Genomic DNA, 72,089 nt, shown 5'->3' with positions numbered 1-72,089 from the left:
TAACTTTCATGAAAATTATGTGACTGGGTAAATCAACTTTGTTCAAAATAATTTCCTGCTCTGAAAGTATTTTGGGTTTATTAGATCTTGTAGAAGTAGTACTGGAATACTCACCATCAAGCAAACAGATATCATCGTACAGTAGACATTCATCAGTTTGATTCTTCTTCCTCTTTAATCACTAGCAAACACATCACTACTTAAATTTTCATTTTTGAACAATGCTACTGGTTTTATACACATGATAGCTTTAAACCTTCAGTTTTTGCAACTTCATACAGTTTCTCAGAGATGAGATTTACATTTCTCATTAAAATAAAATGACAGAAAAACAGAGAAATTATGACTATTATTTCTTCAAAGTAAATTTTCAGTTTTTTGTTTTATATTTGATATCACAGATTCCAGAGAAGACTGAAATAAACGTGGAGATTTACAACTACTCCTCAGTGATCTCCACAGAGGAAAGTATGAAATAGTTTGTATTTCTAATCAATACTTAGTGCTTCTTTCCTCCTTGCCAATTCTTTTTAACTTTATTAACTTACAAAATTTCTGCTGCAATGGTTTAAAGTTTTAAGAGATTTTTACTTTTCCTTAGAATTATAGCAGTAGTTGTGAATCTGGAACCCTTCTTTGGGAATGCTAGATAAATAGTTCATCTTCATTATGCTTAATTTTAGAGACCTTCTCCCATTTGTTACAAAACCATGAAGTATAATATGTCATGGCTTTTAGTACAGATTTAACTCTCATGTCTCTAGGGCATAATACCAGTCCTTGTCCAATGACCTGTGAAAAGCTGCAAGGCAGCTTTTTCTAAAACAGGAGGGAACAAGGAGCAGTGATGGACATAATTCCTGGCCCACAAAGTGTGTAGATAAATCCCACTTAAGTCTTATTCCCAACAGGACTGCAGTCTTCAAAACTGATGCACCAGTACTATGCATACGATTTTTCCAGTAGCTACTTTCTTTTAAGCACCTGATTTTTTGAAGATGCTAAAAACTTCAGCTTCAGTGAATGCTGAGATGCCACTGTTTTGACAAAGCCAAGTAACTGGTTGTTTATTTCACTCAAAATTCTGTTAGGTATTTCTTCATCTTAACTATCTGATATGTATGTTTTCAGATTATGAATTCCACTCTAATTGGAAAGAACTTAATGATTTTGTGTTAGAAGAGGTGTGAGCAAAGCTTTAAAAGAGTGATTATGACACTCCCACTGAATTCATAGGCTATTTGACATACTCTACAAAGTCAATCTTTATAGCAGTCTTTATAGTCTCTTCCTTTTACTCACGTGACCTAATCTTGAGAACAGAGGCATGTTTACTTTGAATTTTCATTATGACTAACATGTATAGTTTTCAGAATTTAGATTCCACTTTAATTGGAAAAAACTTACAGAATAATAGAATCAGTAGGTTGGAATAGACCTCTTAGGTCATCAAGTCCAACTGTTGACCTAATACCACCATGCCCACTAAACCATGTCTACAAGTGCTACATCGACACATTTTTTTTAACACCTCCAGGGATGGTGACTCAACCACTTCCCTGGGAAAATGGAGATTCCTTTTACTTACATGACCTACTCTTGAGAACAGAGAAGCATGTTTACTTTGAATTTTCATTATGACTAAATTAATTGATTATTCATTCAAAACGTAACACTCTATGAAGGAGGAATAACAGCACCCTTTCAAAACTAATCTTCAGATTAATGGGTAGAACATTCTCTAATGACAGGAAAGGGCTTTTCTGCCTCCATCCTGTCTTGAGTGATGAAGAATTTGAACGATTTTCCAGTTCCTTATGTAACCAGTATAATGAGTAAAAAGTCTAGCATTTTTTTTCATCTGTTTTAGAAGAGATTGATCACTGCTTCCCTTTTCAGCATAGGACCCTCATTACACAACTATAGAAGAGGGATGAGAATTGTAAATCTGAACATCTTTTCCTTTAGCAGTACACAGCAACTGAACAAGTGAAAGGTAAGAATTAAAACATTGTCTATAGAATCACCAGTGTTTGCCTCGGGACTGACTACTGAGGTTTGCAGACTTTTGCATTGGATTCTTAGGTTTCTTAACCTTTTTACTTATTGGATAGTATCTAATTCTCCCAGAGTTAAGCACTGAAAGGCTCTGTACAATGACACTAAAATCTCTCTATACATCTAGGCCTTAGTTGTCAAACACAACATTTGCCAATAAGAGCACCCTTTGCCAATAAAAGATTGAACTTCCCTTATGCATGATGAAAAATTGCACCAAGAGACAAGACATGATTGTAAGATAAAAGCAAAGTTTTGGATAACCAGTGGTAATATCCACACGTTTCCCTTCTTTTCTCCTTCTATCATTAGAAAGAGAAAAGAAATGTGAGTTTCCTCTTCTGCTTCCAAATGAAAGTTATCAAAGTATTCCAATGTTAGAAATATAGTGTGGAAGTGGTCCTTATGCCTTCTCATGACTCATGAGAAATATTTATGTGAAATTTCATGGAAGTAGGAGAGTTAGGTCTCAAAAAGCACAGAGAGCTGCTTAGCGAGAAAAAATGGTTCTTCCTTTTGCAGAGCTCAGAAGCAAAGCAAACAAACAAATTCAAAAAGGAAAAACCCATCTAAATAGCAAGTTGCAAGTGGTTCTTTTGAGATTTTTTTCTATGTATTTACTTTCTGGCTGTTAAGAAACTCCCAACCAGACATAACATTTAAAATGAGGAAGCATTAAAATCCAGTCTATCATTGTTTTAAATGCTTCATTTACAAAAACTGATTTAGATAATGCAGAGTCTTTAGCTTAAAGTCTGACCTATGTCTTTGAATGTCATAATATATGCTTAAAGAAATAAATATTATTTATTGGAACATTAAACGTAACAGCTCCAACCCATACAGACGGCAATTAAATTCCTTTCCAACCTGTTTCATTACAATTCTAATAATCATCCCATAGATTATTTTAAAAATAATTTGAAGAGTAAAAAAAAGGCTATGTGACTTCTGTTGGTCTTAAGAACTAAAGATTCTGTGTTGATGTGACTCATCAAGTACTGTATTTGAGTGGACAGGGACAACAAAAGATATATCCAGATTGTTATAAACAACATATATGTTTCATTCAATGTCTTGCAATGGACAGAATGGAATAATTTTTTTTAAATTGAGATAAGAGTTTATTTTAGGATTAAGATTTCGAAATTCTAATAGCTGAAGTTATAGTAAAAAAATAATGCAGTTTTAACTGTCATACATCATATTTTCTGGGTTCTGTTTGGTTTTGAGGGCAGTTTATCGGAGCAGACTGCTGATTTAGGACTGTGATATAGTTGGCTCCTCAGAATACACTAGAAATTCTTCCTTTGCAACTGCCCTCCCACTATGGTCCAAACAGAGCTGTTGCAAAAGAAGAATTTCTAATGTATTTCCTTTCCATCAATCAAAGGTGGTTAGTTTATTTTCTTTCTTCACTTACATCTGCATCACTTCTTGGTGCATTACATAAGAGAAAGTTCATAATGAAGATAGTTCAGTTTCTGAATAAAAGTTTTGAATTTTTAAGTTTATATGAAAAATACTTTCAGCAAAAATTAAGCAAAAAAAAAAAGTTTTACTTTTTCCTGCCAGCATCACATATTTCTGGAGCCAAAACGGCTCTTTTCCCCAGAAGAACATTCTGTGCATGTTTTACTGCCACTTTCTGCTTGAAATATTCATGTAAATCCCTCTGCTGGACCTTTGTTACACAATCTCTGATTTCCCTTAATAATTAGATCTACATATTTCTGTAATATCTCAAGTTCATAGGAAGTTTTAAGTCCTTTATATCATCCAGAACTTGGGGATGAGCCTTTATTCCAGGTTCACTTCCACAATGTCTCAGGAAAATTTCAGGAATTGACAACTCTTGCCACACTGGAACGATAAAAAAAAGGTGTTTCCAGTTCTTTGTAGAAGAGATTTCTTCTTTGCTAATGTGACTTACAGGTAGCAAATGTCTTACATTCTGAAATCTACTCAGGAAAAGTATCTCTCAACAGATTCACAGATCATAACTGGATAGTGGTTACCTGTGTCTCCTCTGTTGTTTTTTTTTAATGCCATATTAGTAATCTTAAGAATATACAAACAGCTGTAGCAGCTCAGACCACACATCTAGCATCCCTCTGCAGAGGTCAAGCCTAAAGAAGGACAAGAAAAGGATATACTGATGCTTTCCTGGTAATGTCCTAGCCTCTGGTGCTTTGTAGCTTATGATTTCTTTTTGCAAGATGTAGCACTTTGGGTTTAATAAACTTTGATTGGTTTATCTTTCATAAATTTTGCCTTGTTGGTTTTTGGACCCTAATCAAGTCTTCAATTGTGTAACAGCATACAAAGTAGTTGCCTTCAAAATGGATGACAACTTTTAAGGGTATCCCAAATTTTGTATTCATAATTGTTAATCTAAGTATAGATCTGTACTTATGTTTAGATCTGTACTTAAGTTTCTTCAGGATGTCGTCTTCCCTACCGCATAGATTGCTTTAATTATAAGCCTGCCTACTAAAATACAGAATCATTTCTTTATCACTGCCCCTCTGTTGGCCCTTCTCTATGCACACAGAGAACAGAGCAGTAGTACTTTGTGCCTACACAGAGTACCTTTAGTGCTTCCTCAGTTATATTGGTGTAATTTTCTACACCACCCACAGTCTCCCCAAAAAATCTGCTAATAAAGACTTTAATGTCACCCATGTAAAATCACTGGTGAGGACCATATTACTTTTATCTTAGCCCATTCTTTCACAAACAATAATTGCTTAATATTTACAGAAGGCTAATAAGTCCCATCTCATTGCACAATCACTCAGTTTTGTGCTGGAGAATGTTTTTTACTAGTCTTGAAGGCATTATCACCAGTTGTTTTTAGAAACCAAATGATGCATTAATACATTGCTGGAAACAATTGTAAAGAAAACAGGATTTGCTTCCATTCCTTCTATTAGCAGCAATACTAAAAAACAAACTAACAAATATAGACGCCTATGTTGCTAAAAACACTATCTTCTGAAAAGATGGAAACCCAGAACAAGGAACATTAATTGACATAAACTTCCCATGATATAATGTGAAAAATACTACAAGAACAATTTTCTCGAATCATCTCTCAGGGACACTGAGAGATATATCTGTATCTTAGCTGCAGTATAGACCAGGCAAAGTTGTGTGTATCTTAATTATGAGAATATTAGAGGGTTCTAGTACAAATGTGATAAATAGACAGCAGTGTGCTTTGTCTTCATTCAGTCATTCTTTGCTTTTTTATTTCAAGAGCAGAATTTACTGAGTCATTTAGTGCATTAACTGACTAAATTTCTACCAACAAGTCTACAGATCAACAAAGTGAAATTCAAGTTTAAAAAATACCCAAAGTGAAACTGAGATTAACAAAGGAAGGTCTTCAGGTTCTTGCACCCAGAGAGTTACTGCACAGCAGTACTCAATGGGATTCAATAGAAACCTACGACTGGCAGTAGGTCCTGAATTGGATTTGTACCTAACTATTACATTATGGCTCACATGATTTTTTTAATGTTTTGTTTGTCAGAATGACTGACTTAACTTTTCAGCATACGAGAAAATAAATTGCACCTTTTGAAAAACCTGTCTTTTCCTCTGTAGCAAGCACACAGATTTTTGGTCATCTCACGGTTACGGCCTCTTTTCAAAAACAGTTATGTCCAAGGAAATAGACTTTCTCCCCCAACTAGTAAAAGGCCAATTGACAGGTCTCTTGGGGGTATGGAGTCTCTGAATTTGTCTGGACTTGTCTTAGCCTGAGCTAATTTTGACAACTGTCTAGGGATCAATAGCTATTGCTTATCTTGTTTTAGTTTAGCCCTGTGAATACCACGATAAAAGTCTAATAAACCTAGGCGGTAACTGAACAGCAGACAATAGGTCTTTATGGTAATTGGGGTTAAGGAAGGCTCTTTGTGCAATTTAAACTAATAACCAAACAGTGAAGCTAGTCAAACTTCACACATGAATCAGTGAAAAAAGAGCACGTAATCAGACTGCATTAGGAAATAAAAATATACCCAAGCAAATCCAAGACCAAGAAAGAAGAAATCCCCACCATCCTCCTAGCAAAGAACAGAAGATGTGGACAACTCACTATAACCTCCATAGTAGATACTCAGACATTTATGGACCTCAGCCTTAACTGTATTACTAAATATAAGTGTATTCCGTTGCAACTGGGCTATAGTAATAATTGTTGTTCTTGTTTTAATTTGGATTTGACTTACTGTGCTGTTTGGCAAGAGTCAGTTCTTGGCTCCGTAGGTAAGGCAGTTCGTCTTTTGCCCATACAAGATTTTGAGTATAGCAAGGAAATATGTAGATTCTCATAAGTACAGTCCTCCTTAAGATGTGAAAAATCCAATCTAAATCAATAAAGTAACACAACCTGACTTAAAAAATTTTTTTGGTTCATCAAAGGGTGGGAGGAAGCATATATTTGGTTATAAATACATTCCCAAATACATAATACAGGTACTTATTCCAAAGTATTTTTCAGACTATTACAATAATTATTTTTTATCTTTCATCAGGCGAGTAAGAATTAAGGATGTTTGCAGTCACCAACCTGCTGACACTGCCCTTGAATAAGACATTTTCCAAGAAATAACTTGTCTTTTTTTAATGCATTTTACTCTAATATTGCAAAAGATTACTTACATTTTTCACTATCAAGGAGACTATGTATCTTCAGATAGTGGTTTGGTTGAATATAATTTAATTGCTTTTACAACTCTATGTTTTTACTCTGAGTTGACTTTGATAAACATCCTGTTCTAAGTTGATTGTACAATTTTCTTTCTTCCTTTATTATTTCAGCACACCAGATCACTGAGAAAGGATGTGTATATTTTATCTTTGTTCTGAAAGAATTGAAACCAAGCAAAATAGAGCTTATACTCTACTGGGAGAATAACTGTTCAAGAACAGAAAAGTAAGGTTTCATTTAATTCAGCCTGGTGACAAATGTGTTGTCTGTCTTTGTGGATAAGAAAAACAAGGAGAGAGAAGCTTTCAAAGCTGCACATTCCCTGTTGTCGCCCTTCGTGGCACCACACATACCTGACAGCTCACATAGCCTAGATGCATCACTGATAACCTTTGCTATTCACATCTTCCACACAAGGGATAACCAAGTCAGTCATACACATCTTCCAGACACCTGTTTTCTCTGTGAGAAATAATGGGGGCTTTGGAAAGGAAGAGACACAAACTATCTAAAATGTCCTTAACTCCCACAAAAAATTAGGTATTTTATATGCCACCCTAATGAGAGTCATTGTGAAAGACTGAAGAAGTCATTGATACTTTCGTTGCAATGGTCTTTTAATGTTTGCTCCTAGACAAATGACTGACATAGAAAAGGACGTCTCTCAGTGATAACATGCAGTACCAAAAATTAGGAAAAAAAGTAGACATAGTATTTGTAGAAACTGAGCAACCAAGGCTAAAAGGAGATGGCAGTGTAGATGCAGTGCCATAAATACGATTTTTGTCACTGCTAATAAAAGGTCACAAATGTCATCCAGCCTGCCAGTGCAGGATCTCAGGACTTAACCAGGCTTGCTTTGGCCTGAGCCAGTTTAATCTCTAATAGTTGTGCAGCTGCCAGGTCACCATTGCCCAAACTGTTTTAAGCAACAGGGTACAGGTCTGACAAATATTGACAGTCCCTGTGTAACACACAGTCGCTCTTTGTTCAAATGAGGCTGGGGAAGGCTATTGTGCACCTTTCAAACTTTGTCTGTAAACCAATGGGAAAGCGTTAACCTGTGTTTAAAAACATTAATTAAAAAAAACCCCACCAAATAACATCTACTCCCCCTAAGCAAAAAGCTCAGGGTGCAGACACATCTTCATTGCATTGTCCCCTCCATTTCTGTTACAGGAGGAGGGAATTTTGGCTTAGGATCTATAGAGACATTGGACAGGTGAGCAAAGCAATAGAGAAAAGAGGTAGAAATTAGAAAAGGCATTTTTTTTGTATTTCTAACCCTGCTGTTACTGAAGACTGTTTTGTATTTATTTATTCTATTAAATAACTAAAATGTTAATAATAGTAACCAAAAAAAAATTATCTCAAAAAATCTGGTGTGCTTCTTGTTCATCGTAACAAGATTGTTTAAGCATAACAGGAAATTGGAATAAAAACATTTAAAACCTGTAAAGTAAGTAAATAAAGACAGAAGTCTTTAAGGTATGTGAGATGCTGGTAGATTGTCAAGCAGACAGTATTAAGTAATAAATTTCTGCCTTTATAGGTCCAAACCCATTTCTTTTCAGGTATATCAAGTAGCTTGTTTTCTGCAGCTCCTGGTCATCAGGATCAAGTTTAAATGGCATTTGGAGTCAGATTCTCAAAGACAAGAAGGCAGCTTAGTATTTGTCAAATCAGACATCTCAGAAGCTCCAGGCCTGTGTGCCCATCCACCAGAGATAGTCTGAGCCTGAGAGCAAGTGGAATGATATTAAATATTTCATATTTATTTCCTGAAAATCGACATTACGGACTTTACTCTGTCTCTGAATTAATCCTACTGCACAGGTGCTGCTTTGCAGTTGCAATGAACATGGGCTTAATATCCATAGCCTCATATTGTCTGTTGCTGATCTGCCCAGAGATCTTTTTCAGACTGTCTTATCAGTAGTCAGCATCAATTCTTTCTTCTATCCTAGCTGTTGACCGAGAAGTCAATGACAAAGAAAAGAAAAATGAAAACAAAGGGCCAAGCTGGGGTCCTTTTTTGTTGGAACTAGACTCTCATACTGTAAGGAAACACAGTCTCTGGACAACCACAGACTTTTTTAGCACTACGAGGCTTCCTCTCTGATAAGGTTGCCTGGTCTCCACCCTTTCTTTACCCTTTTCTTTGCATGGTCCAGCCCTCGAAGACCCATGATAGAGAGGTGAGCAAGGTTTTGGCAGAATCTAGTCTTCATTCTGAAGTAGTTCTCCTCTGCCATGAGGCTACTTTGCAAATAATGTGAGTGGATATGATGGCAAAATATGAAGCTGTTCCACAAAGAATCATGGAGTTTCCTATGGCTTCACATATCAGAAGGTCCAGAAGGTCTGAGTTCCAAATGCCCTCCCAATGTCCTAGCAGGTGGATAGACTACAGAACAAACTGAAGATATTTATTTCCTTGAAGCCTGATTCATTAGAATCATAGCTTCAAGGGGCATGTGGAAGCTACGACATTGCCAAAAGGCAAGACACAAAACATGCATGTGATACTGGCAGTGTCTGTACCTATTACACAATGCTAGATCTTGTCTCTCAGAAGGAAAAGGATTGTAGAAATGTCACTCATTCTTGTCTTCTGGGATGCCTACAGAACAAAGTCTGTCCATACATATCCAAGTCTCACACTGGCCCTGTTTTAGACAATGCAGGCCAAAAGAGGACAGTTTCATTCTCTTAACAGAAGTGTCTTAACCAGCATACATCCTCTTAGGTACGTCCATGTCTGGCTGTCCTGAAGTTTATGAAGCACCTAGATCCTTCCTGCAACCCTATCAAGGGAGAAATAAGCAGTAGTAAATGTCAACACTACTGTGCCTAGATGTTTTGGCTTGAGCCCACCCAGCCAGCAACAAAGCACCACGCAGCCACTCGCTCACCCCTACCCCGTCCCCTGAGGGATGGGGAGGAGAAAATACAACCAAAAGGCCTGAGGATCAAGACAAAGGACAGGGAGGGCTCACTTACCAGTTATGGTCATGGGTAAAAGATGGAATCAACTTGGGGAAAATAACATCAATTTAATAAACAACCACTACAATCGAGGATAATGAGAAATACAACCAGGTCCTAAAAACACATCTTCCCCCCACCCCTCCGGTCTTCCCGGGCTCACCAGCCCCCCTGCACTGGTAAGGGGGAAGAGGTGGCAGAGCATGAGGGTTACAGTCAGTCCCTCACAAGATGTCTCTGCTGCTCGTTCCTCCTCAGGGAGAGGGGTCCTTGCAGTCCTCCCCTGCTCCAGCGCGGGACCCTCTCATGGGAGGCAGTCCTCCATTAACTTCTCCAACATGAGTGCTTACACACAGGGCCACAGCTCCCCACGAACTGCCCCAGAGCGGGTCTCTCCCAGGGCTGCTGCCCTCCCAGTGACAGACTGCTCCAGCATGGGTTGCCTCAGAGTCATGGTCTGCTTCGCTCCCAGACCCTGTTCCAGCCTCGGGTCCTCCACAGGCTGCAGGCCAACCTCTGGGCCACCGTTAATCTCCACGGGCTGCAGGGGCTCAGCCCTCCATCCCACCATGGGCCACAGAGGAATCTCTGCTCCTGCACAGCTCCCCCTCTTCTTCCTCACTAACCTGGGTGTCCACAGGGCTGTTTCTCTCACATCCCCCTCCTCTCTTCTGCTTACCAACAAGGAAATGCAAACAAAGAATTCACTCAACAGGTTCTTTCACTCTTAAATAGATTTATTCACAGAGGCGCCCATTGGCCTGGCCTTGGCCAGAGGCGGATCCGAAATTGGAGCCAGTGGGGGCTTCTGGAAGCCTCTTGCAGGAGCCACCTCTGTAGCCCTCTCCCTTGCTACCAAAACCCCATCAGACACCAAACCACCACACTGGAATACTTCTGCATAACCCTTACAGCCGAGGCCAATAGCCCATCAGTGCCTACCACCTGATAAACAGCCTATTTCATTAGGAGCCATGAGCCTGAGGGACTGGAACAAAAAAGGTGAAAAGATAAACTCTTATTATCACTAGTAAACTGTGGTGATTTTGACTTAGTGATTCTGGCAAAGCACATCCTGTAGAAATTTTTAGAAAAACAAGCTGTGCTGAGAATTTTTGCCTGACTGTCAGCTCCACTGATTGTGGGACTGTTAACAGTCCCTTATACAGTGGTGAAAACCTCCCAAAGACTCCTCCAGACATTGTTCCTTGTCAATTCTTTTTAGGAGCAAACTTTCCATGTCTTTGAAACGTCTGTGGAGAATCATATGCGGCAAAGAGAATCACAGAATGATTTGGATTCGAAGGGACATTTGGACCTTCTAGTCCAATTCCCCTGCATAAGCAGGGACCTGTTTCACTAGATCAGGTTGCTCAAAGCCCCATCCAACCTGCCCTTGAACGCTTCTAGGGAGGAGGCATCCACAACTTCTCTGGGCAACCTGTTCCTGTGTCTCACCACCCTCAAAGTCAAGAATTCCTTCCTAATATCTAATCTAAATCTCCCTTCTTTCAGTTTAAAATCATTGCCTCTTATCCTGTCACTACAGACCTTGGTAAAAGACTTCCTCTGCCTTTCTTATAAGCCCCCTTTATATATTGAAAGGCCATTATAAGGTCTCCCCAGAGCCTTCTCTTCTCCAGGCTGAATGACCCAAAGTCTCTCAGCCTGTCCTCATAGGGGAGATGTTCCAGTCCCATGATCATCTTCGTGGCCCTCCTCTGGGCCCACTCAAGTAGGTCTATGTCTTTCTTATGCTGGGGGCCCCAGAGCTGGACACAGCACACCAGAGAGGAGTAGAGCGGGTAAATCACCTCCCTTAGCCTGCTGGCCATGCTTCTTTTTATGCAGCCCAGGATACAATCGGCTTTCTGGGCTGCAAGAGCAGATTGCCAGCTCACGTCCAATTTTTCATCCACCAGTATCCTCAAGTCCTTCTCTGCAAGGCTTCTCTCATTCAGTTCATTACCTAGACTTTAATGATATTGGGGATTGCCTCAACCCAGGTGCAAGACCTTGCACTTGGCCTTGTTGAACATCATGAGGTTAAATAGAAAAAGAATCCTGGAAGTGTCAGTTCAGTCGGTTCGCCTGAACAGAGTGTTTGGCTGTTATGTCTGTTAATAATATTAAAGGCCTCTGTAGCAAAGATTTTACAGGAGAAAGCTAAAAACAGATAGAACTTTGGCTAAATGCTTGTGTCATTTAAATGAACTACATAATATATTTAATACATGTTAATAACAGCTCTATCAGGGCTTAGAGATATAACTAAACTACTCTGGTTTAGCAGGAAGTAGTCAACCAGCATTTCAAACAAAAAACAATAACCCTCTCTCAGGAAAAAGAAAAAAATACCTGCAGTTGTATAGACTATACAGCTGGTTAAAATATAACCATTTTTCACCAGAGCCAAGTCATCAAAGGAATCTGAATTTATATCCAAAACCTAAAATATAGAAGGTAGCCAAGAGATAAAGATGTAAATCTTCAAACATGCGTGGATTAGATGTGAAAGCAGCTTAAGGATGAAAAAGAAGATTATGGAGAACTCCAAAGAGGGATGCCCAGTCATCAGTCCCACAACCTTGCAACTCCTAGCAAGTTTTGTCTTCAGAATTGATGGAGGCAGGTGAGGTTTCCTGAAGCGTCTCAGGGACTAGTTCAAAAGTAATAAAGATGCAACGGCTTGTTACATTTAAGCAAGATCTGCATTTCATATTTGTTTTGCTTGTAATCTTTTGCCTCTGATGTTGTACCTAAAGACTTCGATTCTTAAATAAATCTTTCCTTTGTTTTACTGTTAAGTTTATCTGATGTGATGAATCATTATGAGTCAGTACCAGGTGATTCAGAGGCTATGCCTTCCACAGCTGCTGGAAATTGTAATCAAAGAAGCCAGTTTGATAGGTTCTTGCAGGGATGATTCCCATGTATATATAAAGATCTAAAAGGCAGATGGCTATTAATTAGATAATGCAGCTTAAATTTGCAGTTAATTTTTGTTTTACCTTTCTGTCAAGGGTTTTAGCTTTGCCTCCTTGCTGAGGTGGGTTTTTTTATTAACTTGGAAGGGAAGATAGCCCAGGATGCTTCAGAATAAGGCAAAATTCAGTGATCTGTATGATGTAGCAAGTATTTTTAATTGTGACTAGGTAAGCAAGTAGGAATAGCAGGTATGTGAAGCTGAGAGCAAGAAGTCTGGGAGCATAAAATGTCAAGTTTGAACACAAATCTTCCTGTTGTAATCCCAGAGCTAAGGCCCTTCTTGCAAGAAGCAGTTAACTACAAGGTACGTTAATGCTCTGCATCTACTTTTAACCTTCCTATGAGATATGGGAAATGTGCGAACATGCAGTCTCCTTCAAAAGTAGAAAAGAGCATCTATATTTGTTTGCATGTAAATTTCTCCCAGCTGAAGGCCCAAGCAGCTTAAACTCAAGGCTGGGCAAACTGGTGATTCTAGTAGAAATTATGTGAGACTCTCATGGTGCTAACTTGAATATGGCAGTTGAGGTGGGATTGCTTTGTGCACAGTCTCATCACTGTGGCTTTCACTTGTACGTAAAGCTGTCTGTATGTGGCTGAAGAAACAGTTAATGTCTACTTAAATAATTTTTTTTCAAACACTGGGAACGGGCTGAGAAGGGGCAAGAGTGGCGTCAAAGGCAGACATAGGAACTACTGTAGACCTGTTTGCTATGACAGGTACAGATGATACTTTCTGGCTCTGTAAGCTGAACCCTTACCAGGGCTGAAGTCCAGCTGTGACACTCCTGTGTTCCCTCTCCACTAAGTTTCCAATAAATTATTACTCATAAATAAGTCTTTCAGGCTGATTTTGGAGGGATCCCAAGGTAGTCCCACAGATAGTTCCCACAGATGTTTTCCTGGATATGCTGTATCTAGGCCTCAGAGGTAAAGGGGTATAAGAATCCCCTAGAACTGATCGACTCAGCAGAACGAACATCTTTCTGTTTTTATTTCTTTTTGTTGACTCTACAAAAAAGTTCATGGATGGATGCTGTGTAAGTTGTTTCATCTGCTTGGATTCAACGAGTTCACTGTAAAAAACCAGTCCACAAAACATTTATTACAGTGTGCTCTTGTACCCTCAGCAACAGCATTCATGTCTCTCACTTTTGTAATCCATGAATGGTTTTATTCCTATGTGTAAATGTTTCTTATCAAATCCAGATGTTACATAATCTCCTTTCATAAACTTGCCAAGACATCTGATGCTAGAGTTGCGATGGCATCTATCGTTTATCCACAAACACATTAATAGCTTGCTCTCCTAATCATATGGCTAACTGCCTTTTCAACTAGCATTCATGCTAAACCAACTTCTATAAAGTGGTAATTTGGAGAGCCCCTTGTTTCTTTGTTGTTGTTCTTGTTGTAGCACGTCAACCATATATGGCTTGATAGTGGGGAATGGCTTGCCTGGTTAGAAATTAGGCTGGTAAGGGTGACCTGTTGTGTAGTACCTGACACAAGCTTGCAACCACTGTAAAGAATGTGCTTTCCTGTGTACCCTGGTAGTATGTCCTCTGTACCCTGTGTGGGACATGGTCAGGTACAGTGATTTGAAAACAGCTTTCAGACAGCTGTTCAAAGACAATTTTCTCATAGCACCTTGAAATCAGTAAAGTTAGAACACTGCTGGATTCCTTCATGGTGACTTATTTGCATCTTGAAGTGTTTAAGAATCTGACTCTTTGAATTGGGAAATTCATTTAATAAATAACACAACAAACCAGCTGCACTTTCCTCAGAACACAGCAGACATTTATGCCCTCTTTAATAAATGTTACATCACCAGTGAGCAGCAAAAAAGAAAAGTCCCTCTGAAAAACAGTATTTTTCCTTCTTTATATGAGACTATAACATTGTATTTCTGGGACAATGGATGCTGATCAAAGAAGAAAATTAACAGTACTTCCTGTATCACTTTGTCCCTCAGGAATCTGCCCTCGAGCAAAACCTGATTTTTTTCCAAATTTTTAGTGCAGATGAAATCCAGAGCAACCAGCAAAAGGAACAGGCAATACTGTCCTGCAGGAATGTATTACAGTTACTTTCCCATCTCTGCTGGAACTCCTTACTAAACTTCAAACTCAGGTTTTCATGGTATCCAAATTATCTTTTTTCTTTAATATTTTTACTGCCTTTTTTCATTGAGCTTTCTCTTTCTGTGATGGTAGATTAGTCCCTCACTGAGTGTCTTTGGCTTATGTTTCTGTTTATCTTTCTGTCCATCTAGCTTTACATGTATGGGTATGTAATATATAGAAACATAAACCAAGGAGTTTTCATCTAGAGTTCTTATGTAATATATTGAAGTTCTTCTACATTTTGTTATGTGGATTTTATTAACTTAAGCTAGCATAAGGAAACGAGTGGTTACAAATAGAATTTTTAGTCTGATCAACTATGGACATTGCATTTCCTAATTAGTCTTTTTTCCTCAATGTCTTTTGTGCCTTCTTCATCTTGAAGAAATTTTTGGGATGACTTCATATTTGAAGGTGTTGACAGTGAAGACAGATGTTTACATACGTGTTAAGATTTTTTTTTTCTGTTTAGTACACAACTACTTCTGAAAAGTACATGAAGGAGAAATGAGAAAAGCCACAGAAAAGTGAGCTTAGTACTATTTTACACCCTAAACTCACATAGATGCCGTCAGGAGTAAAAATTCCTTTGTGTTATCCACATAATTGCACACATTCTGTGGGAAGAAATATGGGGGTAAATTGGTTAATTGGTATTTTTTACTATATTGCATGTTTTAAAAGGAATGGCTATTAAGTAACTTTCTGAACTATATTTCTTGGTGTGAAAGGAAATGTTGATTTATTTATTTAGCATCTATGTTGGCATGTGAGCTCAGACCTGTACAAGTCATCATTCTTGAAGTAGACTTGCCCTTCTGAAGTTGCTGTAACTCTGACAATACTAAAGCAAAGGAATTGCCTATGTGATTATTTATTCTCTTAATACAGAACTCATGTATACCAGCAGAATAATGTACTTTATTCATAATTGTTAATAATGGTATAGGAACCAAATTTAGTCAGGTTAATAAACATTTAAATTTCATTGACCCTAACAATGTGAATCAGTAATAAAAATGTGCAAGTCTCAGGATTTCAGTTAAAACAATGGAGAAATTGAACAAGTTCAAACAGCAGTCTACAGGGTATAATTTCATTACACGCAGGCCTTTACAAACTCAGCCTCTTGCAAAGTACTACAGTTAATTGGAAAGTAAAGATGGAGAGAGTTCCTCATAAACATATTTTCCTCTTTCCTCTAAAATTTTTAATGGGAAATCTACATTTTTCTTAAACCTAAAACCCACTGATGATTTTTCTAGTTTAGGAAACTGAAACCTGGACATTTTTGTCCATAAACTTCAAAAATTTATGTATGTATAGGCTATAGAGTCAGCATTCTTGCTAAGCTCAGGTGTTGGTCAAAAGAGTATTTGAGGAAACCAAGCACTCTTCTCATTTAATTGAAAACTAATTTTGTTATTGAAAAAATGTTGATAGAAAATATTTCTTAGGACCAATAATAAGCCAAATACTGTGTGATTTTTGGTTGTCCACCCAAAGGAGCAACCATTTTTTAATTTTCCTGCCATCAAATATAGTTTTGAAAGTATTTCATGACAATGGTGGCCAGGTTAATAAGTTTTCATGTTCTGCAATTCTAGTCAGAATTATTAAAGAGCCTTGGAACCTTTCTCCTTGTTTCTCTGCAGCTGAAACACTTCAAGGAAAATCTGGCTTCAAAAAGAAGGAAAAAAAGAAAAAAGCAAGCCATTAAAATGTAATTTTTGATTTCACACAAACATCAATTTGATGTTTCATTTTGTTTTAAAGTAGGTACTATAAGCTTAGAAAGCAAAGAGATTTCCAAGCTTTTAGGTTATGTAGTTGTCTGAAGTCCATACAAGAACTTGACTGAAGCCTGTATTTTGCTGCTGTAAAAGAAGTAATGAATTAATTTAATTTCTTCAGTAAACATTTAAAAAGCAACAGTTTTTCAGTTTATAGAAGTACAAATATTAAATCCCACAATATAAAAAATAAAATCCTTCCAGTTTTGACTTTGAGAAACATTTGACTGTGTGTCTAGACAGGTCCTTCTTATCAAATTGTAATAATGTGAGGCAAACTTAATTTCTGCTTTATGGAGTGAATAGGGAAGGCAATTAATATGGTATCAAATTGGGAGTCATCCTGTATAAAGCAATGTACTGTCTTATAAGAAGGTGCAAAAGATATGAATTAACATAATGAGTTGTCGATGAGACATATTCACCCATTCTGCCTGATGGCATGAGGGCCAGATAAAGCATGTTGCCATACCCAACCAACATAACTTTAATTTATGCTGTAGCTTTGTGAACACCTGTGCACCAATCTTGTCATGCTGATAAAGAATAAAGATCAAAACATTTAAATAATTCACTATTTTTCACCAGAGAGAGATAAATTCTGACACTACAAAACAAGCTGAAATAAACAGAATATAGAAGACAGCAGGGATTTCCTATGAAAGTCATTGAATACTCCAGATGTTGTTGTGTAATTATAATCTAAAAAAAGCAGGGATCAGTTTAATGTCCTGTAAAATAAATTGGAATCTTTGCTTTGAACATTGTCCCCTGTCCCATGCTGCACAATCTGCATTCACCATTGCATTGCCAGGTTCAGTTTTAAAAGCCATTCCCTTTTCAAATGGTATGAGACTGAAATCTAAAAGGAAATACAGTGTTGCAGTATGTGTCAAAGAAAAGCTTATTAGACTTCAGAAATGGTTAATAAAATGCAGTCTTGAAATAGAAAATAAATTTAAAAAACAGAAATATGAGATTAGACTCCTGTCTCAGTCAAGAGGACTTTTCCAAGAAGTGTGAAATGTAACAGAGAACAAGGTTACTTCTTTCTCTTGTTTTAACAGCTTGGAAAAAAAAATACTAGAGCCAAAATGTTTTCTTTAATGTTATTTTCAATATTCCATCATGATTTTTATCAGTCCTCTCCCTTCATAACAAGGTCTTTTTTCTCTTTCCATGTTGGGGCCAATCTTAATACAGAACAAAACAGATCCTCATTTCCTCTTTCATTTTTAACACAGTGAAATGGTGAGAAGAAACATGCCAGACTGAGACTGATATGTTCCCACCCTCTCTTTATTCTGTCTTAAAATGAGATGTCAGTAAAACCCTAAACTATTTCAACGTGTTAGTTACAGAAAAGCTAGCTATCTTAGGTGCTAAACATAATAGGAAAATCACAAGCCTTGTTTTAAAGGGCAAAGAAGCTGAAAATATGACAAAGCATGTTAAAAATAAGAAAAGATATTTGAAGGAAGACTTCTTCTAGTATGGGGGGAAAAAAGATAATACAATTTAAAAAAAAGCTTTTTTAATAAGTGTGGAGGAGGTACTTCCAAGCAGTTGAAAGGAATAGGAAAATGAGAAATCACAGGGCGAAAAAAGTTTAAAAGGTGAAAATAATGAAATGTAAATAAATGAAACATAAATCTGAACCAGACTGGCTAGAAAAAATTGAGCAGAATTTACAAGGGAAGGAGGAAATAAAAAGAGGCAGATTTACTTGAGAACTAAAGGCCCTTCAAAGGAATCTGAAATGTAAAAGAAAGTTGACTTAAGTGAAATGATGTGTAGTTAAAACTGGAAAAATAATTAAAAGTAAAGTGGTTAGAAATATTATTATGAAAAATAATATGAAGACATAAAAATGAAAAGAAATAAAGAATAAAAAATAATTCTGGTGACTGAAATATAAAACCCCAAGTAAATAAAACTACAATTTCATTCAGAGTGCAAAAATAATATGGTATGAAAAGCTGCAAGAGACTTGAGTTTGTTAATTTGTAAAACCTGCCCTAGTGGAAGAGTTCTGACCTTCGTTATAAATATACAAAAAAATGGGAAATCATTCTTTTTCATAGGCAAAAACAATGCTGTCTTTTTTTGTTTGCCATACAGTTAGGATTTTTTTCTTACAACTTCTCAACATAAAAATTGAAGAAAGTCACGCTAAAATCACAATTTCTTTTTTATTTTTATTTATTTATTTACAAATAAGTATCCTGAAACAGACCAGGGTAATAGTCTTTGAAACCCAATTTAGGTTAAGAGGGTGTCCTCTTCCCTAATATCTTGTAATATCAGGCCCTATGTCTTTAATTTTCACATTTTCAGGGCAGCAACCTACACAGAGTCCCCTTGACCATCAGGCAGCTATGCCTGGACACAGGAGTTTGTTCATATAGGAGCTGATGTTCCCTTTGCATGTATTTTTATACTAAATGACAAAATTATTTTTCTCCTTATTAAGTGAAAGGATAAGTGAGAAAAATCAAAGTTTTAACAACTCTCCTGAAGACCCGTGAAAGCTGCTATTGACTGACCAAATGGGCAGAATCAAGTTCGTCTTTATTTTATGTACTGTTTCAGGCTACTTGAGGTAACAGCCCATTCTTTCTCTGCACTCAGTAATTCACGGAGAGCTCTGAAGATTGTGTATCTTTCTGAAGCTTTTTGTGGAGGAAGATTAGACTTTTAACTCATCATCGAAGACTTAGAAGTATGCATCTGGGCTTAAATGACCTTTCTTTTCACTTAACCTGTCTATTAACTTCCATCTGAAATCAGTGAAAACTAAGAAACTGCAGCATGAGTCTGGTGAAAGAAGGCTGCCAGAGTGTGTTTCAGTTATTACTTACTCTGTTTCTAAAGCTTTAAATTTACCAATTGTTTTTTTTATTCATAGTATTCTCTTGAATCTACTGCCTATATTAAGTATCTCTACAATAAATATCTTTACTTCTTGTTTCAGTGTAATTTTCAGGTTATAATATACAGATCAGAACTAAGGAAAAACAACACTTCCAAAATTAAAATACCGTGCCACTTTCACTTTCTTAAAATAACTTTAAGAATACAGTATGAAGTTATTCTGATCTGCATTTACAGTAAGTATGCATGTGAGAAAGAGACTTCCAAGACATAAAACCTTGTTAATGAGTATTGTATTTCCTACTATTGGAATAATAATATACTATTCCCTTTCTAAATAGAGTATTTTACTTCAAAGAGTATTAACTTCAATTAAGATTATAGAAGCAACCTCAAAGTTTTAAAGATCCTTTTAAAACTCATTCTGATGACAATAACAGTGAACATGTGTTTGCTTTGAAACCTCTGAAATGTACGGAACAAGCAGTTACTTCAGTAGATAGGAAAGACTACCTAATCCAACATGGAACAGATGATAGCTACTCTGCATACTATGGAAACATTTTCTAACTTCATAGAAACAAAATGGAAATGACACTGTTCTTTATGATTTTATCCTTAAAGGTACATTACCATACTCTGGGCTGGCATTGAGAAACAGAATTAGAGATATGAATGTTGCTTGATGATTTGGCTAGCGCTTTCATACTGAGACAGCTTCTTCTCTCTTCTCTGCAACTCAGCTCGCGCAAAGAGTCATGATGGAGAAAAATGGTACTCCTTCATGTTGTTGAAAAAGATAAGCCTCAAGGAGACCCTACACTGGTATTCTAAATCCTTCATGAGTCATAGGGCTGACACATAGGGTCTTAAGATTTTCACAGCAATAAAAGCATTGACACAGTATCAGGCCAAAAGAAGAAAATTCTTACAATGAGGGAAGGGAAGGGTGAATACCTGTTAGTGCAGCCAAAGGCTGCGTTGCGGCAGATTCCTGGACAAAGTCCTACAGACTATATTCTACAAGATATCAGACTAGGTGTCAGAAACACACAACATTTTCTTGGTTTGCTTTTGCCATACACTTATTAATTTAATAGTCCCAGTGCTGCTGGGTTTTGGCCTATTCAGACAAGGATTCTGTGTCCCTAAGTTAGATCGTTCATTGTAGAAGAGAGAGAGTGTTTGCTATGGCAGTATGCAGCCTCCACTGCCTCAAATACAGTTTCTGAAAAACCTTCACGAAAATGAGCTTTGCTTAAGCACAGGAGGAAAGGAATTAAAAAAATGCAAAAAAAACATTTTTTACTCTTCCATACATACTTACTAGGCCAGAGAGGGGTTTTGCACACAATTTCAAATTCTTAATAAGTCTGCCAGCTAAAATATGGCCCTATACTTTAGCATAACTTTTGCTACTGTGTTTTCTTATCAACATTAAGTTAAATCATGTGTATCAAATGTTATTATGTCGGACAAAAACTGTCTGAGGGAACTATCACAAGTTTATGAAAAAAGGTGCTGAAATTCTATAAAGATGATGAACTGCTACTTGTCGCAAAACTGGTGTGTGATTTGGAAATTTTAAATACATTTATTAGTTATCTAGGAAAAATAAGCAGATATGAATACAGCATGCATTTGTTATTAAGCTGAGAGGATGGTTTAAAATAAAGAATGAGAATGAAGTATACAAAGGAATCTAGTTAATATGTATGTGGCTAATGATTTTTAGTATGTTTATCAGTGAAATGAGAGAAAACTTGGAATTGTTCTTCATTACATTTGTAGATTACACAAAAAGAGAAAGGCTATTTGTATTAGATTTACATGGCAGTGTTTTGGCAGCAGGGGTGCTGCATGAGTGTCTGCTGCAGGAAGAAATCAGGTTAACTCACCACAGTCCTTTCTGGTACCACACATGGGATCTGGGGGAATTCCAGATAACAACAGTAATTGGGAGAAGTAATGGGCAAACCTTGGTTTGGACATTGCTAGAAAGTTGAATGTTTGTGGGGAACTTTTTGTTGTTGTAATGTGGTAAAAGGATGATGGGTGGAGCATGTGTATGCTGTCCACCTTTGTCAGTGCAGTGATGATATTAGTTTGACTTCGGTGTGGGGAACTCTTTTTATTGATGTAAGTGAAGTTTGTGCAGATTGTGTGATGTATATTTTAGTGGTAATTCTTAAATATGCATTTCACAGAGGTGAGGAGTGGATATACAGGTGCCCAGGGCAGGGGGCTGCAGGGGCCTCTGTGAGGGATGGCCAGGGCTGCCCTGTGTGGGACATGGTCAGCTCCAGCTGGCTCCAATCCACCCCCACATGGCACCGCAGTGCCCCGCAGACACTGTGGTGATGGCGTCTCTGGCAAAGCATGTTTAAGAAGGGGTAAAAAACCACTATGTGTCAGCTGGGCGAGAGGAGTGAGAGAAGTGTGAGAGAAACAGCTGTGCAGACACTGAGGTCAGTGAAGGAGGGGAGGAGGTGCACCGGATGCCCGAGTAGAGATTCCCCTCAGCTTGTGGAGGGCACCATGGTGGGACAGGCTGTCCCCCTGCAGCCCATAAAAGAGCACTTTGGAGCAGATACAGCCTGTGGAGGACCCAATGTTTCAGCAGGTGGACGTGACCTGAAGGAAGCTGCAGTTTGTGGAGAGCCCACGCAGGAGATGCACCCAGTAGGAGACCCACTCTGGAGTAGTTCTGGAAGAACTGCACCCTGTGGCAAGGGCCCGTGTTGAAGTTCATGAAGGACTGTATGCTATGGGAGAGACCCCACAATGGCGCAGGGGAAGACCATGAGGAGGAAGCAGCAGCAGGACTGAAGTATTATGAATGGACCTCAACTCCATTCCCCTGCACCTCTTGGCAGGGAGGAGGTAAAGGAGTCAGGAGAGAAGTTGAGCCTGGAAAGCAGGAGTGGTGGTGGGAAGGTGTGTTTAGTTTTGGTTTTGTATCTCACTATCCTACTCTATTTTTAATTGACCATAAACTAAATCAATCTTCCTCAAGTTGAGTCTGTTTTGCCTGTGATGAAAATTGGTAAGAGATCTCCCGCAATCAACCCAGGAGCTTTTTCATCTTATATTGTGCCCTTGTCCTTCTGAGGAGCAGGAGGGAGAGTGGCTGGGTGGGCATCTAGCAGCCAGACAAGGTCAGCCCAACTGCAGTACTGAATAACGAAAGATTAGTGCTTACCGATATCCACGTTGATACACATCTATGCAAACTCTGTGCAGATAAAACCAAAGACAGTAAGGTACATAATCTAGAGGGTGATTTTTAAAAAGTAGTGACTAAGAAAGAGCTACTGAGATAACCAGTTGAAGGATAACCAGTTTAAATTGCGTTCTGGTAAATGCAGGTCACACTGAATCTCTTATGTGTAAGTGGAACATAAGGACTGGAAGGTGCAAGTGTAGATACTGTGATTTCCTGCTGCTTTTCTCTGCATGGCATTTGAGAATTCATTATTTGGTGATGATGTCCACATCTGGTGTTTATTCAAGAGAAAAATAAAGATGATTTCATTACATTCTGTAGGTAAGTGTGGAATAAATTTCTTAAAAGTATGAGCATCTTTAATCTATCAGGCAGAAACTTCACAGTATGCAATGGCTGGAGGCTAACGTAAGACAAATTCAGACAAATATTGAGGGATACATTTTTTAACACAGAGTAGATAACCATTGAAATAGCTTTCCTAGTGAAGCAATGAATTCTATACTATCTGCAGTCTTTAAATAAAGGCTAAACCATTTTCTAAAAAATTCTGTAGCTCAGAATTGTAGAATGGATACATTATTTACCAGTTTAAATACTACAGCTTCTGCAAGCAAGTCAAGATAGGATGATTCCTTGTAGACTTGAAATCTATGCTGACTCTTAAGAGGGATATTAAACATAAGTGATAGGTTGGAAAAACAATTTTCAAGAAGACCGAGGAAAGTTAAGCACAATTTACAGTGAGGTTCTTGCAGAGGTGAAAAAGACAAACACAGATTTGTTTTATAAACACAGAGGTCTGCATCCAAACAAAATGTATGGACTCTGTGCATGACAAGTGTTTTCCTTTTAATCTGTCTTGTTCTGGGCATTACCTTGTAAGACAAACAGGAAAGATTTTGGAGGAAATTAACAATTCCATAGGATAGAGATTGTTTTTTATTGAGGTATTTGAATTTAATTATGTGCATTGCATGTCTGAATGCTAGCATTTTAGTAAATGGGTACAAATGTCACGGAAAGTAAAAATAAGATGGTTCAGGATACTTATCAACCCACTCTTTCAGTATAGTTACCTGCACACAAACCTGCTTTAAAAGTAGGGTTACTAGCATTTCAGCATGTCCAGATTTTTTGATATCTTCGATTTTTGTAATTCAAGTGACATTTACTGGGCAAATAGCTCTAAAAAAGAGTGAAGCCACATGCTTATCACCAACCGTATTGCATATATAGTCCCAGACTGTTACGACTATAGGTAGCCACATATCTCCATTCAGGCTGAAACTTTCACTGTTTTCTGGAGATGTTTACAGAATACTTTGAGTAGCTATAGAAGAAATTGCTCATAAATGTGTCCAGCTCTGAATAACTAGTATTTTTCCTGACCTTTTAGACAACAAGAAGCTGACTTCTGTGCAGTTGCTGCCAGCAGCAGTAGAAACCAGCAAAAAAGAGGTGTCTACCTTTAAACCTAAAGCCAATTTACAATTCAGCAAATAACCCTAATACACTGTTACGGCTGGCACCATGCAAATGGTTTCTTGCTTTCCAGTCTACATCTTCCATCAGAGTAACCATATGCTGTTATTATATTAACAAAAATGCTCTGCCCCAGAAAATAGGAGGGATTAATGATTGATTAGCCGTTGTTCCATAAGCTACCATGTAGTTCTTACTATTCTTCAATATAAATGCAGGCTTTATTGCCAGCAGCTTTGTTCCACTTCCTTCAAAGCTTGCTTTTGCACAGTAGGAATAGCAAGGAAAGCTGCCAGAGGAAGGCCAAACTTTTCACGTAGCACCTGTGCACACAAGAGCTGCACACCACTAGTCTGTCACAGGGCTGACCAAGCTGATCAGTACAGTTCCCCTTTCTTTTAAGGACACTGTGTCTCCTGGAAAAGCAGTGTCTGAAGCTTTACTGGATCTTTCTTTTGACCACCTGCTATGCAGTTCCTGGTCTGACAAATAGAAATGAGAGTTTTTCCCAGTTCATGTGAGGGCTAATCAGACTTGGGAGTCATGTATAGTACAATTTAGTTGGTATCAAGTCCATTTTCAAACAGTTCTGGTTTGATTCTTCCCCACTCTGTCTTTCCCCAGGCATTAGAAGACTACCTGGTCTAGCCAACTGTGATCTCTCCTTTTCTGGATGGCATTTACAAGCGGCTCATTTTTCACCTCAGTGTTGGAATAGAAGTTTCCTGGAATTGTTCTCCTTTCTCAGAATTGAGGATGACAGCTCAAATGTTCCTAGAGCCTTTGCTAAATGGATTTTGGATGGTCTTTTAAGAACAGGCAGAGCTGGACACTGATCAGGATGTCTTGCTCTACTAAACTAAGATGCATGGGTGCAGCAACCTTAACCTTTTTTTCATTTTCTCCTTGGCTGCAGGGAAAAGGCATTGTATTAAACCACAGGAATGTAGACTCAAATGTAGGCAGTCTGCTGTAATTTTATGTTAAATGTCACTTGATTCTCGCTCTTCTTGTGCAGCCCACCAGTTCTGCCTCTTAATTAACCTGGTACAAAACCCCCATCCCCACATCCCTTAGAATACAGGGATTACTTTGAACAAGTGGTGCTGATGTTTTCCTTGTGCAATAGGTGGAGCAGCAGCCACTGACACATTCTAATATTATATCTTACTTCTAGACAATGTTTACCCTGTAAAGCACTTTTGCCAAACAGAATCCTACAACATAATGAAATTTTTTACCGTTCATATTATGTATCAGCTGATTTCCACTATCTTTTCCCCATCCAAAAAAATAAGAGTTCTCTCACAAACACGTTTACCCTGATTGCTGAGTATTGACTATGTGGGGGGCACTGGGGAAAAGTACAGCACTACTTGTGAAATTTAAAGATATACACTAGGTTTCTCATTGGGTGGTTTTACGAATATATGAAGCAGTGAATTTGTTTGCTTCAAATTATTTATTATTTGGCTCCCATTGTACATGAGGATAAAAAGTACTTTCCAAGTACAAAAACAGAACAGAGCATTTTTATATCAAATCATTCATCTCCCTCCACAAAAACAAAAAGCTGTTTCCCTAGAATAGTTGCAAAACAGACGGTACAGTCGATTTAGGAAAACTGAGTTTTGCTCATAGCAAAATGTGACTGGCTGGTAAGTGTGCATTTCTTTGCAGCAGCAGAAAGAATGAAATCTCCTGCTTTATGCTTGCAGATTGAAATAAATAGCTGCAAAGTTCTGAAGGTGAGGGTGTTGTTCACCTTTAGAAAATGTCTCTTTTCATATTTTAAAATTAAATTCATTTTCTGTATATGGAGAAAAGAAACTGAAGATCTATTGATAACTGGCTTTTTCTGCATTTTGAGGGGTTTCTCTAGTCCCTTGTTACTAGACAGAATGACGCACCACAGCACTACATGTGACTTTTTTTCTGCTTAACTTATTTGGCTAGCGGTACTGAACCTTTTCAGCAGCTACATGACTGTACTGTACTGTGTCTTTTTGTGTCCATGAGCTTTCCAAAGCTCAAAAGTCTGATTCAAAGAAACTGTTAAAATGCACAGGCAGCAGAAATGGCAACCTGCAGTATCTTCTGTGGTTCATGATGAATTTGAGCCATGACTTCTGACTCCTATTACTTTGTGTGGGTGGTCATTTGACAAGTTATCTGCAGGGATATTACTAATACACTGATACTTTTATTTGAAGTCCAAGCCTATCAGTTAGAATGAAATCATTCTGAAGAACAAACACATTTTACAAGGACAGGGAAAACTTAACTTTCAAATGAAATTTAGCCTCATGAAATCCACGGCTCTGGCAAGTGTCTCCAATTGGCTGACCTACCCATCACTGGCAGTTTCTGTAGAGTGTTGAGGAAAACTATCAACAAAACACCTCATTCCCATGAGCGTCAAAACATCCCAGCTGCCAAAAATAGCCTCATTTTTATGACTGTATAACCTGCCAGAGCCTAAATACAACTATTAGCCACAATACTGTGGAGAAAACAACTGCTTTGATTGTATGAGGAGCTGAGTACTCACAGTTCCCCATGATATAAGAGTCCTAATAAGAAAATCAGGCCTTATATGGCCTGCATTTGTCTAAGAGGAGCTACTTCAACTGAGGTCTCAACATCTGCGCGTACATTAACTATAGGGGTACTATTTCACTGAATACAAAAGCCACCAAAACTGCTTGCATCAGTCTACACGTGTTAGAGTTTTTCTAAAAAAGAGAAATATATCCTTCCATTATGAATAAAATCAGGCCTTAGTACAAAGTTGTAAAACTTGATGTTATCACCCTATTTCTTTGAATGCCTTTTACCAGAACTAGCTGGAAAAAAATAGGATATTTTCAGGAAAGTTTCAGTACCATGTGAGAATCTTTCTTCCACAAAGAATTTTCAAGCAACTATCAACTTCAGTTTGTCGTCTTTGCAAAATTATTACAAAATCCTAAACCCTCCTTGAAACCTGCACATAAACCTTTCTTTTTGTTCTGCAGCCCTCTGAATGAAAGCAGCCTTGCCCGCATTCCCCTCACTCTGTGTGATGTTGACTGAATCAAACCCGGAGTAAGAGTGCCAAATGATTGTGCTAAACCATCTGAGAAGTGCTCCAGCTAATGTCCCTGATGGATGCTTTTTCAAGTTCCCATTCTGTATGGGGGAGCATTATGCATCATTCTGTCTAACCCACTTTGTACTTTATTACCTTAAGCCTGTTTCCATAAAATTGAAATATTATGCACCACACTGTATTGAATGGACTGGATGCACACTCACAACTACACTTGAGAGAATGAAATGGGTAGACACTCTGCCCAGAATATAGTGCTCTATACTACCATAATGGAGAAAACAGATCAGTGTCATAGGCAACTCCGAGGCATTTCTGTCATTGAAAGAAATGGTTTTCATGGGGATTGACTGATCTGTCTGTCTCTGTACCTATCCATATTTCTGTCTCCATGAATCTGTTTCTCAAGAGCTATACAGTGTTTCACCAGATGTGTTGCACAGATTGGAATCAGTGATCTTATCAGCAAATCTTTAGACCAGAATCACTTTAACAGTGTATAATGAATGACTCACAATAAATGAAAATGTATTTTGTTAACAAATCTGTTAATCTCAGCTGGTAATTTACTATTTTGTTTCAAATTTATGAGCAAAATTTTGACTGAAATCTTAAAATTTACCTGAATTTCCTTCTCACTATGAAAGGGCATAATTTTATTGTTCTGCAGATCAGGTCATTATTATTGTTATTACAGTGAAGGGAGTGATGGTTGTTCTATTCCACTCCCAGTGTAGTAACACTGGTAGAAAATTGGAACAGTACATCAATGACTCCTGCCCTTACAAAGAGGATTTCTATCCTGACCAGACAAAGCCTAATTAAAAAGGAAAGTGAAATAAATTGTACACCTAATTACAAAAGTACAAAGCCAGTTTCCTTCAGAGAAAGAAAGCTTATTTTTATCTCTCCGAGTGACCCTCAGCACATCTGGCTTATGATATAAACAACCTGACCATTACCTGAGATCCCAGGCTACAAAAAGTCTATGTTGTGCCTGAGTTAGATAGTGGTGTATGTTTTCTGTTGAGAGGAAAATTCAAGGGAATCTCCACTGCCTTCAGAGCTGCCTAATATTGACTGTAAGAGACCTAGAGCTTTATCACTGCTGATCCTATATAACTTTCCTTTACTTGAGTGCAGCTAGAGTCCCTTACACCTTCTTGAGAAGAAACATAATACTAAAAATAGAAAACTTTTACTAACTAGAAAAATAATGCTCACTATCCTATTTTGACTGTCTTCAATGTGTCAGTGAAAAATTTATTGTTATGGGAATGTTAAGATACGGATTGAAATATATTCATACTTCATGGAGAAAATAACAGATATTGAAAGAAATTAATTAAACCATGTCACACAAGAAATCTGTGTTAAATTTTGGTTTAGAATTGGTATTCTCTGATGCATAGCTCTGTACTTGAACCTTAAGAAATTCTCTCCTGTCAGTTATTTATAGCAATTGTTTGTAGATACTTGTTGCATATACGAAAAAGGCTTCAAGCTTGCATCGTATGCCTGTCATGGCATACTTGGTGTTCAGCTGTTCAGACGTTCATTCACCTTATGACTCAGCTCCACATGTACATTGTCCATACAGCACTTGCTGCCACACGATCTCATGCTCCCAAAGGATGATCAGGTGCTATACATAATGACACACTGTCAGGAAACGTCAACATGCATTTGAATTTTCTACTTTTAAATCAAAAAGCCCAATTAATTTTTTTCCATCTTAAAAGCAGAAGCAATGGGAAAAAGGACAGTCAAAATCCTTAATTAAACTAGGTAACTGCCTGCTTTTGCCATTAGTTTAAAAACCCTATAAAACCAGCACAGAAGAAAACCTAAGGTAAACACATCAGCCAAATGTTATAGTGTTAGCCAGCTCTGCATTAGCTATGAGAAATTGCACCAGTATCCAGCATGTCCTAATCTCAGCAAAATACATTTTAAAGTAAGGACACATTTCTTTCTTTGGCTTCATAAGGAAAGCATCAGCTCCTTCCTCTCCTTTTCAATGGGTGTGATCTGATCTTTGTATCTAACTTCATTTGTGACCTTTCTAGTCCTTGCCTTCCTTGCAAAATGGAGATCACACACCCTATTTCATGGGAGCTTTGTGCAAGTACAGATTTAAAGTAAAAAAATAAGAAAAACAAAACAAAATGTGTACTATGGGTCTCACGGTTCTGGGAAGAGGCTAAAATGATCTAGACTATTCTTGCGTTCTTAAGGCTTAAACTGTTGGGAGAGTCAGTGTTGTCATAACTCCAGCAAACAAGGAAGTCCTGTGTAGATTTGCACTGCACTGCTGTTTCCAGCAGCTCTCACAACCCTTGTTCCTTCATTCCCAATTGCTGATAGTGTCCTGCCTCCTGCTGGCCTGGTACCTGACCCTTTCCAGGGCTAGTGTACTTGAGGGGAAGGAGCCGTATCTCATGGAAGCTGGATACCTCTATCTGCACTGCAAGAACCCTCACACATGCCAGTTTGGAGGTTTTACAACATTACCAAGTATTGCTCATAACAAAGAAGACAATCTCACAACTTTGGCAACAAATCTGGCCTCATTGGAATGAATAACCAAATTGGTTTTAATCTTATCTTTAGTAAAAAAAGATAAAGATGAAAAGTTAAAGGTGGAGAAACACCACGTATACAGCCACCTACAAGTCATACTATTCTTCCCTCCCATATAACATATAGTCTTGGCAAAAGTTGTTTTTTACAAATAGAATAATTTAGTCTTAATGGCACCTACTGATGAGTAGAACTGACTCCTTCATGCGGAAAGGAAGCACTTGCCAGTACAGATGAATTCTTTCTAATGCTGTTGATGATGCAGCTATATTAGTTCAAGACTAGACTGTCAACCTAAATTAGGGGCCAGAGCACTGAAAATGAAAAAGATACTGGCACACACTACACAGTTTGGCTCTAATATGTGATATTCAAGCCAGGATGCATTGTACATGAAAGATTCAAAAATTAAAATCTTCATCCTTAATGGTTGCATAGGGACACATCTTCACAGGGTTAAGCTGCATGACACCATTAAAATAAACAGAAGTTTAAAGCTTAAATCTTCTCTCCCACTCTCAAGACTTTCCTTATCATAGCATATACAAAGCATGAAATACCACATTTTCCCCTTAAGACCTGCAGTTAACAAAAAGAAGGGTTAATTCATTTGGTTTATTAGACACCACCAGACTCACCTTCTTAAAAAAACTGAATAGAGGATTTTTTTTCTCAATTTTGGAGGGGTTTACTCCTGTACTTTGTCTGTTGAAAAAGGAAAGTGAACAGGAATATAACCCAGTGTCCCATTTAGTATCTTACTTTGTTGCTGTTGCATTTCTCTCCCTTTTTCAACAACTGTCATAAATCTTCTGGGGTTAGGGAGATGCATGCTGGGGAGACAGAGTGATGCAACCCCACAAGTTACTTCTGTCATAAAAGGCATTTGTAAGAACGTTCAAAATCTCTGAGACCAGATGAGGTTTCCTTGGCTTTTGTTCTATTTGCATTAAAGAATTACATCCAAGTCTCACTAAAGCTGAGTACTCGTTGCTCCTTGCTCAGTAAAACGCTGTCTTGAGGGAACAGTAGGTATCTCCCACTGTATCTGTTTACTGATACCACTGTCTGCTAGGGCAGATTGTGAAGTGTAAGCTACAACCCTTTACTAGTAGAGTAGACTGTTTGAGAGAAGGGACTGATCTATTTGTGCATGTGTGTGGTGGTGGGTATTTCTGGCTTTGCACTGCTTTCCACAGTGAAGTTTACCCTAGCCAGGCTCCTGGGACATGCTAGCAGAATGAATAAATAGTTCTCTGGATCTACCTGTCCACTGCAAGGTTGCATTTTGACAAAGGAGAGTCTAGAAGCATGCTCTGTGCGCCATGCCTGTAGTATATATGAGGGTGTACAAATGCAGAGCACAAAGACAATTTTTTGCCCTCTCTGTTGCTGTTTTCTTCTTCCAAGCAACCAATACTTATAAAATGCCCTTCATTCTTGATGTTCACAAAAGTCAGAAACATTGGAAATTTTTTTCTTTTTATTAATCAAACTAAAGCAGATTATTTTCAGGTCTATATCATTGAGACACTATTATTTGAACATCATTTCTTCCTCTGCATTTTCTTTTCCATGTCTTTACTCCATAGCTCCCCTTTTATTAGTTGACATTGCCCAGTCACCTGAATGTTTACCTAAGTACTTTTTAACTTCACTAGTATAGGATGTCTTGTTGTCTAAAGTGATCACCATGCTGTGATCTCAGTGGGTTTCTGGCTATTTGCACACTTTTTACAGACAACATATTCCTGAGGAGCTGATCCACTCTATAATGATAAAAGGACTAGCCTTCTACCCAATATCTGCTCCTGAAGCCGCAGAGAGAGGGTATGCTTATAGCTCTGAGAGCAAGGTGATACTTGTTGCCATTTTTCTTCAAATCTTCCATCTAAAGAAACTCAACTGTCTAACACAGCTGCAAACCCTTCTGGAATATTCCATCCATATTCTGATGTTATATCTTCAAGTCAGGTCTTCTACACGTTGTGTGGCCTATAAATAGTTATGCATACAGCCAGCAAGGACATTGAAGTGTTAGATTTTCATTATGCATTTTTTTTCATTTCTAAACACAGTCTTAAAATCTGTTACATCACATGCTGAGTTTCCGAAGTATTTTGCCTGGGCAGCACTGAAAATTTCACGTATGTCTGTAAATGTGCTAGGAGTCAAATCTCAGATCTGACTTAGACACATTTGCATTGCCTTTGAAGAAATGGGTTCCCCTAGATAAGTAATGATATTCTGTAAAATAAAATTAGCCATTCAGTATTATGACTGTGATGACAGGAGGTCAACAGCACGCTCAAGTACACATCAAGACAGGGAAACATGCTGAGTCAATTCAGCAGCAGCAAGCAAGCAGAGTTAAAAACTAAAGGAGTTGCAAATTATTATATTCACATTAAAGACATGATAAGGCACTATTTTTCTCTCATAATTTGTTCCAGAAGATTATTAACCTTCTTTAATAAGAATCTGCTTTATGAATTCTATTAGTAGTAATACATACCATGAAAGTTCATGTACACATAATATAGGCTTTTTAATGATATAGTGGATCTGAGAATTATTCCTACTAGGCTAGAATTCAGATTATCCAGTCATACATCTCCACCTTGGGCTAATGTTACATGATAGAGCAGATATAATAATTTCATTGCTACCAAAAGAGATAGGTCCAACCCCCATCCCACTCCTACTGCCTATTCCTTTCCTGACTGTACAGTCACCACTTCCCTCCTGCGTCTGTGCTTGCACTCATTTCATCCTGCAATGAATCAGTTTAATTCACAATCTAACACAAAAAATAAAGTGGAATGAACCATTTTGCTGGGCTAATGAGTTGGATCTGTCTGAAGGTCTGACAAATGCCAAAGTGGGCAGGAGTGAACGTAAGAAGATAAAAAAACACCCTTCTCCTCACCAAATTGCTAGATTTGTTCAGTTGCTTTTTGATAGCAAAACATCCCACAAGAGGTGCTTCACCTAAGAGTAGCTTGAACTGTTTCAGAGCGCAAGAGTTAGATCCCTGGGTCCTTTACACATCCAATACAGAGAGATGCACCATGTGTACACAGTCGGAGTGTGATCTGGACCAGACTCCTCCTGACCTGTGCAGTATTGATTTAAGTATTTTCTGTCCAGCATAGCAATACAGACTCAGCTTCTCTGCATTCAAACTGCAAAGGCAATTAAGAAATCCAATGCAGATAGTTAGAACGTAATTTGTATGTGTGTGATAAATACTATTAGGCTGCTTCTGCAAATTCCATGTACTTCACCAAGCTGTTAAGTGAGTCTTGAAGGCTGATGAGTGTGTAATGGGGAAAAGACAGAAATGGAAGGCTAGAAAATGTTATCCCCAAAACCAGAAGGAAAAGGCTGTGGAAAAAAGTTTAAGAATTGCAAGTTAGTCCATTGTTTTTTAATGATTATGACAAACTCATGATTTAGTGTCACCAGCACTTTTTATATTACTTTATGGCCATATAGGTGTACACCATGTGTTGGCTAATATTCAGCTACCTGCCAACAGTAAATTATGTAAAATCCTTAAGAGACTGTGGATATTTTTGCTATTGTTTAGTTGTTCATAACACAGTTTTCATAGATATAACTAAGTAGTTCTAAGGCTGAAAGCCAAATTCCATTTTTCTTTCTTCAGTGGCAGTACAGGGTTAAGCAATTTCCGCTCTCAGCCCTTCCTTCCTGTCTCCACACCACCACATCCATTGTGCCAGCACAGCTGCTTGTTCAGTCTGTGGTGAAAATGGGAACCATCTGAGAAATCCTGGGGCAGCAGAGAAGAATCAAAATCAAAAGGAAGCTTATAACAATGTGTGAATTAAGATGTATGAGAGACTGACCTTGCACTGGGACATCTACGAGGTATATGGAGGCCTTGTTAAGCTGACCCTAGAGAATCTGAGATCTGGGGAAGACTTTACAGTTTCTTATGAAATTTCAAAATGTGTCTCAAGAACCCTCTTATTTCTCTAATTCAAAAGCTCTTTATCTAGTGACCTTATTTTTAGCCATTTGCCACTTGTAAGACTCTTTACAGAAAATTTTTTAACTTATTTGAAAATAAATCTTCTTGAGGAGTAAAGACAGATCCTTAAGTGCCAACTGTTCTGTCTCTCTTTTTCCCATCTCTCAGGAAGCCAGTTGAATTATAGCTACATATACATTTATGTATATATGTAGGTACAGGTAATGTGTATATATATTGCTTAGGATATTTTTGCAAGCCTCTCTGGTTTTTATGTCAGGTAATCAGTTTGTCTTTTATGTTTTTACTGCCTAGGGGAGCACAGAACATTCATGACATCTTCACTAAATACAGCATCCATGTTATTCAACTTAAAAAAAAAAAAAAAAATTATACTTGAACAGAGTTGAACATTCAGTTTCCATAAAGACCCACAGACATTAATGTCTCACCTGTCCGATATGGCAGTTTCTCCAGAGTGCCTCAGTTTCTCCTTTTTTGAGAACGGGTTCTGTCACACTTAAGTCCCACACCAAATATTGCCCATTTATAGATCTATAATTTTGGAACTCTTCACTGTCCAGATGCATTGCATACAGGAGGCTGTGTATCTGGTTTCCATTCCAGGGACCAGGCAGTAAAATGCATATCACTTAGGTGCTTTGAGTTTTTGGCTAATTTCAAGTCTATGAGCAATGGGTGGGACTATTCATATCCTTGACACTAGGCAAATGCTCAGGACATTTACTACAATGTTAAATCACAGTAACACAGTGGTCTCTGACTCAGAGCTTTTAGTCACAAACTCTCATTTTTCTTCACCTCATAGCCTCGTATGTTGAGCTTTCTGTGCTTTTAAGCAATTATTTTTCTCCTTAAACCTTAAATTCATGGCACAATTTACCTGCTATTTTACCCTAATAGTTTTGTCTTCAAATAAGACAGCTGAAATAAAATAATTTTGAAAGGCTACATTGCTTTAACATCTTTCCCCCGAACATCTCAAAATGCTTTATGAAAAATAACCAAGCTTTTCAGTATGTCAGACTCACTTGAGTACTTAAAGGGAAATTGATTCTGACACAGCACAAGTCTTTCTCCCCAGACCAGCATTCTCTTGTCCTGATTCATTCCTCCTCTCTCTCTCTCTCCTATGCTAACAAAACTTCAATCACTTTTGATTCATACCTTTCTTTAATAGCTATATCTAACTGTAGACTATTTCTTCTAAAGACTTCATATAGCTATCAAAACATGGGTTTTTTTCTGAAGTCCTTTTTTTTTCCCCATACTTCTTTATCTTTCTGGTCACCTGTGCTGGGTTTGTGTCTGGTGTGGTTTTGGTAAGATGGGAGGGGGCTACAGAGGTGGCTCCTTTAAGAGGCTTCTAGAAGCTCTGCCAACTCCAAGTCAGACCTGCCTCTGGCCAAGGCCAGACCAATCAGTGCCTCTGCAAATAGTCCTATTTAAGAGGGGAAAACCCTGTTGGGCAAGTGGTTGTTTGGAGTGGAGAAGAGGAGGGGAATGTGAGAGAAACAACCATGTGGACACCAAGGTCAGTGAAGAAGGCGGGGGGCCAGGGGATTGCACCAAAGCAGAGATTCCCCTGCAGCCCGTGGTGAGATGGTAGGCTGATCCCCTGCAGCCCATGGAGATCAGCAGTGGAGCAGATGCCTACCTGCAGTCCATGGAGGACTCCACGCTGGAGCAGGTGACTGCACCTGAAGGCCGTGACTCTGAGGGAAGCCCGTGCTGGAGCAGCCTGTCGCTGGGTGGACTGCACCCTGCAGAAGGGTCCCATGCGGGAATACTTGGTGAATAGTTGGGAAGGACTCATGTTGGAGAAGTTCTTGGAGGACTGTCTCCTGTGGGAGTGATGCCATGTTGGAGCAGGGGAAGAGTGTGAGGAGTCCTGAGGAAGAAGGAGCAGCAGAAACAACACGTCAGGAACCGACCACCATTCCCATTGCCCATCCCCCTGCACTGCTGGTGGGGAGGAGGTAGAGAAATCGAGAGCAGAGTTGAGCCCAGGAAGAAGGAAGGTGTGTGGGGGAGGTGTTTTTAAGATGTGGTTGTATTTCTCATTATCCTACTCTGATTTGATTAGTAAATTGGTGGTGGTGTTTAAATTAAATTGATGTTTTTTCCCCAAGTTGTGTCTGTCTTTTGCCAGTGACTGTAGTTGGTGAGCGAGCCCTCCCTGTCCTTTGTCTCGACCCTTGAGCCTTTTGTTGTACTTTCTCCTCCCCTTTCCATGGGGGGGCGAGGTGGGGGAAAGGACTGAGTGAGCGGCTGCGTGGTGTTTAGTTGCTGTCTGGGTGGGCCTAAACCTACTATCTATTTCGTTTATACTTTGTCATTCATCGAGTGTCTTATTTCCACAGTATCTTTTTTCTTCTTCCTTCTTTTAATGTGCTCCATTTAAGTTCCACCCCTTTTCAGTTCCACCCATTTTCACCAAAATATTTCTTTTAATATTTTTCTTAATTCTTTGGGTTGCAAACCTGACTCTTCCTTTGCATGTGTTTCCTTTTTGCTTGAATGAAAAATCTGGAAATCAACCAGACTTGCACTGAAGCAAATTTCATTTTTCTTTCCGTACCATTTTTCTTCCCGATAACTGGTTCTGCTTCTTTTGGTAAAGAAAGTATCTCATACCCTTGAACTTCTAGTGATGGAAAATGCATTCTTCTTTTTCCACGTGTTGAGTTTGGATTGGACATGAGACATCTAGAGGACATCTTGAGAGCAGAAAAAGAAATGGGAGTAATTAAAAAGAGAGAATGTCTATATCTGTTTTTTCACTGATTAAATTGTCTTAACACAGTAATTTAAAGATTATGGCCCAGGAGCATTCATTGCCATTCTGTGTCCTTTGTTGGGAAAAAAAGTCAACAACAAAGACATGTATTGATGCTGATTTGAGACTAGAGTGCCTTGGTATTTTTCACTCATTTAGTACTAAGTAATGATGAATAGAGTACAGATGAGAGACATGGTTGTTCTGTCAGAGCTAGAGAGAAATGCTTTACAACCTCTTTGCCAAAAGGGTTAAACAGCTGCCCAAGGCATGTTTAGAAGCTGTGCTACTTTTAAAACACTACGAGATATCACAGTAGTTGCTTTCCTCAAAAGCAAAGTTGCAGGCTTGAGTCACTCCTTCAGCTGCTGTCCCTTCTTGGGGCTCCTTGCTGCCCCCTCAGCTCTCATCTACCTCTTTGCAACTTTCAGTATTTACCAATGATGGCAGTGAGAAGCATTGAAGTCTTTATTATTAATAGTGTTCTTAGTAATAATATAATCTGAGTTTCTCTTATTCCACTGATTAATTTGTCAACTAATTAATTCGCTAATCGAAGAAATGAGAATAGCAACAGGATATTTGAAAAAAGGCATGTTAGAAAATTACTGATTTCAAAATATTGAGTCAAGAAGCTTCTGCTTGCTCTCAAAACCCAAAAGCATACTCCTTGGCACTGGGATACTGACAGTGTGTTGTTGCTTCTACTAGCATTAAAGATTTGTTGTGTCTTTCTTTCTTGAATATATATGAAAAAATCAAATATCTATGAAAGCATCTGAGGGTACAGAAGATTAATCAAGTTCTGAGTTTTAGGGAGACAATGATCATTCTGAAAAATTCTCTGTCTCAGTGGAGAATAAAAATAGTGTATTCTCCCCTTTTAAAAGATGCCTTTTTCCAACACGCGTGAACTATGAGCACCACCCAGTGGCAAAGGAAGTAAATCACAGCTTATATTTTTGATTTCCTCCCCTTTTTCCTCGAACCACAGAATCTAACTAGGCATTTAGATTTTAATATTAAATTTCCTGCATTTCTTAAAACTGGCATAACTACATATCTGCTAATCTCCCAAAGATGTTGTAGCAGTAAGAAGCTTTTTTCTGAGTACACTGCCTCTCAGCTGAATAGTGCATGCTAGTCTTTCATGGTGGTCAATACAGTTAAGTATTTTCAGAGTATCTAAAACCCTTTTGCAAACACATCCTTCTTTTCTCTGCTACTGCGGTCACAAACTGATTCCTCCCTAGTGTGACAAGATCACTGCTCCCCTTTCGCTGGTGTGAGGACTCACCAGCTAACATTTATCGGCTACTTCCTGAAAATAGGGTTACGATTGTTCTTGTTTATTTTTTTCTTTTTCATTCTTATCTCTTTTTTTTCTCTCTTTTATTTTTTTCTTCACTACATGATACTCTGTAAGGTATCAGTAACATTTTGATACATCAGACAAGACTTTAAAAAGGCCACAAGACTGTATAATCCCTGTCCTGCACTTCACTGAATTTGAGAACCTCTATTGAAGAGTATGAAGGTAACAACACCGCCTTTGTTTGTGCCATACTGATGCTGACTGATTCTGTTCTTCCTTTGGGGAAATCACAAAGCATATTGGTTTCAGAAACCTGTCCTTCTGCATTAAATTATATTGGAAATCTATTTTCACTTTCCACATGGATGATTTTGTTCTTAGGCTATTTCTGATTGTGTAAGACACAAATGGGATTTTCTTTAATTTTAAGCATGACAGCCTTTTGCAATGATCTTTTTCTTAAAAAAAAAAAAAAAAGGCAAATTAACAGTGGTTATGACTGACACGACACGCAGACGTTATGGCTTTTAAGTAGGTAAGTATCTGAAACCTCTCTCTCCTGCCCTCTACTCTTCTTTTACTTCTTTTTATCCATAAGGACAGTAAGTAGCAACTTCCTCCCAAAGCTGAAGTATGGAAGTGGTGTAAATTCCCTTGGTTTTAACAGCACCTGAATATACAATTTCATACATTGCTTCAGCAGTTCTTTCATTAACATCCAAGGACTTGGATGCTACACTTCATAGTAATTATTTTTAATGTTTTTAAACCTCCACATCTAGCTATTTTTTTTGGACTAGTCCTGCTTCTTTAGGCAGAACAGACAGTGCCTTCATTTTTAGCCCATCAGATTAAATTAGGTTGAAGGAACTTCTGCACTTTGGGGTGGTCAATCATGGTTAAGATCAAATTATGAATCGAACATCTGGCAGTAGGCAGGACATATATTCTGGGCTTTCTCAAGCCTCAAAAATTTCATGCAGCTGAGGTGAGACATGCTAATTGGAGGTATTAGGAAGTAAATGATTGAGAAGCAGTGGTTTACATGAGTGGAAAAACCTATACTCATTAATATGCATTTGAGGAGACAGGCAAAAGGACAGAAACAAGACATTCCCCAGCAGAATAATTTTCAGCAGTCTGCTTAAGCACTACAAGTCCCCTTTGTGATACTTTGAACAGAAGCATCTACTGCACTTCAACAGCAAGATCTTGCTCACATTCTTTTTAATAGGTCTTGTGTAGCAGCAGACATTTAGCCATCACTTAACATTTAAAACAAGGTCTCTATAACCAAAAGCATGCTCCACTACAGGCAAGCAGTCTGTAACAACAGACTTCTGCCCTCTGCGGACTGGGCACAGAGGGGATGCACGATAACTACCCTGAGCAGTCACTTTAGAAGCCTGAACTGATACGATGGTGGAAGTCTGCTGCTGCTCTGCCACAGCAGGAATATTGTGTACATGCTTGCTCTGTCTCTAATGGCAATACCTTATACACATAACAATATTGCCAACTGATCAGTTATGAATGAGCAACCTGCTTAAATTATGTCAGATCTCTCCCATATGTTCTAACACATACATTTCAGAGGACTACTTTAAACCCTATTTTATGTGCACAACTTCTAACAAATCTAAGGTAAGCTGGATAATTAAATACAGCTTTTTCTCAACTAATGCTACTAGTTCAACTTTCTGACGATTGGAACTTGCTTCAAAAGCTCCCAGGTTAGAAATGGAAAAATTATCTGGGATTATCCTCCAAAGACAAAAGTTATCTCTAAGGAATTTTACCAAGTTGCTAAGGTGTTTTGATTTGTTTAGTATTTTGCTCCTTTTCATTTGTTTGGCATAGCTTTCTGAGACTTTTATCTACCTCAAATGAATTAATCTGGTTCTTTGTCTGATGCTGAGATAACGTAATTATGTTCTGCACTTTGATTATTAGAGGTGACGAAGTCAGAATTTATGCCTAACTTAAAGCTCTTCAAGGCAAGGAATAAATCATGTGCTGGCTTTCAAAGCATCATGCCAGTTTACAGTGCTACATCAGCTACTGTATTCACAGTGAAAGTCCGTGTCCAATAGTTTATTAAGATGACTGATGTAGCATCTTTTGTTTTTCAGGTTCTTTTAGCATCTCCATCCAGCTTGTAAACATTATTCTTTCAGATAGTCCGGCTGATGGAAAAGCAAGTTGTGTTACAGTAAGCGTATTATGGAATCCCAGAGAAATACCTTGTCAATCTCTTTATTCATAGGTTAAAATGTAATACCATACAGTTCTTAACAATTACTGACTGAAAAAAATTATCTGCATAAAACAGAAGCAAAACTGAAGGAGACTAATTAAAAAAGCCATCTTGCTTCAACTTTTGAAACGATTACATACAGAATAATATACATATTTACATTACAAGTATATTATATAAATATAATATATATGTAATCTTGTAACCACAATAAATATCAAGAAGGTCTTTTTTAGGCACACAGCATAGAAAAAAATGCAGAATCTGCACAATCCTTAAGATTCTTGGAGTGACTCACTCTAACATTGTTTTCACACTGAAAAAGCAAATATTTTACACAAAATATACAACCACAGTTTATGCAGTCCCCAGTGAACAGGGAATCTCTCCTCGCCTTCCTGTAAGTCTACTCCTTGATTTTCTAATACTATTGCTCTATACAACTATTACATAAGAAAATAGTTTGCAGGTTTGCTTTTTACTCAACTAATAGCCTAATTATCAGTGCTAACAAAGTAAGTACAGCATATCTACATAAGGTATATACAAGTGTTTACACAAACATGGGTTTGGTGAACTGCTTCTGAGCTCACTTTTAATACTGGGGAGTCAACCTGAAAGCAGAAAAAAAATATTTTTTGTTATATTAGCTCAGAAATATTTTATTATTTGAGTGAGACCTGGGCTTCAGAGATAGAAAGCTGTAAATTTAGAATTTAATTTAAAAAAATCAAATTCTTGGCTATGCTGGCAGATGTAGGCTGCCATTGATTTTGAATGTGTTCCCTTCAGTGCAAATGAAAACCCAGAGTATTAATCCAAAGGGAGTGTTCTCAACCTGTACATACAGTCATGATACTTTAAAGACCGTCACTATGGAGCACCTGAGATTGCACCCTAGTAAGTGAAGCTGACCACTTCTCATAGGAGAACCATGATCAGTGAGAGAGGAGAAAGAAACAGCATTTTGTTCTGCAGTTACAAATCAGACTCTGGCATATCAGGCATATCTGCCATCAGGTACCCGATACCATAACGTCCATTTGGAGCAGTGTCCAGAGTTGGTGATCCAGTCTGTTTTCGATATATGTTTTTGCCAAAATTTGGAGATGGCACTTCACTTGGACTCTTCCCATGAATCAGACTTGTATTATCTCCCTCCAGATTAACAGGTTCCTTTATTATCCGGCCTCTTTTGTAGGATACAGATGCCAAACTACCAGAGCTGTCATCGATAAGGTTGCAACGGCGCACCATGAAGACTATTGGGACTGGCAGTATGGCCAACACCATCAGAGATATACAGACGATCATTCCCCATGTTGGATAGCTGTGGAACTGTTCCGTAGCCTGAGAAACCCAAGAGAAAAACTATTAACACATCTTTACTTAAAAAAGAGAAAACCTGCAGTCCTCACCAAGGCCTGCAGTTTTTGAAACAACACATTTATCTTTCTGTCACCTTGCACCCACAATGTGGGCACCACTATAGATCTCAAATTTGAACAGTCATGGAGATGTAGGATTGCTTCCTTTCTGCCAGCGAGTAGGACCAAAACACTCTCCCGTCGTTTCCAAGATGCTCAGAGCACTCTAGCAGAACCCAAATCAAGATTTTCACATTAGGCTTTCTGCTACATTTGTCTGTAGTTATTGCCTGATCCTTTAAAAGATGTTCAGAACAGACAAGTGTGCAGTGGTATCTGTAACTGTGCCAGGAAAATCAGTCCTTGTTCTGTAGACTAATAGCTGGTCTAGACAGGGACTGTCTCTGATCGCCCTGTGGAATTGTTCCACTTTGTATAAACTTCATGTAAACTGTAACACATTTACTGGGGCAGTGACTGCACTCCACACCTCTACTGCATCCATGAATTACTGGCCAACAGACTCTGCCTAATTTTGTACATGGAAAGGAATGGTTTGTTCGGTATTTTAAGGTACTTCTCTTTCCAATTTTTGTGGGCAAGAATCAAACATAACAAGAGTGTTTCACTGAGAATCCTGAGAAAGTAGCAGTGGGTGTCTGATTAGAGGCAGGCATCCACCTATAGCAAAGCCAACCTATTGTATTTACATTTTACCTATCTTTGCTGCGATTTATCCCCCTGGCTAATTTGGACAACTGTCCCTGAGATCCATTTCTCTGACATTTTACTCTCCCTGTATTTTGGATGACAAGTCTGTAGAAACAGCTGAGGGCTGATGAGTCTACAAGCTAGCAGAACTCTTAGGAGTTACCTTTGTTCACAGAGACAAGTTTATTTACAAATTAAACATTCTTATCAGAGACTAGTTTTAATGCAGCTGTTACCTACAATGTGATACATGTTCCCAAAGGGGAAAATTTATGACATGGCTAAATCTCACTACTTAATTCCACGTTAAAAATTGATGTGATATCCGAAATTACTTATTCAGTGTTACCCCCCAACTATTTTCTGCAGTAAAATAAGATTTAATGAAAGTGAACAACCTCTCCCAACCTAAAGAATTTCTTTAACATACATCAACAAACCAAAAGTCAGAAAAAACATGAAAGTTCATGTCAAGCAGTCGTATTTCAAGGCAGAACTACTCTAAAATTAAAAAATGGTTGGTTTTACATTAATGTTACTTGAGACAAAGAAAACACGTCATTATTTATACTGATTTTGAATTTCTAATTGCAAATTTTTTGTCTTTTCATGTATTTCTGAAATACTTCAGATATGATCACTGTGATGGTGGTGGCACCTGTTATATACATACCGAATCTTCAATCCAAGCATTGTAGCCAGGAGGACTTAATCCCATTTGGACAATGCTAGCTACCAGCAAACAGAACAATACTAAAGGTGAAACATACTTCCACATGTAGTAATAATACTGGCTTGGAGAAAATCCAAGCATATCCTTTAGATCCTCCATAAATCTGTGAAAAGAATAAAAAGTTATTCTTAGTGTGTACACTGAGATTTCAAGTTTGATTGATACATAGCTCCTAATTTGAGGGAACAGACACACTGAAAAAATGATTGCATAGAAATGTCTGCAGTTTAGACTATCTTATAGGCTGAAAAATAGAGCTTGTATTACTGGTTCAGAACAGATGAACAGAAGGAATTGCTATGCAATGCAGTGACTTAGTAAACTGCTTCCTAGACCATGCTAGAAAGATACTTAAACTCACCTTTCTTTTCTAAGATTCTTTTAACATCATCTTATATTGTCTACTGGGTTGTTTACTAAGGCATGTGTCACTACTTTTGAGGACATATACAACCAACACATCTTACAAATTCTGTAAAATTAATTTCAATCCTACATGTGTGCTGCAGTGTAAAAAATAACTTTATGCATAAGCTATGGTTTGCATCATGTAAGTTGCTGAAATAAAACTTTGTGAAGTTTTAAAACTGTCTCCTTGTGTCTCAAAATTTCAAGTTATGATATGAACAAAACTCCTATTTTTGTACTCTTGACGGAGGAGTACATGGTTCCAGAGCCAGTAGAAAAAGAGAGAATATTTTTAGAATTAGCTCTTTTGGAGTCTGCACAAGCACTGATTCTGTTTTAATTCCCTTGTGGTCCCACTCCCTTTTGGAATGTGCATCTCAAAAAAGCTCTTGTAACAATAAATACGTTTTCAAAGCAGTTACAACTGTGAAGTTACTGTCATTTAAACTCTCAAAATTTTTTTTGAACTGCATAGTTTGTTTACACTGCAATGAAACACATCGTTAAAAAGAAACTGAATTTACAAATGGACCGTGTCCTCTATAGATAGCCTTTTCTTTCTGGGATCTCCAGTTCTTCATCCAATTGAACATAAATCTATTACCTTCACTTTAAAATCTTTCATCTTGTCTATCCTACTTATGCTCTTTTAAAAGCTACCAAACTCCTTTAGCACCGATTGCAGCATAGCAGATTTTCCTTCTTGGCTACAGAGATTCACCTGTCGCCTTTTTTCTATCCTTTGGCTGTAATGCCTTTGAATGCAATGTTTTTTGCTTTTTTTTCCCTATCTGATCAGACAATGTGTCTCATAAGACATACATACGGATCTTCATCTACGAGGAGGACCCCTTGGTGCTCTCACAGCCAACGACAATCTGAAGTCATTGAGCAGTTTTTGCAAAGAAGAATGCTACTTTCCTGAATAAGGATATTCTGGAGAAATATACATCAGAAGAACTATTAGGAATAATCCACAGGGAGGTTCAGGTGGCCGTTATGAATGAGAAGTTTGGCTGTTAACTTTTCACTACATCCTGTCAGAAACTCTTCTGAAAACATGAATCAACTGCACTCTGATTCAGAAGCAAAGGATTATTGTATTTTAGCTGCATCTAAATACCAACTTCCTCGCAGGTAGGTTGTTGACTTTTGCCACGTCTACCTCCGTTCACAGTGGAACCCCACCCAACTGGACGGTACCAACCTGATAACCAGGTCATCTGTTTCATCTTTTGTTTCCATGTGTAAAAACATCCACATGGTGTTTTCACGTATTTGTAATCAATTACAGGATTATACATGTGGCCCAAGTGGGAATTCTCCCTTAATGAGTAAGTAGACCAGGCACTACTTGTGTAGACCAGAAACAATGTCTGGAAACCATAAAATTAAATTTTCTTATTATAGTTTTATTTCATTATGGCACAGGACTGGCTGATTACTCAGCTTGAACAAGTGAAAAGTCAAATGAAAAACCACCCATTCTATGTCACCCTTTGTACATGCAAAGGAATCACAGATGTTTAAATTACTTCAACAAGTTAGTATAGCATACTCTGTTTTATCTGTGGATGGCACGAGTTATTTTTGAATCAAACTCTTCTGTTCCTTAAGTGTGGCATATATTGATCTCACCTAGTGAGCACATTCTGGTGATTTCAGTCATAAGACGTAAAAAAATTAGAGGCACTTGATGGTCTTTTCTCTTCAGCCATCACTGATAGAAAGTCACTTAACTTCATTGTCAGCTGTGCTGCTTCCAAGTAAGTTTTCATCCTATTTTTTTAATTTCCTCTCTTTCCTCTCTCACAACTAATGCAAAGGACAATTAATTGCTACAACATTGCAAACTAAATCTAGTTCATAAACTGAAACCTTCTTATTGTTACTGCCATTAGAGTTTGCTTTGTTCCTTTCTCAGGCTTCCTGGAATACTGCAGATGTGTTCAGTAAGTTCCTTATCTGATGCTTAGACCATGGTTGTTATTTCTTGAAATCTTTCTGTTGCTGTCATTTCTACATAAATTCCTCATGCTTGCATATCCAGCCTCCTTTCTAACTCTCTAATTTTGCCTCTTTTACTGCATTCTCTCTTTGGATCCATTGCAACCGTTCTTTGGGTTTCACTACACTGTCCCAATGAAGTGTATCTTGCTCCAAACTTGTTCTTAAAACCAGACTAGATTCCCATCCAGATTGACCCACTTTCTACTTACTTGTATTTATGTGTACTTTGCAAATACTTCATGCACTGTAATTAAAATAGTAATAATTATTTTAATGAATATTGTTGATATGGACAGTGAGATGCATTTCCTTCACTTACTTGTCTATTCCATAAATTCGGGTGACTGCAATATTCTCCAAAATGACCACAATAAGCAGGGGCAGAGTAGCCGAGTAGTCATCAAACATCGTCACAAAATAATTTCCAGAGCGCTGCACAAATATCAGGCCAATAAAAAATGCTACCGAACAGCAGATGACTGGAATAAAGGACAGAAACATGAGCTGTATTCATAACAAAGTTCAATAGACAAAGAAGAAATAGAGTTCGAAACAGCAAAGATATACTTTAACACATTATTTCATATAATCAAAGTTGGTAACGTTTTACTTTTTAGAGGGTCCCAATTTTAAGAATATTGGGAATCCTACCTATGCCCTACCTAACAGAAATCAGAATTAATGGAATTGCCATATTACAACAGTCCCGATTAAGCAGCAGAAATTAATTACGTGACTATTTCTCATTAAACATTTAACTTAATGTGAATGAAAGACTAAAATAAATAGAACTGGTAAACTAAACATCATACACCATGTTACTTGGTAGCTAGATCACTTTTTGGAATTTAGAAGTGAAAAGAACCAGGTTTCAGACTATGAGCCTAAAAAATATAAAGGCTGAATAGACTTCCCTTAAAAGATCATTCGTGATGTGAAGTCCCATTGGGATCTGTCTAAATATATTTGTGCACTAAGCAACAATATTCTGACCCTTCTTTTGCTTAAGGACAACCCAAAATATATTTCTTGAATCTCAATATAATTTTTTTCCTATTAAATTCATCAAAAATTAGGACTGAATGCTTAAGTAGCCATAAAATAAGCCAAATTTCAGTAAGTTGTGAAACTAATTGTAGGTTGAGGACCAGTAAGACTGATTCTCCCACTTGAATTGCCCTTTTTTTTTCCCTCGTTGGGAATTTAGGCTAAGGATACACCTAAGCAATCTAAAATATTAGGTGAAATGAATCTGGGACAAAATACAAAATATCCTTACACATCTATTGCATAAATCCCAGATAATCAATTAGTATTGATTATAGTAGTGAAAGGAAAACAATGACATTTTTTAAAATACTGTGGTAGAAGACCAATCACTTTTTTCAACCTTATAGGAACTACTGTTATAATGCATTTCAGAGAACAGAAATTTACAGAATTAAAGAGATCATTATAAATCAATGTGAACTCCTAATGCAAGATAATAAAACCAAAAGAACACTGATAATCTCCTCAACTCCTCTCATTTTTCACAGTTTTATTACCAGAGAAAAGAATTAGACCACCAGAATCATGTGTACGTGAACATAGAAATCCTTGCTATTCTTATGTCCTCCTATTGTGTCCTACCACAGCACCCCAAAAATATGCATCTTTACTTGTAAACTAAGGCTCTGATAGGTATACTCATCATAGCTTGGCACATACACATGCAGACTCCGATTTGGAAATACAAACGCAAAATAACTTTTAAGCATATGAGTTGGGTTTCCCCGAACTCAAGAGGGGCTGAACTGGAACCATAGCGCAAGAAGTTGCAAATGTGCTCACACTTCCGTAAAAATTGAAGATTTGCCGTTTTTAAGCACAAACTCTAGTGCAGGCATAATCCCTGGTAAATCCCACCGATACTGCATGAAGCATAATCCAGGCATTTCAATTTTATAAGTTAATTATAAAAACACCACATCAAATTGTAATCCTTTGAGTACAACTGAGTTTAGCAAAAATCATGCATGCATATCAGTCAAAAAAATTACAAGAGAAAGGCAGTTCTTGAACATTCCTTTATCTTAACAGGTTTTTTTTTGTCAAATGCATTAACAAGGAATTACTGTAAAATGCTCCATTACTTCAGAATAATTACTATATATCACAGTATTTGCACATATACTTAGAAAGAACAGTTGATTTCTAAACGTCACACTGGTTATTCAGTAAGAATTTAAGAGCTGATTAAAAAAAAAACAAGCAAGTGCTCCATAGGTTAGGACTTCTGAAAAATCAGTTGATTTATCTTTATGAAGAATTTGATTCTTAGACCTAGCAAAGCAAAAAAAATCATGTTTTCTGTTAAATATTACCTATTACCTAAGTAAGGAAAGGAAAGCAGTCAGGAAAGAGCAGTGCTTTGCTGCGTCAGGGGGTAATTGTTATATATTACTATTTCCTTCATAGAGTTAGATAATGTTAAAGCAGCTTATTACGTTTTTTCATTTTTTATTCTTCTTGTCACAAGTATTGATGCATAGCACATCAAGTCCCTTGCAGCTGTCCTGACAATTTTCAGAAATCTAACTTTCACATTTTACGCTGACATTCTATCTCAAAACCAGAAATTGCTACAAGATTATCAGAACTACATGAACAGGCTACAACTCAAATAACTTTGGGTGTTTAAATAAAATAAAACCTCCAAACAACTAGGCATCTTGTTTAAGACCCGTTCCACATTCAACAGGGAAAAATACGTTCCTCTAGAGAGTAACTGTACTGATTTTTAAAAAAATAAACATTTCATCATAAATTAAGATTTCATTTGGCCTACTTCAGAATAATCTGTAGTAATTTGCAATGCATTTTCATTCTTTCCTCTTCCTTTGTTTCCCTGACATGTGACACAGGCTGGAATGGAAAGTACTCTGGAAGAGCTCAGAAGGACCGACAATACAGAAACTTGTAATACAAATCCTCCACTAAAATCTAAGTTCTAGGATGTTCCTGATCTTGTAACATTCAAGAAAAGATTTTATTTGTAGATATTAATGTGCCTGTGCATGGACATACAGTCTGGAATACAGTTATTTACTGCTCTGTAATGTCAGCACTGAAAACTTCCATGTCAAAAAACTAGACTTCATACGCTCAAAAAAAAATACTTAGCTTACTGCTCTTGTGAGAAAAGAAAATTTGTGCAACTCACCAGTAAGAATTTCTTTCCTGGCTTTGAAGGTATCAACAATGGGTGTGATGATGCCTTCAATGGTTCCAAACATACTTCCAAGTCCCAAATTTACCAACATGAGGAAGAACATGACTGACCAGAAGGGAGAAGCAGGGAAGTGGGTCATTGCTTCTGTAAAGGCAATAAAAGCTAAACCAGTTCCTTGTACTGCCTGTCAGTGAGAAAAAAAATCCACATTATTATTCACAGACAGTATTTTTTTTTTGTAGGGAGAGTCTGACTTTGGGTTCATGCACTGTCATTGATTAAATCTCGAAGGTACAGTGGGAAGCTGCTATCTAATATGCGATTCTTCCAAACCTGTAAACTTAATTAAAATATTATTTACTGAAACATTGGATTTGGCTGAGAATCTTTAAGTTCATTGACACCACCAACACACTTCTTTCATAGAATTCTAGAATACCAGGTTGGAAGGGACCACAAGCAACATCTGGTCCAATCTTTCCTGGCAAAAGCATGGTCTAGACAAGATGGCCCAGCACCCTGTCCAGCCGAACCTTCAAAGTGTCCAATGTTTGGGAAAATACCACTTCCCTGGGGAGATTTTATTCCAATGGCTGATTGTTCTCATTGCGAAAAATACTCCTCCTGTGTCCAATTGGAATGTCTCTTTCGTTGATAATTTTGCATGAGAGCTATGACACAGGATTGATACAGAATACACTGTTTTCTCCACTAAGTCTATAAAGGACTTCATTTCTATACCTATTTGTTTCAAATTTAAATGGCAGGAATAGTGTAGAAACTTTTAATGTTTAAGGCACTGATACAACATTTTAGCTTCAGATGCTGGTGCAGCTACACAGAGGTCAGTGTGTAAAACTGGAAGTCCCTCTGAAAAAGCTAGAAAAATATATTTTCTTTTACAAATCTGGCTTACAGTAAAGATTTCAAAACAGGATGATATTCATTAACAGTTACCTAATAAGCAAAGAGTAACTTTTTACTTTCTAGTGAAGTATTATTTATATTTAATAATTCTATCTTAACATTAGACGACATAGTTTGAGGCGTTGAATAGGTTGAATTGTTTAGTCTTTGGAAAAATTCTCATGCTCAACTCTTCTAAAAACAGAACTTTAAAAATTTATCACTTCCTGAGGAGAGTGATAGAATGATCAAAATACATTATACATCAGAGGAGACTATATTAAGACATCAGACCTGAAAGTCCTCAGATGGGCTGGAATGCAAACCTGCATGGAACCATGTTTTCATATGGATCTCTATAGATGTATTGCTCTTAGGTACACTGTACTGATACTCTGTGTAAGTATACTTCACAATTTATTTCAGGATTACAAATATTCATACATTCATAATCTGTATTTAAGACTTACTACTCTCACCTTGTTAAGTTCATCTTCAATTTGACAAGATTTCAGACCGAGAGAATCGAACTCTTCTTCTTTAACTTTCTGAATAATGTCATAAACTAAATTGTAATCTTCTGCAGTAATGCTCGAGAAATTGATATGATGCGGGATCATATCATGGCTCAGATTGCCTGTTTTCAAAAGTTTTAAAATCTTCTCTGAATTTCTGTAAAACAGAGACATCAAACTCAATGATCTGTGTTAATTCATAAATGAAATATACCATAAAAATAATTTTAAAAAATGGATATTCATACTGGATAACACATTTTTCATTTATGATATTGGCTTTGAAGCCCAGAACTGCAAACACCACCAAAGTTGCCAGCACAGAAGTGAAAAAATTGATGAAGGACACCAGTACAGCATCAAAATGGCAGTTGTTGTCTCTCTTGTTGTAGCTTGAAAAGGCAATGACTCCACCAAATCCAAGCCCTAAGGCAAAGAACACCTGAGTAGCAGCTTCTCTCCAGACCTTGGGCTCCAGCATTATTTCAAGCTGTTTGAAATTAGATATAATATATGTCAGCTATAAAATGCATTTCTATTACATGAAAAGACAACATAAAAACAAGCAGGAAGACAACCTACATCATAAAATGCTAATACTCCACTACAAATGTATTTTCACCATGGTAAAATGAAAGCTGAATGTGACACTTTAAGTTGAGCAAACTTACGGGACAGAACTTCTAATTATTTTATATTATATAATCCTTGAAGAGAAACATACTATACAGTATGTTCACCACAATGAGACACTACTGGAACTATAAGATTTTTGAAATAGCAGCTAGTTATACTGAGACATAAGAGAGAAAATCCATCTTTTTTTTTTTTTTAACAGTATTTACTGACTTTTTTTTTTTTTTACAGTTTATCTACTGACAGTTCTTAGAATTAAGATGTATTTTGGGATGATCAACCCTCTTATAAATGCAATAAGTATGTTTAAAGTCACTTTATTGTCACTTTTCAAAAAAAAAGTGAACATGAGGTACATATACAGAATTCTATTACATGCAAACACGTAAAGCAGAATGCAACATATGAAATAAATGCTGGCCACCACAATCTGTATTGTCCACAAGTCAAATCTTCCTTAAGCCAGACGCCCTGATCTTACCCTAAGTTATATGTGTCATGTACCTGGGGGGCAACTATGTCTTTTATCAAAAAATTGAACTGTACTGCTCATTCAAACTTCAAGAAATATCTTTGTTACAAAGTTATGAGTCATCATGTGTCTATCTCAGATTCTTCTAGATACTGAATCATAAAAAAGAAGTACGTGTGGGATTTAAACATTAGATCTTCTCAAGTTGATTCAGGGCCTGCGTTCATTGAACACTGAAAGACCTTATGTCTGTATATGTGATTTTTTAAAATTTTTATTTAAAACCCTAGGCTTATCAAAAATAGTAAAATTAAAAAGCATCAGCATAGATGCCAGCATCATTACACTAACTGTCTTACTCTGAGGAAAAAAAAAATCTGCTATTGTTGTGACAATATTTTGAAAAATTTTCCAGTTTCCCATAAAGGCAGATACCTTCTTTATTCATGTATACATAGCTAAAGTACAATATATTGAGGAAAAAAAGAAGGTATGTATGACAATTGACTTGTTCCTGACTTACAATTTTTGTGATAATTACAATGCACAAGTAGCTACTGCAGGTAGTTCAATCCGCCTGTATCACGCAGTCATGCCGGAGCTTTTCCACTGGAGGGAGCTCGAGGATTAGCCTTAATTTTACCAACTCTAAATGAATCAAGTATCGCCACACTTCTCACTTTCTGCGATACCTCATCTCGTATCATGAAAGTAGTACCTTCTCAGATACACATTGCCTAGCATTTCAAAATAAACTTGTAATTTATTTGCTATTATAAGATATTTTCTGTGAAATTTTGGGGGCTCTGTTTAAACTTCATATGGTCCTACAGTTTCATTACAGTAGTTGACTTCAGTATGATTTTCATATACCTTTCTTTAGGTTTTCATTAAGGTTATTATTTAGAAATTCTGTTTTGTTCATTAACCACGCAAAGCAGAGGAATTTTCCCCTTCTTCATTAGCCCTCTGCTCTCACACCTGCACCAATGTGTGCCAGTCCTCTGCTGTGCTGACACAGCTCTTCTGTGGGAATGTCTTTTGACAGTCTGTGGTCAAAATGGGGTTGTTTGCTGAACTAATCAAGGCTGAAAGATGTTTCCCCCTCCCCTCATGTCTATTTGAATAGTTTTCAACCTTGATCAGTTACAGTCCGCCTGCCCAAATAAACTGTTAGCACAATGGAGCTAACGGGAACAACAATGGTGGGGGAGTCTGAATTCCTTCAGGTAGTTTCATACAAATCTACAGTTCAAACTAGCACCCAAGTACAGAAACAATCAGATATTATAATGAAAATACTTTTAAGGGTTTATATTCACAGGTACTGTACGTGACATACAGGCCTCCTAACCTCAAATTTAAACCACAACTTACAATTTTGAGATACAGAACTAGAAAACAGTAGAAGAAATTAACAACAATTTTTCTTTCAAGACCATTAATCTGAACACTTGAAGCAATTGTTTATTTCAGCTATAACTATAAAGTAAGCATGAGCTGCAACTTATTTTAGGTCTAACTCATGAAAGATGAAATAGCGAAGAGGTGTTGGTATTCAAGGGGAGTTTCAGTGTTTTTACTTTCCCTCACTATCTAGTGGTACTTCTCCAGTTAAAGAATTAACACTGTGGTTGAGAAACCAAATTATAACTTCAAAGAGGTCTGTATTTCATCTCTGCTACAGAGTTCCTCGTCATCAGTAAGCATTACATTTCTCTGTTCCTCAGATTTCCCAAATTTGCCTGAGCAGCCTGCAAGTTCCTGCACAACCACGACTCTCTAAAGCAGTGACAGCCAGTGAAGCGGAGCACGACTGCATATCACAATGCAAGAAATAACAATATGATAGCTAACAAAGGTCATTTTTATAAGGTGACAGCTCTCCACAGACTCAAAACACCTGAAACCAAAACAACTGACCACATCCTGTTATCTGGCATTAGCCACTATGTGCATCGATTTTAATCATCTTATTACTTGGCTTTCATTTCTGAAACATCAGTCCTGTTCTGCTCAACTGCATTATGAAATGGACTTGTTGGAAAGTCCATTTCATAATACAATATGAAGCCTAGCATTATGACTACTCAAACACGCTGTTCCTGCAGTATAGGTGTTATAAGCATTTAAGATAGGTGTGGGTAGAATTTAGACCTTCAGGCTACACAACGATTCATAATATCCCTTCTCATCTCTGTAGTTATAAAGTTGTGTAAGACATGTTCCTGGTAAAAATGCTGACAGCAAAAAAATATATGCTTAGATCTGCTGCTATCTTGGCACAACAACCCTAAGAAACATAGTAAGGAAAGCTGAGTGGTGAGTACTTAGACTACTTCACTATTAAAGACAAGTCTCGTGTACTTTGGGCTACTGTGCAAACAGCATTAATTTATTTCTAAAAAGGAACAAATTTATCCTCTTTCAAAAGGACAAGTTAATTATGTAAAGCCATGACAGCATTCAAGATAAGGCATTTCACTGCGACATCCCAGAACCAGGCATTTCAATCCTAGAGAATGGCAAGATCTAAGATTCACTTCTCTTTTCAGTATTTGGAACTCTCTAAACATCCTGAACCCTGTAAACAGCACTTTCAGTTGCTTAGCTTTGTATCTAACTCTGGGAATGCTTCACCTAAAGGAGATAACTCCACACAGACCCTTGGAACACTTAAAGCCTTTGGACCTTAGGGCTTGATATTGTGCCACTGAGGTCAACAACAACTTTGCAATTTAACCAAAGAGAAATATGGCCAAATGTTCTATGAAGACAAGAAGCTTAAATGAGAGCATTCATAAATGGTCAAATTGCCATGGAAACTTTAATACACTGCAAACAGAAATTAAGCACATACCTTAGGTGTGAACATGTGACGAATTCCATCCACTGACCCATTAAGGAGTAGTCCTCTGATCAGAAAGCATAAAAGTACCACATAAGGAAAAAGGGAACTAAAATACATGATCTGAAAAACATTAAGAAAAAATTTAACATAACATCGATGGCCTTTATTTTCAATAGTTTCATTCACTACACAGTATCTTTTGGATATATCACCGTATTGATAATCATATGCTCTAAGAAATATGCAAGACACTTCCTAATCCCCTTATCTCTTCAGGAGAAAGCAAAATCACATGACTGTAAAATAAATTCTGTACTGTATTAAAACAATGCAGTTGTCATTGACTAACTGATAACTGCTGGACTTCCAGGCAAATTCAGTGTGAATCCAAAGAGATGATGATGAGGAGGACAGAAATAGACTGTTTTAGAAATGCTTCACTTTATAAATGCACTTTGATTCAAGTACATGGTGTGGTAAAGATAGGCAGCATGAATAGAAACTCATTCTGCCTTCAGAAGCAAAGACAAAGAGTCAATAGAAAGCACATAACCAACAGATTCACATCACTAAGCAATGCTTCCTGATAAAACAAAACAAAAAAATTAGTAATCAAATACGATCTTGCATTCCCCACCATTGAAAAGCAAATCTATTTTGTACTTTAAAGTTTAGTGAAATGATTCTCTCACTAAACTTGCTAGTTGTTTCTTTAACTGAAATACACTAAAGAGGTCACAGAAATTTCCACCTCAGTGCCAAACCAAAGAATTTTGCTATTAGAACAGATTATTTTTCATCTGAAAATCCCACTGAGATGCACAGAGCTAGCAAATCATTCACAAGCCAATCCAGCTGGCTGCATGGAAAGGAAAGAAGACAAGGTGATGTACTCAGGTGCAAAGAGATGGTTAGTCACTAGTCAAAAGAAACAACCCAGAATGCTGAAAAGCAGCTGCGTTAATGACAGAAGCGTGGATACCAATGATGGTAACAATAAAAAGAAGAACGGCAAGGCATTTTGAGGATCTGGGTGCACTGCCATCATACCGTGAGTATACAGGAAACCTAATTCCTTAAATATTCAGAAATACGCAGACTTAGGCTGCACAATAAAGTTGATGTAGAGTTATTTGCAACAGTTACACTGATTCGAACAGAAATGACTCTTCTTCAGATCCCAATTGCCACTAAATTACTACAATTCCCGCTAAAATTACTCCAATTTTAATGCTTAACTACTAACATTCCTCTACGTGAGATCATACAAATACTGGTGTGAGTCACAGCTTCTAACCCGTTCCTACAGATTTCGTGAGAGAGTAAACAGAGGGTGAGGTGAACAAAAATCTCACGAAATGTTTCAAAGTAAAACACTGTCATTTAGGTAAACAGTATACTCACTTTGCCTGAAGACTGAATGCCTTTGATCATGGCTAGGCATACCATGACCCAGGCAGCCAGCAAGCAGATAGTCATCTTCCAATTTAAACCCCCGCTCTCTGACAGAGAGCTGGAAATATTCAGCGCTTCTCTGTACCAGTAATAAGTGGTTGCAGAACTTTTTTCACACTCTGGCTCCACAACTGTCAAGAGATGTTAGCAAGTGAAGAATGGGTTCAGGACAGAAATATTTTCCCAACATTTCATAACAATGTTCTATCAATTCTCAATATTGGTAGTTGTGCCGTCATCATTTACTGAGAAACTGAATTCACAAAGACTCTTATGACATTGACTAAATGAAAAAGTGACTGCTATCAGTGAAAAGTTCTGGGTATATCTTTTTAAAACACCCTTTTGGGACAATATACTCCTCTGCATATGGTCAATCCAAGTCCTAGACAGAATTTACTATTTTCACTTAAGTATTAAATAGTAAGCAGGCCTAGTTGAAGACATACATTCCGTTTATCACACATAAGATTAGATTACCTACACATGACACTGTGACTTACATACTATGAAAAATATCCCTCTGAAATTGAACACAATTTTGAAAATACATGGAAAACAATTTCTCAATTGTGTCTGCTTTGATATGCTGCTCAAATCAACAGGCATTTAATAACTGTTATAAACAATAAAATAATAACATAATGATACCAAAGTTATGAGGAAAGGAAAAAAATGGCTCCTACACTGCTATATTAAATCAAAGCTGCTATGCGTATTCCAGAGGTGATTTTTTGGTTATATTGCAATACTGCTTTACTCATATTACCAAAGTTTAAGAAACCGTGTCTATCTAGACATATAGCACATATAAATAGAAAGAATTCTTCAATGAAAGAATTTACTTAATTTTTTTATAAATTATTTATATCTGACAATCAATCATATCTCTAAGCTAGGTCCCGAATCAAGTTAATTAATGAAAAGAATGGAAAAATAGATTAATTCTAAGAAACGTAACACAGGTGTCAGATCTTCACTGAAACAAATTGATAAGTTGTCAAAAATGATAGGATGTTATCAAATGTAGTATTTTTCTTTGTTTATGCTTGGTTCAGATGACCTCTGCTGAAGTTAAGCTGACACACTACATCTTAATATTTAGGCAGGATAAGAGTACGTAAACAACCACTGTGGCTCGATTAATGGACAATAGCTTGTGGAATACAGTCAATTTGACTGTGTGCCAACATTCACAAATACTGATTATTTCAAACAACTGAAGCAAACAACTCTGCCAAAGACACTATAAAAACACCACACTACTTTTCAAATGTCCCTGGTTATCTTCTTTATTAAAAGGATAAAAAAAAACCCACAAAAGGTAATTAAAGAAAATTTAGGATCTGAAATAAAAAAAAAATAAAATAAATATTTCATATTTCAATAGCAAGGATAATGCAAAGTGTGTAACTATAATGAGATAACCAAAAACAAGGGATAAGGAACTTTTAATGCTGCTGTATAATATATCCATGTGAGACCATCTCATTACAGCCACAAACCAATGCCAAATTATCTCATTTCTATTGGTTTAAAAAGCAAACAATGCTTTTATCACACGCATTTCACTGACGTTTACAGTTTTCCATTTTCTGCTTTGTTAGTAATACAACACTTTTTGCTTTTCACCAGGAAGTATCCTATTAGTTGTAATGCAGAAATATCTTTCTTCCACCTTTGTTTTTCATCAAGCAAGCATAAAAAAGCAGTACCAACATCAGGAAAAAAGTAATCAGTTTTTTTTTGTGCAACACACTAAATAGCACTCTCCTAATTTCATTACTCTTTACAATGCTGTTGACAGTGATGTTGCTTTCCTAATACAGTATATTTATCTTAGATAAGGCTTCTTGTTGATTTTTTTCCAAGTACTATAACATGACATCTTATTAAGATGGAAAACCAGCTTTGCATGCAACACTTTCTCCCAAAAATACCTCTTTGAATTGTGTTTTTTGTCCTTTTTGTTTGAAAAGCTCAAATTTTACATAATTTATATGATTTTTAAAAACATTAATACAGACTTACAGGTATGAGATGTATTTTTGACTAAAGGACACTGGTCCCATGGTAATGGATGCTGAAAAGACTGGGAAAAGTAAAACAGACTCCATCCAATTATGACATTGTAGTACAGAGCCACGAAGAAACATACCTATTAAAAAAAAAAAATCAAAAATGTCAAGAAGTTATTAACTACATTTGCACATTAAGAAACAAAAAATCCTACTGAACCTCTGCATATTTCTGCACATCAGCCACTGATTGCAATTTTAACCAAAATGAGTCAGAAAAAACTGAATGGCTTGCCCCATTAAAGTACCTGACATTTTCTAAACTTTCTCTTTTCTCTGTATTTATCATGTAACACTTACACTTTTACAGGCATTTTTTCTCCAGAAGACTACTCTGTTCCCTAGTTCCTAGTTTCAAAAGAATCACAAAATACAAGTTAACTGGTTTTACAGACACACCTATGACAACATTTTTTAATGTACCAATGTAAGTTTTAAGATCTTCCAAAACATTGTAAACTGACACCCAGCTACAAATCAGTGGCCTTTCCCTGCAGCAAAACAGAAAGTCTGTATCCTACAGGCTGAAAGCAAACCACACAATTAATGTTAAAGACTTACTACACAGCTTGCAAATCCAATTCCTCCTAGTTTGGGGCTGATATAATTCCACACACCAATACTCCCTCGGCGGATCCTCTGGCCCACAGCAAGCTCCAAGAAAAAGAGTGGAATCCCTATTATCAGTAGCAAAATTAAGTATGGCACAAGATAGGCACCTATGAAAGGAACAAAGTATAAATCAGAGTGAGTGGAAGAAGAGTCAGAACTTGACACAACAACCGTGAAACTTTCTAATAGCTTCAAGTTTGAATGAGTGTCATTCACTGCAAAGCTTTTTTCATCACATGCAAAGAGTAATTTTACCTGAATCTTGGCCATACATCTTAAAAGATATGATGAATTCAGAGACACTGAATTTCTAAAGCATTATAACATTTTGAGGCAAATCTTACTGAAAGTGAGTTATTATCTAAACTAGTTGTTCATTTGTGTGAAATTTTGGGCATTTGATCAATCTTTTTAGAAATATAGTGAGGCAATCAGGAGCTGGATCAACATTCCTTAAAAAACTCTACACCTTCACTTGTAACAGAGCAGCGAGACTGAATTTATAAAGAAAACATAGGCAATAATGTGCATACAACATTCCGAACTTCATCCAACCTTAAGCCGTTTCAGAAAATCATCTGTTGATTTCTCCATGTGTACCTCAGATGCTCAGAAAGCGGATTTCACAAAGTACAAAATAATGACTCTACCGAACTAAGCAAGAAAACTGTATCAGCCAATTTCTATCAGGCTCCAGACAGAGACTAGAGACATGAGGTGGAAATGAAATGGAGTATTGTAGATCCAGATCTTGCAGTTCTCATGAACTCTCCTTAAAGAAATATTTGAAAATGCAACTGTTACTTCACTTTTATACATATACATATACATATATATATATATATATATATATATATATAAAAAGATATATTTTTCAAGGTCTTACTCCCAGGAAGTGGTCATACACAATTCTAACTTAAGCATGTATCTCCATTTATTTATTTCAGTAAAACTAACTGCAAATAAATATATCCATACACTAAGCACACTGACAAGTTCAGAGCCTAACTTCCTCCTTGGTGTTGCGGAGTAGTTGGTACTGGAGCTAACAAAACATTTTAGGGACCAGCAATTAGCAAGGTGGCACCTAATTTTCAAGTGTGTGGCTCTTATGCTGAAATATAGAGTACTGTGCTGGCCAACTAACTCAAAGGGCTTAGGATTTTTGATTGTAACCATTGTAAGGCTAAAGAAAAGCACCTAAGAAATGTAGACTGCAGCATGTTGGAGCAAGCTACAAAGCAAAGATCTAAAGACCTCAGAAGCTTAGACTCAGAGCTATTAAGTTGTATAATCAGTCTATTCATCTCTGTGATGAGAGAGAAGCTGAGCAAAGTTCAGAAACCAATTTGGGATTTATCCTCAACTCCAGCTAAGTCCTACTTTAAGTTTCTTCATCCAGTGTCAACTTTCTGGGGCTTTTTTAGGAGTGTATCAAAATACACTGTCATTTGCATATCCTTAGTAGGCAGCTTATCTCATGGAATACAGTTTATTTTAGGAAAGTTAAACTTTCCTAAGCTGTGCAGGAGGCCTCGGATTTTCTGGTACTACATACTGCCATTTAGGTCCCCTTGCTATTTTGCTCTTCATGAAATACAGGCAAATTGGACATCCCCTCTCATCATAAAGATCTTACAAAGATCCTAAGCATGGAGTAACTACAGTCTTGAGTCTAAGAACAGCAGGAAAAAAGACAGAGGAAATAAAACCTAAAAAAAACCTGCTGGTGGACCAGATAAAGAATATTGATCTTATTTACTTCACAGTCTACAGGCTATTGTTAGCAATGAAATAGCTCCTTGTGTTTTATTTTCATGACATGACAATATAATATGCAATGATATTGTCTGAGCAGCATTTGGTCAAAATCTGTCAGGCTCTGAACAATATACTGGTTTTGAGGTTACAATGTTCCCTTCATAGAGCCAAACATCATGGTCTATCTACTCATTTCAGCACACTATAGTGTCTACTTAGGTGTTACTTGTACTGAGGTAGCAGCTACATTCCCATTCAGGACTTTAGTGTCTCTTATGGTTCATCTTGTATGTGCACATAATGGAAAGAATGCAAAGGACTTACTTTCTACTATGAAAAGAGAGACAACGGGGACAGAAGGAAATAAACGTGAGGAAAACTGAGGAAGAGAGTAACAACAACATTCCAAAACAAGGGGGACTATCTGTCTTAAGAATATGTAAGACAAACAATACCATTAAATAAATGATTTATCATCAACATTCTCTCAAAACTTCTGCGAGACAGAAGTATACTGTTAATTCACATTGCAAGTGAGAGGCTTTGGCATCATTGTCTTTAAAAATCTGGTCATAAAATTAATCAAAAGCCAACAGTACATAGTCTTTTTAAATCACGTAACACTGTAAATGATACCTGAGGTCTTAATCAGACAGGTGTTGCATAGCTGAGCAGAGACAAGCCTAAACAGCTCAAAAAAATTGGGGCCTAAGTGACTTACCCTGTATCCCACTGGATGACTGTACTAGAGCAGGAACTGAACCCAGCTCTTCAGTGTCCCAGTCCACAACCTTAATCACAAGGCTGCAAAGTTAAGCACATGTTTAAAGACTGGGCTGACGTGGGTGTTTTATGGTGCAGTATCAATGTAAGTTGCAAGATTTATCAGAGTTAGATTCAACTTAATGAGTTAAATGTGGTGTTAAATCCACATTACATTATACATGACACAACCCTGAAATTCAGTGTGGGTAGCCAGTGGAATGCACATCTGTACTGCAGGGCTTGTGCAGAGCACCTGAAGCGCTGATCCTCCGATCACTCAAACCTGCTGAGCTTCCTTCTGATTTTGTGCCCCTCCCCAAAAGAAGGACATGATGGAAAATAGTGCTTGTATGAGTTTCAGTGCGATACATTTTGACGTAGCTGGATTATACAACTGTATATCACACCTGCAAAGGCTTCTGTGCCTGAAAGCACAGCATCTCTGGACAAGAATTTTGTTTCAGCCTTCCCTTGAAGATAGCGATACATCATAGAACTGTAAGACATCTTCACTTCATCATTAAACAGAACCAATACAGAAACAGCTCAGCATGTTTCTTATTTGCCAGTGCATGAAAACATGGGTCCTTGGAGTCAAATACTGGACAAGGATCATTTTTACTTTAATTAGAACAAGAAACTATACGTGCTGGCCTTCAACAACATCCTACAATTAGTTGCTACACTAGTTGCATCCTACAATTCTCTGCTACATCTACCAGCTAAGCAGCCTTCTGAGTATCACAGTTCCATGCAGTTCAGGATCCCCAGGTCTCCTTTCTACATTTTCTAAATTATTCTACTGGAAAGTCACTTTTTTGAATATTTTGGCCTTAAACACTGGCCTTCATATTAAAAAAACTCATCACAACTTCATAAGGGAAAGAAAAAAATCTAAAAAAAATCCCTCATCCTTCTTCACTAAAATGAATGACAAAGATACAAAAGATTTCAGGAAGCAGTGAATGTAATTATTGTGCACAGCACTGCTTTAATTTCTCAATTTTTTTATTTAACCAAGCACCATCAGCAACTGATAAATTGTCTCTCTTGATATTACAATATGTACTACATTTGTCAACATTATTGATAGAAGTGGAATATTAACATTGGGTTTAAGTTCTTACAAATGCTTAGGGAGGGGAAATAACATAAAATGACATGATTCATAGTGATTAAAGTGTTGGAAAATAATTTCAGAAGCAATAACGCAAGATGACTTAACCATTACCATCTTGATACTACAGAAGAACTTTTCTCCTAGCCACTCCTGATGTAACCTGAAAAATATATATTTCCAGATTTGTTTCAACTGCTGCTGTGCTAGTTTTTAATTGTCTAGTGTCCAATTTAATACTTACTCAATGGTAGTGAGCTTCACCACTGTCTTCAAGAGACACTCCAATTCTTATAACTTACTGGACACTTAACTAATAGAAAGCTAGCAAAAAGCTGATATTCAGATGAAGATCAACTTATTTTCAATCACGACAAGTGAGCAACAAAACACTTTAAGTTTACAGTCTACTAAGTTCCTATAAGCGAAATTATTTACCATGACAAAATACAAACTGCTTTTATCAGGAAAACTCTAATAAAAGGTTTTATGTTTTATCTGTAGGTTTGTAGTCTAGCCTACTGATCAGAGAGTCTTCCTGTCACTAGTCTTTCACACTTTACATATGTTCAGGTGTGCCTATTTACAAAACCGTGCTTAAAGGGTGAAAATCCCCTTATAGTCAATAAGCTTTAATGAAGAATTACACTTGCAAAATCAAAATAAGACATTTTCAGCACACTGAAGTACAACTAAATTTCTAATCTGATAATACAGTTTAAATCAGAACTCACAAAATAATATTGAACTCATTGGTGAATTCAAGGCACTGATTATAAATTATTGATCAAAAGCTAAATAATGAAGCCCCTGAATGCATACTCAGTGTTGGAATACAAGGGATTACTTGCTTTGCTCCCATTACGCTTGTATTAGACAATCAGACTGTAGCTTCTAATGACTACTCACCTTTAACAGTTTGCATATTATTTCCTCAGCAGTTCTCAACAATAGCAACAATAACTGCTGTGCTTTTTATAAGACCATAGAACTTAACTGTTCAAACTGCTGGTATTTCAGTACAAATCCAGACTACTTAACTGTAAAAACTCATTATGTGACTCTACCCATGTCAATCTTTTCAAAGCATAATGGCAAGATAATCTGCTAAGGATTTTCCTACACTGCTCACAGCTTTTACCTGTTTATCATTGTTTACTAGTTCTTTTGACTTTTTACATCACAGAGATGTTAAAAAGATTGACCTTAATAAAAAAAAAAAAAAAAAAATCAGGAAAATTAATGTTCATGAAAATGCAATACAAAATCTTTGGATGTGGAACAACACATGCAACACTAGAGGCACCTCTTAGATAATTTTGTTCACTTGTCATCATAATAATACTTGCTCAAACATCATGTATTCTAGCAGAGCAGCTACTTTAATTTGCTTTTGTTACTTCTAATATGGGAAAGTACCATTTTACTTCTGCTAATCCTAAAGGAAAATGACAATGAAACAGAATAAACTTTAAATATTTCCTTTGAAAAAAAGTGAAAAGTGTGCAAGCTATTCACCAGATGACAGCAATTAGCAGGAGGAAAATATAGGTCTAGTTTGCCACTATTTATTAGCCTCATGACAAGACTGGGTAGACCTGAGTGGTTCACTACCAATCATAGGAAGCTGAGGCAGCTCTGAACCTATTGCATGCTAACATAGGTTATGACATGGTTAGATAGAAACTGCCTATCTGAAAAAACACACATATTTGTCTTCGTATAGTAAAGTAATAAATAAACTGTGTAGTGTAAAAATTATAAATATAAAAAACCTTTAAATCTGGGTTAGCGCATACACAGCTCCAATGCAAATCACCTCTGTGAAGCACCAAGGAAGAAACAGCTTTTTTATCTGTCAGGCTGCAAAGAGTGGAAGAGGTGCCTTAAGCGCCAGATGAGGACTGGGCACTGCCTACCAGGGGTAAGGAGGACCTGTGGCGAGGACAGAGGTGAAGGAGGCAGAGAGATCTACAGTCAGTTCCTCAAATCTTCCTCAAAACAGCTTCAGCTTCAACCCTTCATTCGCAGAGCCTAAAACTCCTTTGAGCCCTCCCTCTCATCTCTGAAAATGAGCACCCTGGAGCACTCTCAGTCTCCTCCCAGCCTCTTTTTTTCTCTCCATACTTCCTGCATTACAGCTATACCCCCAATGTGGACCGAAGTTTGTCCCAGCTGTGTACCAGCCTCTCCTCCCACCTCTCATGACAAACTTTCTTCTGGAAAAGAGCCAAATGTGAAAGCCAGCAAAGAGCTACCCAGTCTAGCTGTAACAGTTGAGCATAAAAAAGATACTAAGTATTACTCTAAATATTTATGAGTTTATATGAATTAAAGCAGCAGGAAAATCTGTTAAAGTATCACAAGAATAAAGTGAATGAAGTTGTTTTGGTGGTACAGACCAGACACAGAAACAGAGATTGGAAAGATACCTATGGACATCCAAGTATCAGTGCAGTGTAGCGATACACAAGTTACCTTTAAAGGTGGTATCACAGATACCTCACTGAAGCAGTACAGAGCTCTGAAGTTAGGAGTGTCAGCATACCACAGGCCATAACCACAAACAAACTCAATCTCTCTAGAAAACAGGGTGGTAAACACCCAACTTCTTATCCACAAAATCTTCTAACAATATATATCTAATTGGGCTAACTTGTCTGTGTCTTTTCTATGTTTATTTTGTTGGTTTTGTTGTTCTTGTCACAGAAGTTTCAAAAAAGACAAAACTGAAGATTACTACACGATTAGCATTTGCCTTCCTTTTTACTGCTGGATTTGGAACACAACTTTGGAAGAAACCTGTGAAGGAAACTAATGAGTAACTATTTTTTTACTTCTTTTTGGTTTAAATTTTAAGTATAATTATTGGTTTACCACTTTTTAACACACTCCCCTAGCCTGACTGTATTTGCCAGATGTAAGTAATTTAAACATAGGGAAGAAAATGAAAAATGTTTGGACAAAACTGAAGGTGGAGACCTAGCCATACACTTCACTGAAACAGTTCTAACAAAAATCCACAGAAAGGCTGTTTACCCTATATTCACAGACTTCATCAGGTATTCATAGTAAAGCTTTCTCAGCAGAAGACTACAGAACAGTTCTCACACTGATATTTAGAATGGGTCACATAAAATCACTGTAATTTTACCTAGAATTAAATATATATGAAATAATCCATGTAGCAGAAAACTGAACCTCATATAAAATGTGTGCAGGTTTTTTTACGATGCATTTGAATTTTTCCCTCCTTCCCCCTATTCTTTTACACACTTCTGAGAATTATTTGTCCATTTGCACACACACAGGCACCAACGTACAAAGGCACCAAAGTACTTTACACATTTCAATGATTTGTGTCACCTTCTCCATCTTGCGTCATGGTTAACTCGAAAACCAAGAAAGCTTTAGATCTAACGATCACTCGTTTTTCTCCATTGTTTGGAAGGTTGCAATTTGCTAAAATGGTGCAAAATTATTGTTAAAAGCCAAATACTTCCTTGCCTCAGCCACATGCAGAAATCATTATGAGTCCACAGACTATGTTATACATTCAAGTTCCTGCAACCACAGCACAGGGGGAAACATTTAATTGCAACCTGAAGTGACTCCATATTTAATTTTTCAAATTTGATTAATGAAGTGCCATAATCCCTGAAGGTTGTGAGTTTTTTCCTAAAATGTGAAATTATTAATTAATCTAATACATTTCCACTTGACCTGAATTAAATTTACACTCTCTGACAAAGTAACTTTAAAAGCGCCTGACGGTATGAAACCAACAGCCTAAGGAGTATACCAACACATGTTTTCTGCTGGTTCGAAGGAGAATCCAATGGGCTTACAAAATTAGTAACTAACTACATTAAACACAGACTTTCAAAAGGGACACAACTACACAAAACAAACTGCGGTACTGCATTATCCTTGAGGCTACATCTTGATCCCATACTTAGGATTAAATGATATAGAAAATAAAAATTTTATTAGCTACACCTTTAAGTATGAATCAGTTTGCTTTAAAAACCGTTAATTAACAAATGTATTAATTTTTTCAACTCTTAGTGATACACGATCAATTCTACACTGTGCCTAGTAGACTAGATGAGATTGCCATCCTTCAACATCTTTTCTCAGTTAATATTAATTACAGATGAAAAAAATTTTAGATTCCACACCAATCATTAAATCAACCATTTAATTACTTTTTCTCCATAATAAAGGAGAAAAAAAAGTAAGTTAAATGAAAGTGAAAAAAATCTTAAAATAACTAGGTATGAAAGAATTTAGACTTTATCCTGGAGATGGAATATTTGAAAGGATAATCTCCATTTTTAGTGCTTGAACTGACTGAGAGAAAAGATGAAGCACAGAATTATACTCTGATTATATTCTAGGCTTGTTTTTATACTCCTCAATTACATCAGTTTTGTCATGCAAGTTTTAAAATCCAGCATTTCTATTCTGTAGTACACATTCACTTTTTGTATCATAAAAAGTGAGAGGCTTGGTTCAAATTCAGCTAAGTAATTAGCTACAATAGGATGTGCATTAATGTAGTATAGTAGGGTACAGTATAGCATAGGAAAAAACACTAATCCTGCATTGATAGAGGAAGGAAGGTCTCCAACCTCACACTTCATACTACATTCAAGACCACAGATGGACAGCTAACGAAATAGCTTGATGTTATTTTTCTAAGTAAAAGGTAACTTGCTATTTAGGAAAACAGTTGCCTAATAACAGCACAAAACGGATGCATTCCCTTAATGTAATGACTTAAATTATCAGTAAAAAAAATCCTTTTCACTCCTACACTATTTTGGTGTTCTTGCAGAAATTAAATCGTACTCAAACGGCCTAGGAGCTAAAAGCAATTAAGAAGTAAATGTGTGAAGCTTAGTACTATTAAACACTAAAGACCAAATACTGCTTTGGTCTTTAAAGGGGATGCAGATCTAATGCCTTGATTTATTGTCCAAGTACTATAAACAACACTAACTGGAGCAGGTTTTACTGTGGATATCCCTGCTAACCTTGAAATCTGAAAGGTTACTTTCATCAGTTAACTACAACTAGCTATCACAAGACTTACCTCCACCATTTTTCTGACACAGATATGGGAATCGCCACACATTCCCCAATCCCACAGAAAATCCAACTTGTGCCAGAATATATTGGAGCTTGCTGTTCCAAGCAGGTCTTTCATCTTCTACATCTGAGCCTTCTTCAACATCTACGTCTTTTTCTTCCTGATCATCAACCATAAGTTCACTCTTCTTAAAGGCATCATCTGAAGAGTCTTCATTAGAGAGAAGGTCCTTAACTGACTCAATGACCTCATCATCTAGTTCTCTTTTCACTACCTTGCTGTTCTTAGGCATTTGTAGTATGAGAAAAACTGTAAGGAAGTCAAGTTCAGCTGAGACAGATGGTCAAGCGCTGAAGAAAGCTCTCCGTCTGCTTGGACAAAAATATTGAAGAAATAGACTGAAGATGGTGCCTGATGAGTCCTTGATTCCAGGGAATCAAGAGTAAGGACTTCTGTTTCTGAATGTCTGTTCTACTGAAATTATCTGTGGAAAAAATGAAAAGGGATATTACACTATCATGCAGAAGAAACTTAATTTAGAAATCATATGCTTTGGTTTATCCATTTCTGCTTATCTCAATTCAGGAGCACAATTCCATTACCTCCTGACTTAGCAGCTGTACTTGAATTTATTAACTATATTTTAAACAAAGTCGATTAAGTTTTTCAGACCATTTCAGAAAGTCATGCAGCAATTAGAATTTTGATATATAGGATGCACCTAGAGCTTCAAAAGCAAGGATGAGTTATTTTCCTGTATTCTTCATCAAGGAATATATAATCACACTCACATTTTCAAAGGAGAGATGCTCATCTCTTATGAGCTTCGATGCTTTAGATAGTTTCTTAGAAATAGGAAATAATTGAGCATATCTGAAACATCTGAAAAGCTGTAACCAAATCCATTTTTAAAGCCTGCTGTTTCAAACATGTATGTACAGACACAAAAATGTCTGCATTTGAATATGGGTTTAACACAATGAATCATTTAAAAAGACAGACAGACTTGCTTGCAGCTGCCACACTGAAAGTAACCATAAGATTTTGGGGAGGAATGTTTTTCGAGAAATTCTTCACTAATCACATGGGATAAAACTAGTACATGCAAAGCCATCTGCACAATTAAGAGTCTTAACAGGGATTTAGATTATGTGTTAAGCTTCATGAAAACCTTAAAGAGGGAATACACAAGGAGTCTAATTAAGAACTGCTAACTTATGAGAATCAAAAATTAGTCCGGGATACATGAGACCTTTCAGCTTTTGCTTATGGACCTGCTGCAACATCTGGTCCATAGTACGAAAGCTCTACCATATTCTGATGAAGTGGCACGTAGCTGAGAACTGCAAGGTATTACTGGACTGTTAGCACAGTAATCGAGAGATCAAGCACCTCACCACTGCTTCAGGCTTCAGTGACAGACCAGAAGGAAAGACTTTAAGCTGCTGGAAACCAGCCCACAGCTTACCAAGATGAGACCTCACAACAGCACAACTAAAACCTCTATCACTACAAGTACTATCACCAGCCTTGTGGCAGACACGACAGTTACCTTTTCAATACTCTCCAAGCATTTGAAAGTTCAACTTCACTCCAGTTGCCTACTAAACTCCATTGCAACCTCTTTTCATTCATTCTCTAGACTCCCGTCACTGCCTTCTCACTTCCCTTCTCCCTCCTGTTACTGCCTCCTCTCAGTAACTCCAGTTCTGGCAGGCAGCCCAAATTTTCTAAGCACAGTAGAGCCTACTGCCTTGTGATCTTCTTCATGCTCACCACGGTCACTGGAAGATTTCAGGGTCCTATAAACCTTCCTTCTGACATGTGTTAGAACTCATACCAAGTTTCATTTCGACTGATACCAGTTCTTAAAAAAAATTAAGCGTATGAGCTATACACAGAGCAGTATAATGGGGAAAGAGAGTTATTAAGACAACATCCTGTATATCTGGGCTAATGAATGTCTGTTCAAGCCTCTTTTGATCTGTCTTGTCTTTTGGGTTGTAAACTCTTCAAAGTACTACACCCTCTTCTAGTCCATGTATGGTCCATTAGCTCTTAGCTCTGACTGAGATACCTAGGTAGAATCAGAATGCAACACCAGTAATACATCAAGTTGAAGTATTTAAGCAGTCCTAATGGAGCTCTGGGACTATAAGCCGCAGCATCTGGTACATCAACCACTACTTTTAGTTACATATCACTTTTCTTTTCCTTTTGTTACATTGATGTAAATTACAGCAGCTTCTCAGTTCCAGTAATTAGTAATAAGTCCTGGGAGTATGTTAAGACGAAACAATTTTCTCTCTGTATTTAATATAACAGCTGCACAAGTGAAACTACATCAGTGTTTGTCATTAGGTCTGAAATCCTTCTCTAACTGTAATAAGCAAACGATATTTTCAGCTGAAAAGGCACAAGCCTTCTATCAGTATTTATTGAAACGTTTTAAAAGGTTGTACCTGTATTCATTATTTTAGATACAGGAACTTTCAGGGCAGCAGTGTGATTTATCTGGAGCTCTCATAGATGAGTCAATTCCAACAGAAATTGCATCATTCTGTCCAGTCATGCATTAAACATCACTCTACACTTCAGAATAAACTGGGCTTGATACTTTTATTTCTAGAACAGTATCATATCAATTTCCTTCAATTAAGCACGATGTTATCCATAGAACTATCACTGTATAGACTTGCAATACTTGCAGGGCTTGAGAAAATGTGGGAGGCACACTCAGCAGACTGGTTCTTGGCTCCAGCAGTACTGGTTTTCTAACAGAATATGTATCATTGGCCAGACTACAGGATAGTGCTTCAGGATGCACCACAAAGCCACAGGTGGTCTCTGACTGTTCGGCTTAACAACTTGTTCTCTGCCCTAAAGGAGGCAGTACCAAACCAAACGAGGAGCCCTACCTCACCAGACATTCCAGGTACAAATGTTCAAAGCACCGTCCCAGCAAGGAGTGTGCCATTGCATGCTCAGCACCCCCAGGACACACTCTAAGACATGCCCAGAAGCCTCTCTGATCCAAATCAAACCCGCACAGAAGGTGCACACCAAACTACTCAACCCGAGCTAGGCTTAGATATGAAGGCTCCCGTGTGAAGACTGACTAGGGAGATACCTAAGGGTACAGTTACTTACTGGCACAGTGTGGCTAAACACGAACCATTTACCTCTTTTTTTATATATCACAGTATTGAACTTCAGCACTTCGACCTATAAAACACTATTTTAGGTTCCCACATTGTTTGGATCTAGTCCAGTACTGAACTGATGTTCTTCATGAACATCAAATAGTAATTAGGAAATATCATGCCAAATTCCGTTAAACTGCTCTTTCAGTTAATTCCACTACCAGCTACCTTCTACATAGCCTTGTGCAGTAATGTAGCATTATATGATAGGACTGTTTCTCCTAAGTATCATTAAAAAAATCTACGTAACAAACCACCATATTTACTAATGAACTACAGAATTCAGTATCATAGACTCAGCCATTACTGTCATCATTTTAAACTCCAAGTCTGAAATCCTGTCACGTATTTTAAAATATTACTATACTATTACCAGCACCTTAGACTAAAAGTAAAATGTCTAACATGTAACAGCCTTATTAAAGCTGCTTGTCTGGCGGTTGGTTTGTTGGGGTTTTTTTCGATCTTAGATCTAGATCATGGAATTTGATCAATTGATGTAATTCTACTTTCCAGGCAGTTTCACTCATCCTTTTCATAACTCAAATGATGTCATGTGTAAAATGAAAATACTGAAAGGAAATTTTTATTATCACATTTACTGGCGAATATAATATTTCTGTGGACTTCTCCATAATTGAAATGAACAAATAAAGATGGTACCCCTTTTCTTACGTAAAATGCCCTTTAAAAAAAAATCTAAAATTAATCTTAAACTGACCTGACAACTGCGAGTATTATTTGAGTGAATTTAACAGAATGGAAACTGCTGAACAGTACATGGTTCAGTTAGAAGAACATTTAGAAAATTATTCTGTCACTGAATTAATAGTAATCAATAATCTGAGTCATCATAAACAAACTTTTGGAAACAATAAATCAAACAAATCAGCTAGATTTTTCATAGAACTGTTTGGGTTCGAAGGGATCTTTAAATCTCATCTAGTTCCAACCCCCCTGCCACAGGCAGGGACACCTTCCATTAGACCAGGTTGCTCAAAGCCCCATCCAGCCTGGCCTTGAACACTGCCAGGGAGGGGGCAGCCACAGCTTCTCTGGGCAACCTGGTCCAGTCTCTCACCACCCTCACAGTAAAGAACTTCTTCCTAATATCTAATCGAAATCTTCCCTCTTTCAGTTTGAAATCATTACCCCTGATCCTATCGCTGCACTCCCTGATAACGAGTCCCTGCCCACCTTTCCTGTAGGCCCCTTTTAAGTACTGGAAGGCCACTAGAAGGTCTCCCTGGAGTCTTTTCTTCTCCAGGCTGAACAACCCCAACTCTCTCAGCCTGTCCTCATAGGGGAGGTGCTCCAGTCCTCTGATCATCCTTTTTAGGATGATCAGACATTTTTATGATGTCTGACTTGTCCCTGCTATGTTAAAATCTCTGTTTCTTCCTTACACTGAAAGATAAAACAGTGAGTCTTTTTTGAAACATCAAGCAAACTTCAGACCCAAACTTTCTTTCTCAGAACACAGTGGGAATTTTGTTATTTTCCTCTGTGGAAGAAGAATCAAGCCTTCATGCATCAGCACGCAGAAGTAAAGTAACCTGATTAGACTGCCACATTATTAGCAGATTAAGCAATAATAATCCCTTGCGCCAGGGAATTCAGACCCAAATTAGCTCTCTGGGAGATCTGGGCTCACTATAGAACTTTTACTTCAGCTTCAGGCCTGCATTCAGAAACACTGGCACAGGGAGATAAGACCTGTAAAGCCCCTGCTGACCAAACTGCAAGCATTTGCAGTAAGATTCAAAGGAACTTTGAAAATCAGTCAAAGCACCAAAAGACAGATTGAAAAGTTTTGCTGCATGCCCTTTTCTCCCAATCTTTCTTATACATAATGCCTAGCAAGGGAGTTGTA

General features: G+C 37.3%; 1 protein-coding gene across 1 annotated transcript; it reads right to left on the bottom strand.

Annotated features, from left to right (window-relative positions):
* Window positions 1-41,285: 41,285 nt before the first annotated feature.
* Window positions 41,286-67,305, bottom strand: SLC6A15 (solute carrier family 6 member 15). Its single transcript, XM_086471317.1, has 11 exons — window positions 67,017-67,305; window positions 58,225-58,382; window positions 57,617-57,743; window positions 55,535-55,716; window positions 54,140-54,250; window positions 50,420-50,661; window positions 50,136-50,328; window positions 48,742-48,934; window positions 45,856-46,015; window positions 43,059-43,221; window positions 41,286-41,657 (listed from the first exon to the last, which is right to left on the bottom strand). The coding sequence occupies exons 1-11, from the start codon at window positions 67,303-67,305 to the stop codon at window positions 41,286-41,288; spliced, it is 2,190 nt and encodes a 729-aa protein (XP_086327443.1).
* Between the last annotated feature and the right edge of the window lie 4,784 nt (window positions 67,306-72,089).

This window comes from Leptosomus discolor, chromosome 1 (genome assembly GCF_034619465.1).
Source record: "Leptosomus discolor isolate bLepDis1 chromosome 1, bLepDis1.hap2, whole genome shotgun sequence".
Taxonomy (NCBI): Eukaryota; Metazoa; Chordata; class Aves; order Leptosomiformes; family Leptosomidae; genus Leptosomus; species Leptosomus discolor.
This window is presented reverse-complemented; position numbering and strand designations above follow the sequence as displayed.

Bases quoted from the DNA above. Each gene is read 5' to 3' on its own strand.
- SLC6A15 (XM_086471317.1), bottom strand. From the start codon at position 67,305: ATGCCTAAGAACAGCAAGGTAGTGAAAAGAGAACTAGATGATGAGGTC. The intron at 58,383-67,016 runs GTAAGTCTTGTG...TTCCTTTCATAG, and splicing joins GTGTCAGAAAAATGGTGGAG to GTGCCTATCTTGTGCCATAC. The intron at 48,935-50,135 runs GTGAGAGTAGTA...TCTCACTGACAG, and splicing joins TTGAAGATGAACTTAACAAG to GCAGTACAAGGAACTGGTTT.